This window comes from Lissotriton helveticus, chromosome 2_1, assembly GCF_964261635.1.
Source record: "Lissotriton helveticus chromosome 2_1, aLisHel1.1, whole genome shotgun sequence".
Taxonomy (NCBI): Eukaryota; Metazoa; Chordata; class Amphibia; order Caudata; family Salamandridae; genus Lissotriton; species Lissotriton helveticus.
In genome coordinates this window covers 769,442,738-769,514,826 of record NC_136059.1, presented here as the reverse complement: position 1 = coordinate 769,514,826, position 72,089 = coordinate 769,442,738, and positions in this window count along the sequence as shown.

Below are 72,089 nucleotides of genomic sequence, written 5' to 3'. Positions count from 1 at the left end.
TGCCTGTTTAGTCACTTCTGTTCCATGCAATGGGAAGTGAGAGCGGTCTAATTTGACATCAATTACCGCATTGCAGTCCCTTCCTATGATCCATGGATGCATCTCCCAACCCGCCAGTGCCAGATTAAGGTTGGACAAGAATCTATTGTGCTCAAAGTTTTGGGCATAAATATTGCCAAGGACAACGTGTTGACCATCTAACGTCCCTCGTATAATAATGTATCTATCCTGTTTGTCCACTGTTTGTTTTAATGTCATGAAGGGTACCCCATGTCTGATCCACACTGTGACTCCTCTTGCAAATCCGGAGTAATTGGTGGAGAAAATCTGACCTCTACATTTCTTGTGGAGTTTCACCGATTCCTGATCTGTGATGTGAGATTCCTGCAGATATACTAGCTGTGCCTTACGTCTAAGTAACTATGCATGCACCTTGTGTCTTTTTTGTATGGATCCTAGGCCTCGAATGTTCCATGATATTAAATTATATGTATTAGGCGTAAGCATAGCAATGTAGGGATGAGCCCCAGTTGTGTCTGTGGTGAATGGGAGCCACTGATTCTATAAAGTCCAGCGGTTACTCCAGGACCAATACCCTCCCCGTAACACCCAATAATAGGCCCGGTTGAGGAACTACTCCGGACCAAACAACCCAACATAACCTGTAAAACCGTGTTATGTGCATAATGTGCATTCGTAAATAGGGGGTCATCGCCAGTGCCACTCATGCTGACACTACTGCATGCGTTTGAGCTCTAAGGGAGCCCGGCCTTAAGAGATAATACTGAGTTACGCCATTTTAAGTTACAAAGGAAAGGATATGTGAACTACTTTGAGTTCTTGCTTCGGAGCCAGCTGTGTCTATTGTTTCTTAATCGGATTGAACCATCTGCTGTCTGCGGCGTCACAGTAGGGAACAGGGCTATGCTGCCATCAGAGTCCGATCTGTTCTTGTTGTCTGAGGAGGCTGTATCCACAGTGTGTGTACTGTTTCTAAAGGCAGAGGCTGTCTCGAGTGCCTGTTTCTTGCTCTGGTTCAATTGTTGTGGCGTCGGATTTGGCGGCTGCATCTTACTGTTCGTCTTCCGGACGCGGCGGCGGCCTGCATCCCCAGCGCGTCTTGAACTACTAAATGAGCTTTGGGAGGTGGCTCCCGTTAATTTAGACGGTTCCATCACCTCTAACCATTCCTCCACGTCCTCCGGACTCTCGGAAAAATATGTTTTTTGCTCATATATTATTTTTAATCGTGCCAGGAATAACAGTGCATATTTCAGCTGATGTCTTGCAATTTCTTCTTGACAGCCATGAAAGGAGATCTTTGATGTTGCACTAGAAGTGTATAGTCCGTGTACAAAGATATTCGACAGCTCTCGAATCTGATCTGTTAAAGATCTCTTGCCTTCTGGAGTAAAGTGTCCCGATCTCTGTAGTTCAACATCCTGACTATGAGAGGCCGAGGATGGGCACCTGGTTTTGGCCGGCCGGTAGGTATCCTGTGCACCCTTTCCATGCAGAATTGTTCTGAGATTCCCGCTGAGGTGATGTTGTCTCAAAATCATTGCTTCATGTATCGAGCCGCATCAGGTCCTTTGCTTCTTTGTGGTAGGCCTATGACGCTAATATTGTTCCGTCTCGCTCTCCCTTCCGCGTCTTCAACATGGTCTAGAAGGCTGGTAACTTTTTTTGTATATGTTGCAGCTGTGTTGTGTGCTGTTTATGCTGTGGGGTCATCTCCTCCAGCTCAAGGGTATTAGTTTTCACCTTATCTGCCAGCTTGGCGTGACCTGCCTTGAACAATGTGAGACCGGTCGTGAGGGCGCTGACTTGTTGCTCAATGACCTTCCTGGATTCCCTGACTTCTTGTGGGATTAAGTCCAGTTTATTCATTGGGCCTTCCTCATTAGTAGGCGGCACGCAACTGAGCGACAGCAAAGTAGTGGTATGTTCCAGATCTTCCAGGGTTTGGGCGGTGTTTGAAGCAACTTCCTGTAGCTTCCCTCTTTGGCGCTCCATATTATTGTTTGAAGAGGTATTCGCTAAAACTATTGCTGCATTGATTTTTAGTAGTAGGGTGTGCACGCTGTAGTCAGTTCGGTGCAAGTCAATGGCCCAGAGCGTTGTAAGTGTATGACTCCCTTCAGGGTAGTAGGGACGCCACACATCCGCACAAAGTTCCACTGCTTAGCTCCCTCCCAGCGTTGTCTCGATGTGGGGACTTACATCAGAATACCAAACACGTCTCTCCGTCAGTTTGTCGCTCACCCAGAGCGCAGCCATGTTATGCACCAAGTTACTGGCCCTACCGGCTGCCATCTGTGCCAACACTGTGAGGCGTCCATACGCTGGAGGCAGTGTGTACTCTGCTTTGGTGTGCCAATTACAGGAGTCTGATTGCTCTTGAGAGTGGGGGTGGGAATGGTCTTTGCAGGCAACACCTTTGTTGTCAGTAGTTGGGGTAGTGCCTTACCCCTGGGTGTAGTGATCGCAAGTTCCTATGCCAGTGCGAAGCAGCCGGGTGTCTGCTTGTGTGTGCCCGGTTATGTACGTGCACCACAACATTTTGTGTCAATATTATGCATATTGGAAAATGCATATTAACCTTATCGTTTGAGTGTTATTCAACAATTACATATATGAAACATATGTTAAAGAGGTTTTATGCAGGCACTTTTAAGCATACTCGTGTAACACCTACTTTTCTTTTGTCATTTTCGGTGCACGTTATAAAATGAAATAATGATATCATACTTTTCAAATGAAAGTCGATCTACTATACATATATTTTCTTTAGTCTTATTATTATCACATTCAAAATCATCAGTATTATACCCAATAGCACTTGTTTAATAACCACATCTATTGAAATTAAGTAAATAAATGGTATCAACATTATTTTCTTCTGCATGCTTGTACGATGCAGATATTTTGAATTATTTATTTGTCATTTCCAAAAACATGGAACTCAACACACATTGGTCATTGTTTGTGTAAAAGTTGTCATAATCATTTCTTTTTGTCATCAAAATCATTAGATGAAATCTCTGCTCTATCAGGTGCACAACTTAAGGGACCACACAGGCTTCAAGATACCTGAGATATAAGGTAGGGTGTTGGGACAGGAATGCCCCCTGCAAGGTGTACAGTTGTGTTCCCCTGCCCCGAATGCCTATATATGATATCCTGGTTTCGCATTTTTGGCCCAACACTCACAGTAGTTTGCACAGGGACTGAGGCTTCACTCACTAGTGTTTGCACAGGGGCTGAGGCTTGTTCGTTCACATGAATGAGGTCCTGTATGTGTCCTGAAACATGAGAGGGGAAGGACCGCACACCAAGCTTGTCCTCAGTGTACAGACAGTGGGTTTAGTACATAGAGTGGTGATGGCAGCATCCCACGTTTTGTAAATCTACAGCTGCAACCAGACCTATACATATTTGTCACTGGAGTGGAGTCCATTGGCCGATTCATGTAAAGTTTGCTTGTATGCGCTTATCCAAACCCTAGTGCAAACATCTCAATTGCATGTTGTGTGGGTTTGTGTGACCTGCATTTTGTATATACTGCATGTATTAGTGACCCGGAATAATTGAGGCTTTTGAGATCCATTTTGAATGCCCTGGCCTGGCTTTGTGTAATAGACAGAAATGAGGGTGTTTTCCCAGATAGTGGAAGTTTATTTCTGGCATTCCCACAGCTGGGGAAAAAAGACGTAGCCACTAAGGTGATGAGAGAGGAGACAAGCTCATTTATATATTCTATTAGATCTTTGCATAGATAAGCTGGTAATTAGTCTTCCTTTAGCACTGCCATTCGGTAGATGGTTGTTTGGAAAGGTGGAACTGCAGTCTCTGTTATTCAAGGTGAAGGGGACCTCTTACTTGAGGCCAGACGTTTATTTTTCCTCTGATCACTCTTCAGTGTCATTGATGGCAGCCAGATGCACAATGTTCACGCCTCCCTGTTGTGGGAGCTCCAGGCTGGAGACCACCCTGATGTGAGGAACATCACTCCACACAAATGATGTGCCTGGAAAGGACCCTTGAAAAGATAAACAACCCAAACTAGTTCTGAAAGTGCAGACAGTGGGCCCGCATCTCATGTCACAGCCACATCTCATATCTGCTCTTTACTGAATAAATTGTGTGACTCACTGATCCACTTGTACCTCCAGTTCCATATTCTTTATCACCAAGGAAGGAAGTGCTCTGTTGAGTACTTACACAACTTTGTAGCACCAGAGCTGGTGTTGGCCTGGCAGCAGCTTCCCGGAGGTGAGGAGAAATCACCTGAGTCTACCCCTTTCTGTGAAAAGCTGTTCATTTGACCTGGTGCACCTAGAAGCAAGGCTAACTCCTGAAAGAGGGAAGAAGGGTGCCGATCCCAAAGGAGGAGTGACTTCCAAGAATATCCAGGGATGTAGTCAGTTCGGTGCAAGTCAATGGCCCAGAGCGTTGTAAGTGTATGACTCCCTTCAGGGTAGTAGGGACGCCACACATCCGCACAAAGTTCCACTGCTTAGCTTCCTCCCAGCGTTGTCTCGATGTGGGGACTTACATCAGAATACCAAACACGTCTCTCCGTCAGTTTGTCGCTCACCCAGAGCGCAGCCATGTTATGCACCAAGTTACTGGCCCTACCGGCTGCCATCTGTGCCAACACTGTGAGGCGTCCATACGCTGGAGGCAGTGTGTACTCTGCTTTGGTGTGCCAATTACAGGAGTCTGATTGCTTTTGAGAGTGGGGGTGGGAATGGTCTTTGCAGGCAACACCTTTGTTGTCAGTAGTTGGGGTAGTGCCTTACCCCTGGGTGTAGTGATCGCAAGTTCCTATGCCAGTGCGAAGCAGCCGGGTGTCTGCTTGTGTGTGCCCGGTTATGTACGTGCACCACAACATTTTGTGTCAATATTATGCATATTGGAAAATGCATATTAACCTTATCGTTTGAGTGTTATTCAACAATTACATATATGAAACATATGTTAAAGAGGTTTTATGCAGGCACTTTTAAGCATACTCGTGTAACACCTACTTTTCTTTTGTCATTTTCGGTGCACGTTATAACATGAAATAATGATATCATACTTTTCAAATGAAAGTCGATCTACTATACATATATTTTCTTTAGTCTTATTATTATCACATTCAAAATCATCAGTATTATACCCAATAGCACTTGTTTAATAACCACATCTATTGAAATTAAGTAAATAAATGGTATCAACATTATTTTCTTCTGCATGCTTGTACGATGCAGATATTCTGAATTATTTATTTGTCATTTCCAAAAACATGGAACTCAACACACATTGGTCATTGTTTGTGTAAAAGTTGTCATAATCATTTCTTTTTGTCATCAAAATCATTAGATGAAATCTCTGCTCTATCAGGTGCACAACTTAAGGGACCACACAGGCTTCAAGATACCTGAGATATAAGGTAGGGTGTTGGGACAGGAATGCCCCCTGCAAGGTGTACAGTTGTGTTCCCCTGCCCCGAATGCCTATATATGATATCCTGGTTTCGCATTTTTGGCCCAACACTCACAGTAGTTTGCACAGGGACTGAGGCTTCACTCACTAGTGTTTGCACAGGGGCTGAGGCTTGTTCGTTCACATGAATGAGGTCCTGTATGTGTCCTGAAACATGAGAGGGGAAGGACTGCACACCAAGCTTGTCCTCAGTGTACAGACAGTGGGTTTAGTACATAGAGTGGTGATGGCAGCATCCCACGTTTTGTAAATCTACAGCTGCAACCAGACCTATACATATTTGTCACTGGAGTGGAGTCCATTGGCCGATTCATGTAAAGTTTGCTTGTATGTGCTTATCCAAACCCTAGTGCAAACATCTCAATTGCATGTTGTGTGGGTTTGTGTGACCTGCATTTTGTATATACTGCATGTATTAGTGACCCGGAATAATTGAGGCTTTTGAGATCCATTTTGAATGCCCTGGCCTGGCTTTGTGTAATAGACAGAAATGAGGGTGTTTTCCCAGATAGTGGAAGTTTATTTCTGGCATTCCCACAGCTGGGGAAAAAAGACGTAGCCACTAAGGTGATGAGAGAGGAGACAAGCTCATTTATATATTCTATTGGATCTTTGCATAGATAAGCTGGTAATTAGTCTTCCTTTAGCACTGCCATTCGGTAGATGGTTGTTTGGAAAGGTGGAACTGCAGTCTCTGTTATTCAAGGTGAAGGGGACCTCTTACTTGAGGCCAGACGTTTATTTTTCCTCTGATCACTCTTCAGTGTCATTGATGGCAGCCAGATGCACAATGTTCACGCCTCCCTGTTGTGGGAGCTCCAGGCTGGAGACCACCCTGATGTGAGGAACATCACTCCACACAAATGATGTGCCTGGAAAGGACCCTTGAAAAGATAAACAACCCAAACTAGTTCTGAAAGTGCAGACAGTGGGCCCGCATCTCATGTCACAGCCACATCTCATATCTGCTCTTTACTGAATAAATTGTGTGACTCACTGATCCACTTGTACCTCCAGTTCCATATTCTTTATCACCAAGGAAGGAAGTGCTCTGTTGAGTACTTACACAACTTTGTAGCACCAGAGCTGGTGTTGGCCTGGCAGCAGCTTCCCGGAGGTGAGGAGAAATCACCTGAGTCTACCCCTTTCTGTGAAAAGCTGTTCATTTGACCTGGTGCACCTAGAAGCAAGGCTAACTCCTGAAAGAGGGAAGAAGGGTGCCGATCCCAAAGGAGGAGTGACTTCCAAGAATATCCAGGGATGTAGTCAGTTCGGTGCAAGTCAATGGCCCAGAGCGTTGTAAGTGTATGACTCCCTTCAGGGTAGTAGGGACGCCACACATCCGCACAAAGTTCCACTGCTTAGCTCCCTCCCAGCGTTGTCTCGATGTGGGGACTTACATCAGAATACCAAACACGTCTCTCCGTCAGTTTGTCGCTCACCCAGAGCGCAGCCATGTTATGCACCAAGTTACTGGCCCTACCGGCTGCCATCTGTGCCAACACTGTGAGGCGTCCATACGCTGGAGGCAGTGTGTACTCTGCTTTGGTGTGCCAATTACAGGAGTCTGATTGCTTTTGAGAGTGGGGGTGGGAATGGTCTTTGCAGGCAACACCTTTGTTGTCAGTAGTTGGGGTAGTGCCTTACCCCTGGGTGTAGTGATCGCAAGTTCCTATGCCAGTGCGAAGCAGCCGGGTGTCTGCTTGTGTGTGCCCGGTTATGTACGTGCACCACAACATTTTGTGTCAATATTATGCATATTGGAAAATGCATATTAACCTTATCGTTTGAGTGTTATTCAACAATTACATATATGAAACATATGTTAAAGAGGTTTTATGCAGGCACTTTTAAGCATACTCGTGTAACACCTACTTTTCTTTTGTCATTTTCGGTGCACGTTACAACATGAAATAATGATATCATACCTTTCAAATGAAAGTCGATCTACTATACATATATTTTCTTTAGTCTTATTATTATCACATTCAAAATCATCAGTATTACACCCAATAGCACTTGTTTAATAACCACATCTATTGAAATTAAGTAAATAAATGGTATCAACATTATTTTCTTCTGCATGCTTGTACGATGCAGATATTCTGAATTATTTATTTGTCATTTCCAAAAACATGGAACTCAACACACATTGGTCATTGTTTGTGTAAAAGTTGTCATAATCATTTCTTTTTGTCATCAAAATCATTAGATGAAATCTCTGCTCTATCAGGTGCACAACTTAAGGGACCACACAGGCTTCAAGATACCTGAGATATAAGGTAGGGTGTTGGGACAGGAATGCCCCCTGCAAGGTGTACAGTTGTGTTCCCCTGCCCTGAATGCCTATATATGATATCCTGGTTTTGCATTTTTGGCCCAACACTCACAGTAGTTTGCACAGGGACTGAGGCTTCACTCACTAGTGTTTGCACAGGGGCTGAGGCTTGTTCGTTCACATGAATGAGGTCCTGTATGTGTCCTGAAACATGAGAGGGGAAGGACCGCACACCAAGCTTGTCCTCAGTGTACAGACAGTGGGTTTAGTACATAGAGTGGTGATGGCAGCATCCCACGTTTTGTAAATCTACAGCTGCAACCAGACCTATACATATTTGTCACTGGAGTGGAGTCCATTGGCCGATTCATGTAAAGTTTGCTTGTATGTGCTTATCCAAACCCTAGTGCAAACATCTCAATTGCATGTTGTGTGGGTTTGTGTGACCTGCATTTTGTATATACTGCATGTATTAGTGACCCGGAATAATTGAGGCTTTTGAGATCCATTTTGAATGCCCTGGCCTGGCTTTGTGTAATAGACAGAAATGAGGGTGTTTTCCCAGATAGTGGAAGTTTATTTCTGGCATTCCCACAGCTGGGGAAAAAAGACGTAGCCACTAAGGTGATGAGAGAGGAGACAAGCTCATTTATATATTCTATTAGATCTTTGCATAGATAAGCTGGTAATTAGTCTTCCTTTAGCACTGCCATTCGGTAGATGGTTGTTTGGAAAGGTGGAACTGCAGTCTCTGTTATTCAAGGTGAAGGGGACCTCTTACTTGAGGCCAGACGTTTATTTTTCCTCTGATCACTCTTCAGTGTCATTGATGGCAGCCAGATGCACAATGTTCACGCCTCCCTGTTGTGGGAGCTCCAGGCTGGAGACCACCCTGATGTGAGGAACATCACTCCACACAAATGATGTGCCTGGAAAGGACCCTTGAAAAGATAAACAACCCAAGCTAGTTCTGAAAGTGCAGACAGTGGGCCCGCATCTCATGTCACAGCCACATCTCATATCTGCTCTTTACTGAATAAATTGTGTGACTCACTGATCCACTTGTACCTCCAGTTCCATATTCTTTATCACCAAGGAAGGAAGTGCTCTGTTGAGTACTTACACAACTTTGTAGCACCAGAGCTGGTGTTGGCCTGGAAGCAGCTTCCCGGAGGTGAGGAGAAATCACCTGAGTCTACCCCTTTCTGTGAAAAGCTGTTCATTTGACCTGGTGCACCTAGAAGCAAGGCTAACTCCTGAAAGAGGGAAGAAGGGTGCCGATCCCAAAGGAGGAGTGACTTCCAAGAATATCCAGGGATGTAGTCAGTTCGGTGCAAGTCAATGGCCCAGAGCGTTGTAAGTGTATGACTCCCTTCAGGGTAGTAGGGACGCCACACATCCGCACAAAGTTCCACTGCTTAGCTCCCTCCCAGCGTTGTCTCGATGTGGGGACTTACATCAGAATACCAAACACGTCTCTCCGTCAGTTTGTCGCTCACCCAGAGCGCAGCCATGTTATGCACCAAGTTACTGGCCCTACCGGCTGCCATCTGTGCCAACACTGTGAGGCGTCCATACGCTGGAGGCAGTGTGTACTCTGCTTTGGTGTGCCAATTACAGGAGTCTGATTGCTTTTGAGAGTGGGGGTGGGAATGGTCTTTGCAGGCAACACCTTTGTTGTCAGTAGTTGGGGTAGTGCCTTACCCCTGGGTGTAGTGATCGCAAGTTCCTATGCCAGTGCGAAGCAGCCGGGTGTCTGCTTGTGTGTGCCCGGTTATGTACGTGCACCACAACATTTTGTGTCAATATTATGCATATTGGAAAATGCATATTAACCTTATCGTTTGAGTGTTATTCAACAATTACATATATGAAACATATGTTAAAGAGGTTTTATGCAGGCACTTTTAAGCATACTCGTGTAACACCTACTTTTCTTTTGTCATTTTCGGTGCACGTTACAACATGAAATAATGATATCATACTTTTCAAATGAAAGTCGATCTACTATACATATATTTTCTTTAGTCTTATTATTATCACATTCAAAATCATCAGTATTATACCCAATAGCACTTGTTTAATAACCACATCTATTGAAATTAAGTAAATAAATGGTATCAACATTATTTTCTTCTGCATGCTTGTACGATGCAGATATTCTGAATTATTTATTTGTCATTTCCAAAAACATGGAACTCAACACACATTGGTCATTGTTTGTGTAAAAGTTGTCATAATCATTTCTTTTTGTCATCAAAATCATTAGATGAAATCTCTGCTCTATCAGGTGCACAACTTAAGGGACCACACAGGCTTCAAGATACCTGAGATATAAGGTAGGGTGTTGGGACAGGAATGCCCCCTGCAAGGTGTACAGTTGTGTTCCCCTGCCCCGAATGCCTATATATGATATCCTGGTTTCGCATTTTTGGCCCAACACTCACAGTATTTTGCACAGGGACTGAGGCTTCACTCACTAGTGTTTGCACAGGGGCTGAGGCTTGTTCGTTCACATGAATGAGGTCCTGTATGTGTCCTGAAACATGAGAGGGGAAGGACCGCACACCAAGCTTGTCCTCAGTGTACAGACAGTGGGTTTAGTAAATAGAGTGGTGATGGCAGCATCCCACGTTTTGTAAATCTACAGCTGCAACCAGACCTATACATATTTGTCACTGGAGTGGAGTCCATTGGCCGATTCATGTAAAGTTTGCTTGTATGTGCTTATCCAAACCCTAGTGCAAACATCTCAATTGCATGTTGTGTGGGTTTGTGTGACCTGCATTTTGTATATACTGCATGTATTAGTGACCCGGAATAATTGAGGCTTTTGAGATCCATTTTGAATGCCCTGGCCTGGCTTTGTGTAATAGACAGAAATGAGGGTGTTTTCCCAGATAGTGGAAGTTTATTTCTGGCATTCCCACAGCTGGGGAAAAAAGACGTAGCCACTAAGGTGATGAGAGAGGAGACAAGCTCATTTATATATTCTATTAGATCTTTGCATAGATAAGCTGGTAATTAGTCTTCCTTTAGCACTGCCATTCGGTAGATGGTTGTTTGGAAAGGTGGAACTGCAGTCTCTGTTATTCAAGGTGAAGGGGACCTCTTACTTGAGGCCAGACGTTTATTTTTCCTCTGATCACTCTTCAGTGTCATTGATGGCAGCCAGATGCACAATGTTCACGCCTCCCTGTTGTGGGAGCTCCAGGCTGGAGACCACCCTGATGTGAGGAACATCACTCCACACAAATGATGTGCCTGGAAAGGACCCTTGAAAAGATAAACAACCCAAGCTAGTTCTGAAAGTGCAGACAGTGGGCCCGCATCTCATGTCACAGCCACATCTCATATCTGCTCTTTACTGAATAAATTGTGTGACTCACTGATCCACTTGTACCTCCAGTTCCATATTCTTTATCACCAAGGAAGGAAGTGCTCTGTTGAGTACTTACACAACTTTGTAGCACCAGAGCTGGTGTTGGCCTGGCAGCAGCTTCCCGGAGGTGAGGAGAAATCACCTGAGTCTACCCCTTTCTGTGAAAAGCTGTTCATTTGACCTGGTGCACCTAGAAGCAAGGCTAACTCCTGAAAGAGGGAAGAAGGGTGCCGATCCCAAAGGAGGAGTGACTTCCAAGAATATCCAGGGACGGCAGCACCCCAGGGCTGGTGGAGTCAGCCAGAAGTGGATGTGGAAAAGTGATCTGCAAGCCCCCGGTGTCGATGGGTAGTGGAGTGGTCTCTTTACAGGAAATGTGGTTTGACCTTTGCCTCTGTGACCAGAATGTAATCGCAGCTGTCTTGCACTGCTGTGAAACTTACAGTTGGAACTAAGCCACTGTGATTAAGAAGATTGCCCCTTGACCAGTGAAACTGTGACCCAAAAAGAAGATTGTAGACTCTGCTGCTCAAGAGACTGTCGCCTGCCAGCAGAGGCCTCACAGAAGACAAAATTGAAGCATGGATGCCCAGGAGGTGGCTTGCTGGAGTCACAGTTTGCACATCTTCCCAGAAGTAGGGGATTGGCAGCGTATTTACAAAGTCATGCATCCACCTGACAGCCATGTCTCATTCAGTGAGATCAGACTGTTTGAACTGAGAGAGACTGAACACACAGGGGCATATTCACAAGCCACTTGCTCCACCATAGCATCACTTTTTTATGATTTGGTGGCGCAGTGTGCTGGCCCATATTTACAACATCACACAAACCCACCCTGCATGGCTTTTCATGGCCTTTTAAATATGGCTCCCTTTCATGCATAACTCTGCATGACAGTTGTAATCCATGCGTGTTGCTGTGGGTGTTCCCAAGCAACCCTCATGGATTCTGATGCATTCCCAGATATACAAGGGGCATATTTACAAGATCCTTGCAGCACTGGATCATTACTTTTTTGATGCCCTGGTGGCGTGCAATGCTGAGCCGTATTTACAAGGCCATGCAAAGCCACCCTGTGTGGCTTTTCATGGCCTTGTAAATATGGCCCCTTTTCATGCAATTCTCTGCATGAAATGGACGTTCCATGGCTGTTGCTCTGGATGTTCCCATGCAACACCCATAGATTCTGATGCATTCTCAGATTTACAAGGTTTTCTAAACCTGGGAATGAGTCAGATTCTGATGCCTTCCCAGGGGATGCGTTTAAGTGGTGCAACGAGGAGAAATACTTTTAATTTCTCTTTTTTTTATGCTCTATCTATGTTTGCTGCATTCTGCAGCACACATAGGAGGAAAACGCCATCAATGATTGTTTTTTGTGCAGGAAGGTGCCCCTTCCTACACAAAAACAATCATCCCTACAGCGCAGGCACCCTAGCACCATGGTGCTAAGGGGCCTACTTTGACACTAGGCATTCAATTGTGCGCCAGAGCCAGGAAAGCAAAGGGATGCATTGTATAGCTGTACATACGACATATCCCTGCTCTTTCTTAATGACGCAGCTCGGTGCAGCAAGATGGATTGCAGTGCTGCGTCATTTTCTAGTAAATATTCCCCAAAATTTCGTAAACCTGGAAATGCATCAGATTCTGATGTCTCCCCAGTGGAGGTGTAAAAGTGGCGCAACAAGCAGAAATACCTTTATTTTTAATAGTTTTTTCCACTTTCTCTGTGTGCTGCAGTCTGCAGCACACAGAAAGGGGAAACGCCATCAATGATAGTTTTTGTGCAGCGGCATCTCACTAGATGGTTCGCAGCCTCGTTACAGCAGCATGCAGCAGCGCTGTTTGCCTCCTTGAGGCAGCACTGGGAGGCAGATCTGTCCCGCCCTGGTCCAGACAAGAAATGGGCTACAATCTTAGAAAGCCCCAATATGATACCCTGAAATGCGCAGTTTCACTTCATCTAATAGAAGCGGCCTGCCCCAGGTGTCACACTGTGAGTGCAGACCTGCTGCCTATGCTGTGGTCCATCACGACTTCTTTGGCCTCTTGCACTGAGCGACCCATGGCACACACTTGGGAGGAGTGCGTATTACACCTGTTCTCTAGGAGTAAGCGGCAGAGAGTGACCACATGCTTTCTGGACCGGGGTCTATTGGTGGCTAAGAGCCTAATCACGAGGTGGTGGAAATCTCCTGAGCCTCCTCCTCAGCTGGCCTGGTGATGTTCATTGCTGGTATGGGTGAGGGTTGAGGGCATTGTGCTGCGCAAGAGGAGATCCTCGGTTTCCGAAAATACCCCATTGCAACTCCCTGGGATGCGATACTGAATGAATTTCAGGCGGGATCCCTAACAATATGTAGTACCTTGAGGAGTGTGGATCCCAGGGCGCAGCGGGGTTGGAGACCCGATGGGGAGTCGCCCTCTTCCAAGCGTCCTGCACCAGCTAGACACCAGTCAGGGGGGGGTACTTCACGCACATTACCCGACAGGCGTGGAGTGGGCACCTTACAGTAGACAATGATTAATCAACCAGTGTAGGGAAGGACCGATGTGGTAATAGAGGGGATAAGTTTGTCCTGTCATTCATGATTTCCTACATCTCCTTTCCCCTCTGTCTCTGGATCGTTGTGAAGTTATTGGGGGGATGTTGTGTCAGCCTCATGCATAGGATATTCCTGGTGCTCTGCCTCTGTCAGACCACCTCTCCTGCCTCACCAATTGCACACTCTTGTGTGCTCCCAAACCCACAAGTTACCCTGGCTCCTCCTCAAGATACTCCATGTTAGATGGGTGCATGGGTACCAACATGATTGCCTGTAAACTAATGATGGGAACGGTGAGTGGTGGCATGAATCCTCCTCTCTACTGTTGCTGTGATTTATTGTAACTTGTGATTGCAAGTGTGAAGCTATATAGGAGGCACACAATTCTTTGATGATTGAGTTTCCTGTTGCCTGGTTAACATAACATATGAATCTGCTCCCACTGTCATTTGTGATTTTCCCTGATTTCTTACCACTCTGCTAATTTATCATGTGTCATCAGGAAGATGTCAAGACCATTTTGCAGATAGGCGCACAATGGACAGTAGTGTTTTCTTGGCACAAAGCCCTAGTACTTGTCCTATAGTATGGGTCATCGAGGTCTATTTACTACTGTAATCGTTTTGTAATTTAGGCTTAGCATGTCATTCGTAACGCTCTGCCTGTGTTATATGTCCTTGCCATCCCAATTGTCAATTGTAATACTTGATTTGTCTTACTAATGTGATGTATGAATGAAAGTCACAAACTTCAATAAACAGATTCAAACAAAAAAATTCAATGAATGCTTTTATGCAGGAAGGTTTCCCTTACTGCACAAAAACAAGTGCAGACCATGGAGCAAGGGTGTCTGCGTTGGCACTAGGCAGCCTATTGTGCGCCAGTGCAGAGGAAAGCACCAGGGATGCGTTGTATTATAAATACAACGCATCGCTGCACTTTCCTAATGACGCAGCTCAGCTGGTAAATATGCCCCTTAGTCATATAAAATGGGGGTAATCTGCAGCGAAACCTAAATCACTCTGCCACGTGTATTCCTGAGGAGGAACCACCTGGACGGGAAGGGTGCTCTGAGGGAATAGTTAACGTGTATAAATGCAGCAAACTCTAAGGACACTAAATTGCATCTTCCCAGTATTGTATGTGTGGTATTCAGTTCTAGTGAGCAGTAAAACACCTTTCTATTTAAAAGTAAAGCACTGGTTTGGACAACTAGTTATTGAGCCGCTGTGTGATTGTTGAGTCTTGAGGTTGAGGTTCTCAGACTACCTCCCTCAGGAGCCCGTGACTGCTCACCATCGGCACTAGTGAGTCAAATGTGAAGAGGTTTCCAGAACTATACTGGGACGGACTCTGGCACATCAAGGGCACACGATCATCAAAGTTAATGCCCAGTGGTCCTTGCTTGTACTGTAGATCCACGAACGGGTCTAACACAGGAATAAGCAAAAAGTATAAAAAAGAGATTGAGAAAAAAAAAGAGAAGTTTAAGAGTAAGAAGTTTTCAAATTAATAAACACAGGGCTTTAAGTGGGCCGGGTCTCACCGGTGCTGAGCACCTGCAATTTTTTAAAGGGGGCCTCGAAACGGGTCTCTATTGGACTCTGTTTTGTGCCCTGGCACAGGCGGTCGTTTTTTTTTCGGCCTGCAGTGGCAGCAGGCATATTGATGTGCGTGTGTTCACACTGCTCCCTTCTCACTAGTAGAGAAGTTACGGCATGATGTCATGCCAGGTGAGAGTTGTAGTGGAAGGGAAATCCTTCAGAGTCATTTTGTTTTTGGATTTCCCTTTTTCAAACTCAGAAGCAGCAACATTGTCATGGTGTCACCAAGGCTTTAAGTGGAAGCTTTTTCAATATTATATACAAGCCATAGTTGCTGATTATTTATCTTAGGGAACTAACAACCATTGACAAAGCGAATAGCCCTGACTTCTCGTTGTTGTAATGTTACTTGTTGTATAATATATCTGGATGCAATGACAGAAACAGCAAAAGACAAGTAGAGCGTCACACTATGCTAAGAATACATTCTTAGCTTACTTGTTTTCAAGCCACGCCTTATTTACATTGGCCACGCCCCTTTGAGAGACCCCTCATATTTTCATCCCACTCAAAGCCCTGAATAAACGTTTAACAAATAATGAGAAACAAATACATTTTGAGATTAAAAAAAAATGTATGAGGTACATTCAAGAATGACTCGCGGGTCTCTCAGTGTACTATGCAATTATTCTCACAGAGCTAAGGCGAGGAAAAAGGTTAGAGCAGTGATGTTTTTGTGTCAGAGACACTATTTCGTTGTGATGATAGTTTGCAAATAATGAATTTATATTAGTGCCTCATTTATGGGTTTTTTGCCGTGGGGCAGTGCAGCAGAGCTTGTTGCTGCGCTGTCCTACAGCAAGAGAGAAGGGCAGGAATGTGCTGTATCTATTTGATACAGCGCATTCCTCTCCTTTTCCCCTGAGCCGGCGTACAATGGGATGCCATGGGCCAAGGCAGGCAATTTTGCACCATGGTGTAAGGGTGCTTGCAAAATCAATCACAAGAGTCTTTTTCCTCTTTCTATGCGTGCTGCAGAATGCAGCACACAAATAAAGAGGAAGCACTAGGAGAAATAAAGATATTTCTCCTCTTTGTGCCTTCCTTAAGCCTCCTCTGGGGAGGCGTAGGTTTTTGGTGCAACCTCAGACTTACGATTTCTCTTAAATCTGGGGCAGTGTCAAAAAAGCCATGGATGTTGCTGGGAATGCCCCTGGAACACCCCTTTCACGCAGTTTTCTGTGTGAAAGGTGCACATATGTATAATAAGGCCATGAAGAGCCATGTAACGTGGCTTTACGTTGCCCTTTACATATGCCAGTGACATATTGCGCCACCTGAACGTCAAAAAAGTGACGTTCCTGCAGTGCAAAAGTATTAGTTGTAATATTTTGTTGTTCTTTGACATCATCACAAAGCTACAGTCTACAAACCACATGGGTGGAGTGCTACAACTTTTAAATACACATTGGCTCAATTATGTTTTTTCTTTGACAAGATGCCACTCGCTTTCTGCTTCGGAAGCTCTAGGTGCCAACACTGGGCTCATCTCGCCTTTCTAATTGCTTCACGCCGCACTCATCCACGCGCACCATTCCCCTCGCCTCCCTGTGGTGTTCACACTCCAGCAGGCTTTGCATGGCTTCTCTGGCTTCCTTGCAAGGGACATTGGGAAAAACAGCCTGTTTCACAGCTGCTGTGAGATGCCACGCTGCGCGCGGGCTGACAAGGGTGCTGTTAGCAGCAGCGGTGGTCGGGTTGGCATGCTCTAGTCCATGACAACCAACCATATGTGTCAACTACTGTGCAAATAGGCCTGATCCCTGCCCAACCACGTTAACGTTGTATGAACTCTGCTATTTCAGACATCTTTAGTTTCTATAAATATATGTACGGCCAGCCTTCTTGTTTTGGAGAGTTGGGGTGATTCGTTAGATATTAACGAGGATATCAGCATCCAACAAGGGCTTCCGTAGATTAGGGTAATTTGAGTCACAGCTGTTCCATATTAGCTACAAATCTGAAACGAGAGAACATGTAAAGCACTAACTAACATTACTTCTAGTTGTTGTGCATTAATGACTGGTGTTTTCCGATACGTTATGTTACAAAGCAAAAAATGTAACAGATGATGGTATGATACGCCATGAATATTTATATAGTGCTTACTACCCACACAAAGTGCTGAAGTGTTTTCTGGACAGGTAGCACCCTCACCGCAGACACCTGTGTTAGTGTTTTAGACATGCATAAGGGTTACACTGTCATGATGTTTTCACACATGTCATGCATTTTGCCATATGCATCTCATGCTATTTATTGTGCAAATCTTTATATATAGAGAGGTTACAATTGGAATGTGTTTTGAGTTATATGTCATAATTCACACCATTGTGGACTTTGACATGCGTGTGGATGCTGCCGTTGTCATGTTGTTTGTGTTCTAGTTGCCTTGCCACTGGTGGACACATCTTCATGCCATTAGTATGGGAATGCATGATATAAGGGTATCATAACGTTGCCAACTAGCCAGGTAAATATGGCTGTTTCAAGTTCTACTAACAAATCATGTTTAATCGGATTGCTGAATTTATGGAAGTCTGGAGAACACTCAATCATCTCCGCATAGTTTGTTGTTCATGTTTATTGTCAATGGCTAGAAGGATTTTCCTTAGATTTGAAATGCAGAAGTCCTGCAGAGTGTAAAGTTATGAAATAATGATCAAATTAGTCAGTTGATTGCCAAATATTTTATTGGAGGTTGATAGTTCTATGCTCTAGCTCATTACAATTATGTGTTGTCATTTAATTGTTCCTATTTCCTGTTAGCCGGCACTATTATAATTTTCTAATGTGTCTGCTCTTGCCAATAAGAAATGTTCATTTAGACTTTTCTGTCTTGTGCACAGGATTATCTGGGGAAAGCATGTGGGCTAAGCGATATTTCTCTTTGCACTCACTACGATCCAGTGGTTCTCATCACTCTGTACGCTATCAATGGATTATTTTGACATGGCATCTTTTGGTATGATTTCCCCTGTCTTTTTTGCCATCTGACCTCCTGTTTTGACTGTATGTTGAAGTTCGTTTTTGCTGGTTTTAGGACTTTTTCACTGCTGACCAACCGCGGCCGGTAAGGGGTGTACCTGCAGGGCGGTGACCTGGGGTCAGGGGAGGGGCAGGGTGGGGGGTAGTAATCTATGGATTACGGAACTTTACAGGTAAGTAAGCATGTAAATAAATAAAATGAATTTTGTTGCGTGCACTGCATCCCCAAATGCGATGCAGTGCACGCAACAAAATTCGTTTTATTTATTAATATGTTTACTTACCTGTAAAGCTCCTTAATCCATAGATTACTACCCCCCACCCTGCCCCTCCCCCTCCCCACGTCACCGCCCTGCAGGTACACCCATTACCGACTGCGGCTGCTGCTGACCAGTGCCAAAGTGCATGTGCTCTGTGTCTAAAATGTAATGGCATTTGGTTTCTCCATGATTGGCATATCTGATTTACTAATAAATCCCTAGTACAGTGCACCACTTGTGTCCAGGGCTTGTAAATCAAATGTTACTAGTGGGCCTGCAACACTGATCGTGCCACCCACATGAGTAGCCCTTCAAACCTGTCTCAGCCTGCCACTGCAGAGCCTGTGTGTGCAGTTTAAAACTGCCATCTCGACCTGGCAAGTTCACCTAGTTGCCAGGCCCAAACCTTCCCTTTTATTACATATAGGTCACCCCTAAGGTAGGGCCTAGGTTGGCTCATGGACAAGGTGTAGTCTATTTAAAAGGTGGAACATATACTTTGGAGTTTTACATGCCCTGGTAGTTAAAAACTGCTGAATTCATTTGTAACTACAGCAAGGCCTATCTCTTCCATAGGTTAACATTGGAGCTGCCTTGTAACCTTTTACATGCGTAACTTCCAATTGGGAAAAGATAGAAAGAGTATATTTCGGTGTCTCTGGACTTACAATTTAAAACACATCTTTTAGTGATGTTGGTTTTGGAACTGCAGGTCTGAAAATGCCACTTTTAGGAAGTTGTAATTTTCTTACTTTAACCATTCTGTGCTTCTTCCTGTTCCTAGAATACATGTCTGGGTTGGATGACAGCTGGGATTTGTGCATTCCTTCTAGACATTCACACACAAAGAGAGCTGAGGTGTGCTCTGCATATTCTGATGCCCCATCTCCATGCTGACTGGTCTTCCTGATCTAGAGTGAGAGGGGGGAGCTGACACTTGCACCTGAATAGGGCTGTAACTGTTCCCACACAAAGAGCTGCATACCCACCTTTAGTGTGTTTGGAGCCAGGGCAGGATCTTGTGCAGTACAAAAGCCTTTCTCTGAAATCTCCCTACTTCAAAAGCTAAAATGGGTAGAAGTACTGTATCTCTGTACCACATACTCAGAACACTTCTGGGCTGAGGACACTCTGCTAGGAAGAAGAGCTGTTGTGCTGCCAGGAGGGACTGTCACTTTGCTCTATGCTTTGATGTGTCGGCTTGCTGACTGCTGCTGCTTGCCTGGGAGTGAGCGGGATGGACTATACTCTCTACATGCAGCATCTCTAAAGGTTGTCCAAGGGCTTGTTTGGGCTTTCATCCTGACATTGAAGTCTCAGCGACATCAAAGACTTCACCTGCATCTTGTTACCAGCACCTGGACTCCTCTGCTGTGAGTCCTGTTCTGTCAATAAGTGCCAAATTCAGTCCTGGGCCCCTTGAAGTGAGTGTTTGGTTCTGCAACTCAAGAAATCAACTCATCAGCACCGAAGTGTCAGAGATGAATCACCTCCATATTCAATGCATCGTCCCTGATCATCAACGTATCCGAGGTGCTGTCAGCGGGTCTGCGTGACTCCTGTATCTGGCCCGCACTCCATTGCAGTCGGAATGAACATTTGGCTCATTTTTATCAACATCTCGGAGTAGATACTGTCGAAAAAAGAAATTTTGATTACAGTTACGAGATTGTATGCTTCTATGTGATATCAGGATCGAGTAAAAATACCACAAACACCTTATATTTGAAGCACTGATGGCAATTATTTTAAGTCTTTTTGATTACATTTCTCATTGAAATATGCCTTATGTATTTGAATCATACAAGCAATTGCAACAATTGACCTAGACTTGCACAATCAATTTAGGCTTTATGTGAGGAGTGCACCACTATGCTTTGTTTTGTCTGTGACTGGACTGGAAACCTTTTTCTCTGGTCCAGATATATACATCATGGCAACAGGTGTAGCGTTCAGATCCCCGATATTGTGTTTATGTATTTTATACTGCTCCTACAATAGAGATGTAAGACTATTGTACCACTGTTGCTTTTTTGTTCTAGAGTAGAATGTTCACAAAGAATATTGTTTTGAGTTTAACAATTTTTATTAAGAGATAAACAGATATTAAATAACATAAGTCAATAACTGTACAACAAAGAGTATACATTATCAGATAAATAAATTACATAGTAGTGTAAAAGAAAACTAATATATGAAATTAATTGGCATAAAGAAGAACCAAAAAGTATGTTTAAGATATAGTAAAAATAAATCATGCTTAATGTATAGTGATATTAAATCAGTAAATTGAATAAAGAAAAAGGAAATAAGTAATCAAGAAAAAAGTGGGACATAGAAATGGGAGAGGTAAGAAAAAAAAGGTAGAACATGAAAAAGAAGAACAGGTTACAAGTATAATCCAAGAAGAAAAAAGATAATAGTTGAAAATTCCTAATTAATTAACAAAATAAAATAATTCACCAAATACAAGGCGGTGAGGGCTTTGCACATGTGCGCACTAATCACTGTTCTTGGATCTTTGCTTCAATTTTAATGTCAACGCTCAACTCCCTGTGGTCCACTGCTCCCAGGCCACAGTCCTCAATGAAACAACACTAATTGGGAAGGAGCATTTCTCTGTATTTCAATGTCATCAATCAATTATTGAATTTCTCAGAAAAGTCCAGTCCACAGGCCAATTTTCAATTCCAGAAAACGATTCCAAATTTAATAATGAACGCACATATTAAAATGTCATTGATTCAATTTCATCAAAACTTTTCAGCCTTTTTTTTCAATTTCAGAAAAGTATTCCAAATTTATTAATGAACGCACATAGTAAAATATCATGGTTTAAATCCATCAAATCTTTTCAGCCTATGCGTTTCGTCCTTACCCGGACTTCATCAGGGATGAAAAAAGGAAATATATACACCATTCAATTCAATGTGATTCAATTTGTTACTATGTTATTCACTGTGTTGATGCATAAAATAAAGTCTGCACCAATCAGCTTTCATTCACATTTATCCTCTCAGCCAATCAAGTTGGTTGTTTCCAAGCCTCCGTATTAATCATTTATCTGGTTTCCACTGTGGTCTGACGCGGTTCCTAACTAATCGTATCACTTGCTACCAGCGCCCACCACCATACAACAACTTCCTCTTTCTACATAATATCGACCCAATTTATTTCCTGTTTGTCATGGAGCAATGCTGTAATTTCATTGGTTAGCGTGTGTAACCTGTAGTATTCCCCCGTATTCCAATAGTATAATTAAATGCTCAAAGTATTGTTATTTGCTTTTGCATTTAGTACTTTATTGTTGAATTGTATACCGAAAAAAAGCTCAATTTAATCAAGGAAACACGCACAATATGAACTTCCCAGAATTCAAACTTGGTGCCCAACCCTCTGTCTTACCAATTTATTCAACTAGTCACCAATGTGGTCCGACACAGGCTTTAAACCAATTAAATTGCCTGATTCTGGCGCCCACTCCATATAACAACTTCCTCTTTCTACTTTACTGTTGGCCTATATGTCAGGCCATGATCACATTGTTAACGCAAAAGATTCCTTTAAATAAAGTGACCGTAGTACTTTAGCCTACTACTCTCCTCCTTACAATGCGTCCTTAAACTGTACTCAAAGCGAACCTTAGGTTATTGTCATTTCATTCTCACACCATCATCATCAATTTATTCTTAGAATGGTGACTATTTCTCAACTGACTCTGATTCTCACATAGTGGCTCCAGAAGTAATTAATTAAAAAAAAAAAAATTCATTATCACTGTTAAGGCCCCGAGCCACTGACCTACATCTGCTGATCTATCTAGCTTCTTGCTGCCTTAATTGTAATTCCCAATCACCTCCCCTTACTTTCGGCACAATTCTTTGAAAACTAAAAAACGTAATCCTTGTTCTATCTTCACGATTTTCCCTAATATGTTGGTATATAGGAGATCTCACATCTTTATTGAGTATTGCTCTCCTATGTTCTTGAATCCTGAGTTTCAAGGTGCGCTTAGTCTTCCCTATATCAATCTTCAGACATTCACACTGGATTACTCACACTACTCCGCAGCTGTTACAGTTAATATATTCATTTATACAGTATTTTTTCCTCGTGTTAAAGCTAAATTCCTTAATATGATTAATACCTAAGTCGCACATATTACATGCTCCACATGTGTAAAACCCTTTCAGTGGAGCTGGGAGCCAGTTTCCTCCCTATGAGCTTGGAGGTTCCAGATAATTCCTTGTGGAGGACATTTCCTGAGGGTAACTTTGGACTTATCCAAAATTAATAATAGTCCTGGTACACCTTTTAACAAATTCCAATTTTTGTTCAAAATCTTGTATATCTGATGCACACTATATGTTGAAATAAAGGCTGGCTACTCTTTCCCTTGCTTGTATTCTTTCCTTCTGCACCAAGGTTGACTCTCTCTTCACCAACTGCACCCTTATTTTCGCTTTCTCCAAACAATCTCACTAATATCCTCTTCCTGTTAGTCTATACTGTCATTTTTCTAATCCTATTTCAAAATCTTTCTCCAAACTGCAATTACACCTAATGCGTATCATCTCTCCGTAAGTGATGCCTTTTATAACTGCAGGTGGGTGTGTACTATCTGCTCTTAAAATAGAATTAGTAGCTGTTTTTATGGAATATCTTGCTTTGCACTCTATTATCAACTATAAACAATTGCACATCCAAAAATTCAGTCTTTTCTTTATGGTGGCACATAGTGAAAGCAACATTAAAATCATTGCTATTCAGAAATTCAAAATACTCAGTTACCTCAAAATCTGTCCCTCTCCACATAACCAAAACATCATCAATAAAGCTGCCCCAAAACAAAGTTGAGCCCATCCACTTTGCGGCCCTCCTGCCCCAGGCATGCTCCCTCTCAAACCAACCCATAAACAGGTTGGCATATGAAGGAGCGAACCTGGAACCCATTGCTGTGCCTCTTATTTGGTGATACCATTCCCCTTCAAATAAGAAGTTATTCTTAAGCACCAAAGTACTCATTTCTGCAATCATTTTTGAATGATCCAGAAGGCTTGCACTCCTGTTTCCCAAAAAATGATTCAAAGCTTGCTCGCTTTTCTTATTTTCTATGCAGATGTATAACCCTACAACGTCAAGAGTCAAAAACTCATATCATCCTCCCAGACAACATCCTGTAACTTATTAAGCACATCCATGGTGTCCCTTATATAAGAGGGTAAATTAATAACCAGGGGCTTTAAAAACAAATCCACAAATTCTGAGAGATGCTCCGTTAAACTCCCTATACTGGAGAAAGTCGGTCTCCCTGGTGGATTCTGCATAGACTTGTGTATTTTGGGCAAAATATATATAAATGGAAAGGTGCGATTAGTCACATCTAGATATTTATATTCCTGCTCATCCAATGAGCCTTGCTCCTTCCATGTAAATAGCCATTCAGTTATATGTCTACAGGCTTCCTTGGTTGGATTGGAACTCAATCTCCTGTAATAACTAGTGTCACCAAGTTGTCTCCTCACCTCGTTACTGTAATCCTCCCTGCTCATAAGCACAATATTTCCGCATTTGTCGGTTTTGCGTATTACCATACTCTCGGCATTCTTGAGACTAGTAATTGCTAATCATTCCTCTTTGGACAAGTTCTCATTGCATCCATGATTTCTCATCCTCAATCTGCCCTGGTCTCCTAGTCTATGTAGATATTCCATAGTTCTTTTAACAAATAAATCAATTGCAGCATACTGAGGACCCTGATGTGTAAACTTCAATGCTGGTCTAAGGCCTCTAGTGCAGTCATAATCCACTGGAATATCTAACAGCGATGCCATGTCTTCCACCCCATAGCTCTCGCCCTCTGTCAGTGAAACAAGCATTTGTACATCTCTTAAATGTTCTATGGACAATTCAAAACCTCTACTTCTAGTATTAAAATCCACAGATTTGTCAAAAGTTGAAAAGAAACTTTTTAATTTAAAGTTTCTTCAAAACTTATATAAATCCATTTCCATATCTGTGAAATTGCAATAGTTATTTGGGCAAAATGATAAGCCTCTTTGTAACACTGATAGTTCATGCATATTCAAAACTCGATCAGATAAATTGATAACTTTTTAAATCATGATCGTGCACAATTAATTCCCTCTGTCCTACCCACTCTCTTACTTCCTTAATTTGTCCTGGCTGCGGTTTCCTATCCTTGTACTGTCTGTGATTCCACTTGCCCCGCCTTGTTCTAGTGCAACTTTTTTCTTTCCTCTTCTTATTCTCTGGATTTCCTTAGAAAAAGAGGAGCTTTTAGCTGGTCTGAGTTCTTTTGCGCCCAATTCCTCACTGGATGAAATGTTCGAGCTGCTATAGTTTACTAAACTCAAATCCCCTTGTGCCTCAGCCGACCCAGTAACCTTAGGTTTCTGTACATCATCAAAGCCTCTACCAAAGGTAAACACTCTTCCTTGGTTGTAGTCCTGCTCATCCCTTGTAGTCTTGCTCATCCCTCCTAATCTTACATCGTTTTTTCTCCTTTATTTGCAACTGGTGTTTGTTGATGACTTCCTTCAATATAACATAATTTTTATCTGTTAATTCTGTTAAATTCATATCCCTAATCTCCTTCTCAAGCTATGCTATCTTATTATTCAGTTTCTATACCATACTTTCAGCATTTGTTGTTAATATTCAGCCCTGATGAAGTCCGGGAGAACACAAACCGCGTAGGCTGAAAAGATTTGATGAAATTGAATCAATGACATTTCACTATGCGCGTTCATTAATAAATTTGGAATACATTTCTGGAATTTAAAAAAAAAAGGCTGCAAAGATTTGATGAAATTGAATCAATGACATGTTACTATGTGCGTTCATTAATAAATTTGGAATTTATTTCTGGAATTGAAAATTGGCCTGTGGACTGGACTTTTTTGAGAAATTCAATAATTGATTGATGACATTGAAATACGGAGAAACGCTCCTTTCCAATTAGTATTGTAACAAAATAAAATCTAAACGTAGCAAGAACAAATATTAAACCTGAATGGTGAAATAAATATGCTACAACATCAGATTCATCACTTGTGTGATGGAGAATTATATTGAGCAGCTGTTTTAGACAAACAATTAGTCACTGGCAGCCAAAAGTTATCAAGCCTAATGGATAGTTGAAGTGAACTTGAATTATATCTATCCAATTTGTGTTTATGACAGAACAAGTTGCACCAGAATTGAATAGATACGAATTGAATAAAGACGAACGTATCCCTCGACCCCTCACAGTCCGGTTTTCGAGCCAACCACAGCACCAAGACCGCCCTCATCGCAGCCACCGACGACATCAGATCCCTGCTCGACAACGGGGAAACAGCAGCCCTCATCCTCCTGGACCTCTCTGCAGCATTCAACACTGTCTGTTACCGCACCCTAGTACAGCGCCTCAGCAACATCGGAATCCGAGAGAAGGCACTGGAGTGGATCATCTCGTTCCTCGCCAGAAGAACCCAGAGAGTCCGCCTCCCCCTGTTCAGATCCGAGGCCACCGAAATCATCTGCTGCATACCACAAAGATCCCCACTCAGCCCCACCCTCTTCAATGCCTACATGAGCCCCCTCACATCTATCGCACGCCAACACAACCTTAACATCATCTCCTACACCGACGACACCCAGCTGATCTTCTCCCTCACCAACGACCCCACCACCGCCAGAACCAGCCTACACGCAGGGATGAAAGACGTCGCCGAGTGGATGAAGAACAGCCGCCTGAAACTGAACTCAGACAAGACGGAAGTCCTCAACCTGGGATCATCGCCCTCGGCCTGGGACGACTCCTGGTGGTCCCCTGCCCTGGGCACCAGCCCTAAGCCAACAGACCACGCACGAAACCTGGGCTTCATCCTAGACTCTTCCCTCTCGATGACCAGACAAGTCAACGCCGTATCGTCATCGTGCTTCAACACCCTGCGCATGCTCCGTAAGATCTTCCGATGGATCCCCACCGAAACCAGGAAGACAGTCACCCAGGCACTCTTCACCAGCCGACTGGACTACGGGAACACCCTCTACGCGGGAACCACTGCCAAACTACAGAAAAGACTCCAGCACAAACAGACTGCCTCCGCACGACTCATCCTGGACATCCCCCGCCACGACCACATCTCCAGCCACCTGAGAGACCTGCACTGGCTCCCCGTCAGCAAGAGGATCACGTTCAGACTCCTCACCCACGCACACAAGGCTCTCCACGACCTGGGCCCCAAGTACCTCAACAACCTCCTCACTTTCTACACGCCCACCCGCCAGCTACGATCGACCAGCCTTGCCCTTCGCACCGTACCACACATTCGCAGAGCCACCGCCGGAGGAAGATCCTTCTCCTACCTGGCGGCCAAGACATGGGACTCCCTCCCCATCCGCCTACGGCTGACCCAGGACCACCTCTCCTTCAGGAAACAACTCAAGACCTGGCTTTTCGAGCAGTAACGGACCCCTCCCCCCCAGCGCCTTGAGACCCTACCGGGTGAGTAGTGCGCTATACAAATTGTTGATTGATTGATTGATTGATTGATATGTTATTCCTTGTATTTAAATAAGAGGTGATAACTTCTACAGCAATTGCACAGAACAAATCCACCAATTTTCCAAGTAATCCATATTGTGACTAAATATTAAGTATTCCACCAAAAATTATTTTTGAATGGATAACGGTGAAGAAGCGTTAGTAATAAAATGAATCTTTAATCAGTTTTCATTCAAGAAACCCACATCTTTGGGACAAATAAAGCATATGCATACAAGAACAATCAGTATCATCAAATCTACAACATGCTTGCTTACCAGCTCCCATAAAATTGGATAACCGATCCTGAGTATACTATATCCTGTTATAAAAGTAAAATAAAGTTTGCATTAAACTAGCTCAACGAGCAGTAGAGTGTTTTTTGCCCATATTTTTTGCCAAATATCTACTGGCCATGTTCAGCTTAACACCATTTCCCATGTACGCTCTATATAGAAGGCAATCCTTTTAGTACACGAAGAACAAAACATCCTATACAGAACAGAGGCCTTTGCATGTACAGTATTATAAATAGAATTAACAATTTCCCTCTGATTGTCAACAGTGGAAAAGAGCGAAACAGTCAGGGCGGGTCTGCAAATGTCAATGAGCATATGATGCCCGTTGATATAGTTAGCAGGAATATCATAGGTAAAAGATAACTCAGAAAAATGGATGGAAATTGTATCAATCAATAACTGAGTGACAGTAAATATTTGTTGGATCTCTCAGGAAAGAAACATCTAGCAAAAGACATCTGTCTGTGGTTAGATCGAGAAGCCTAGGTCTTGACAGTCTGCCAGTAGCCATGATGCGCTGACACTTGAAAGCTCCTAGGCAAATGATGCCTTCCAGAAGGAGCCCCAATGAAGGAAAAAGCCCGGAAGCAAAAAACCTGCTAGATGGCAGCAGGGCTCCACGAGGATGGAGGCGGTCTAGGAGTAGGCCACAATGCTCTGCAGGAGGTCAAGTAGAAACTGGGGGAAACGACGAGCTGGGAAAAACTGGACTGAAAATTGCAGGAAACCTAGAAGCTACAGGAGTGGGGAAACATGCCAACAGGAGATAAAGAAGTGTTGCAACGCAAGGAGGAATAGGAAACCACCCTTTTATACCCGAAAACAAGAAATTACCTCACCACAGTAAAGGGGCGTTAAGAATTAGGAATCATGCATAAGGAATGTCAGCATGACCGCTGTGTTGAATCGGGTTATTCTTAATCACAGGAAATCTTTCCAGAGGATTCTGGTAACCGGAAGATGCAGCACAATGAAGCTGGCAAAGGCGTACTGCAGTCAAGGCGCCCCAAGTAGAAGAAAGCAAGACACTGCACCAGTGGGCCAACCACAGCAAGGTAAGGTTAAGAGAGTGTGGTGGCCTGTTGACGTCTTCATGTATCTGGATGCTGTTTTGCCACACGTCCCACCCACCTGAGGAGGACTCAGGAGTCTTCATTAGGAGACATGGGCCATACAGCAGCCCTCTGCGCCACAATATTCCTTTATCTGCACAATCTTTCCAAAACAAAAGTCCTTTTATTCTTTTTGATAAAATGATTGTATCAAATTGGACTAATAAAAAATTGCTTTACTGTAGGTAAATTACAGACCTTACATGGTGTCCATAAATTACAAGCATGTGAAATTATTGATGGTAGCCAAATCATGAGCAGGCAAGACATAAGTAGTATGTCATAATGTGAAAATTAAGAAATCAGTGAAAGTTCTAAGTTAAACCACAATTTATTTGTACTTGAAAGTGATTCAGTCAAACGACCTTGAATCTGTTTAATACTAAACATTTTATGGCACTCAATAAAATCTGGGAAGTTAACACCACCGTTCATCCTGGCTAGTTTTAATCTATCCTGTGGTATTGGAGCTTTTTTTCCCCATCCCACAAAAATCTGAAAAGTATGCTATTAATTTTAGTGAAAAAATGCTTAGGGATTTGACTGACCAACATACGGGAGACGTTTATAATGGGTAAAATCATAATTTTAATTGTGTCCAGTTGACCCCACGAAGATAGCTAAAAAATGAACCATGGTTGTGTACAACTATCAATTTTAGCTATTATTTCTTCAGTTCTCACCGTAATAGTAATTCTGATACAACTACAGAACCAAGGCCCAGATGTAGGTAATAGCACATTACCGAATGGTAAATACCAAATTTTACCGATTCGGTGTTTACAATTCGGTAATTGCTATGTAGCTAAATAATTCGGTAAAAATACTGAATCAGTAATATTCGGTAATTACCGATTCGGTAATTACCTAATCGGTATTTGCCATTGATTCCTATGGGCCTTGAAGCCCATAGGATTCAATAGCAAATACCGATTCGGTAATTACCGAATCGGTAAAATTACCGAATTTACAAGGGGGACAGGGTGTCCCTTTGACACCCTGTTGCACCCCTGTTTCTGGCTTGTGTGCCATGTGACACACATACATGCCCTTAAGGCATGTCTGTGTGCCACATGGCACAGGTGTACATGCACAGATGTGCATGTACACTGGAATTCGTTATTTACCATGGAATAGTATTCCATGGTAAATAACGATTCGGTAAGGGCCTGTGGCACTGATTACTGTGCCACCTACATCTTGATTTACAGAATCGGTATATTTACCGATTCGGTATTTTACCGATTCTGTACATTTACCGATTCTGTAAATATACCAATTCTGTAAATAAAATGCCCCCTACATGCCAATTCCCAAATACCGGTCGGTAACGGCAGAAATCGGCCGTTACTGACCGGTAATTGGCGACCTACATCTGGGCCCAAGTCTCTATAACTTTAATCTTAGATGAAGTCCAATATAAACCAACCTTGGCATAAGAGTATTTAAAACAATATTAATTGAGAGGTAAAACCTCTGATTATGCTATATTAAGTTTATAGTCTGAGATATTGGAAAAAATATGGAGCTCAATAATAAAAGCTGAGAGAGAGACCTCTTGTTTTGACATGCACAACAAAATATCATCTGCATAAGCTTCAAAGTTAATATGATGATCCTTGAGCAAGAACCTAGAACATTTCTGAGAGGACCTAAACTGAACTAAAAACTGTTATAATGGAAGAGTAAAAAGTAAGGGGGATAAAGGGCATCACTGTCTGGTACCTCGATGCAAATGAAAATATGGAGATTGAACACCATGAACTATAACAGAGGATTTAAGAGGGGAGTATAAAAAGAAAATGTAATCTAAAAGCTTTGGGATAAAACTATGCCATTTCAAAGCTTTCATGAAAAAAGCTAATTAGCTCTATCGAAAGATTTTTCTGCATCAAGAGTAAGTGCTGCCATTGAATGATTTTATTTAGAGGCTTTATTAATTATACTGAGAAATGTTTAGGAGTTATCTGTTATGTTACGACATTTAACAAAGCCCGTTTGTTCCGAACCAATGAGATCTGGCATTAGTGTCCCTAATCTCAATGCCAAGGCTTTGGCAAATATTTTACAATCACTGTTCTAAGTGATACGGGTCAATAATTTAGACACACACTAAGAGCTTTACCTTGTTTAGTGGCAATACATAACGTGGCTTCTTTAAAAGAGCAATTGGTAGCATTCACAGGAGAGAAAATGTTAAAATTCAGAAAAATTGCAAACAAAATTCAACTGCTAATCCATCAGGCCAGGTGCTTTTCCGGCTGGAATAATTTTTAATGCATCCTACTGTTCCTCCAGTGTCAAAGGATCGTCTATAGAAGAGAAATACATTTTCTGTCATGTTTCGGTCGGGCGACCCTCCTTCCCCGATCACCTGGTGTGTGTGGTGCATGCTGAACGTCACTCATGCGGAAGTGTTTCCTCACTTGCGCGTTGCTGGCTGTTAGGGGTTCAGCTTTCTGCTGAACCGCTGCAATGTCACTCAGCGCTTCCGGGGGAGTTCGCATAACAGCTGCAGTTCCCACCAGCTTGGCACTTCGGATATATGCCAGTGCTTGGACAGACGCCTTCTTCGCCACAGGACGCCTTGAAGGTATTTCGGGGTTGCGCAGGAGTGCTGCCCATTCTTCCTGGTACTTTGTTTCTCGGGGCTGCGCATGAGCGCTGTCCATTCTTCATGGTGCTTTTGTTTTACTTGCCTCTTATCCTGACTTCCTACAGGATACCACTCTCTGCCTGTGCGTGCGCACTAGAGGTGCCTAAAACTGCCTCATACTACGTTGCAGAGACCTGCTACATTTCCCGGGGTTTCAGTTAGTAGGCGCCTGGTTACACAGGAAGCCTACCCTTTGCCACATCACGCTGGAGCGCTAGTTTTTGTGTTTTCTTTTGTTTATGCCACACCGCGCTGGAGCGCTTGTTTGTATTACCTTTGGTTTATGCCACACTGCGCAGGAGCGCTTGTTTGGGGTTTCTCTACACCACGCTGGAGCGCTTTTTTTTGGGGTTCTTCTTTGGTGTCCATTGCGCAGGAGCGCTTATTACTTTGGTGTGCATTGCGCAGGAGCGCCTTTCTGTTCTTGCTATCGATGGCTTCAGAACACATGGTGTCTAGTTGTGAAGTAACCACTACCTTCCGCATGAGTGTATGTTAGTGACTGGAAGAGGGTTTGTCTGTGCTGAATGTAATAGGTGTTCCCTTGTCTCCCTGTCTAGCTGTTGTCCACGGTTATTCTGAACAGAGAGACATCCTCTACTGGTCTTCTGGACATCGCCCTACCATCTTTAGCTTCCTTCCCCACTCCCATCTTTATCCTAGTCAGTTTCCAAGTCTCGATAGGGGTAAGGTGGGTACGGGGCGATAGCTCATGTCATCTCTGCGAGATCTCTCTGCAAGAAACAGGTACAACTAGTGGGGAACCAGACAGAATCCGAAGCCCAAGTTTATCAGCTCGCCGGGACGAGATGAGCGATCCCGAGATCTTGCTACAGGACATAGCAGCTATGCTTGCTAACATACCGGAAGAAACCCTCAGCTTGCACCAAGACATGACAGCCTTACAGGGTTATGTGGCGGCTGGGATTACAGGTCCCTGGGGTCCTTCTCCCTCTAGTAGGGTTAGGCAGGAGGTGTTACTACGGCCTCCCTTGTTCACTTTTAGGGGTACCTCCTCTACTGCACAACAAGAAAATGCCATACATGTGAGAGCACCCCACCCTGTACAACTAGCTCCTCCCGAATGGTTTTATGGCTATAGCACCAAGTACAGTGTCTTTCTACACCAGTGCCACCTGCACTTCATGGCCAGAGCATTCGCCTTTCCGGACGATGCATCCAAGATCACCTTCATCCTCTCCTACATGTGTGGTGACACTGCCCAATGGTTCATCTCCCTGGTGGACAATGACGACCCCATGTTATACAACCTGCCAGTTTTCAAGGAAGCACTGCGGCGGATGTTCGCCCGTCATACCTTTTTTCAAGCCGCAAACAACGAACTGCTCAATCTGAAACAAGGCAACACCGACCTGCTCCATTATATCACTACGTTCAGTAGACTCGTCATTGAAGCCCGTTGGCCCGAGACCAAGAATGTAGCTGTGTTTTACAGGGATTTATGCGACAAGTTGAAGGACCTGATTTCACAGATGCCTGATCCCCCAGATGAGATAGGTCCTTTCATCAATTTTGTGGTCAAGGTGAACTATAGGATACAGGAGCGAAGGAATGAGAGAACCAAAGGAGACGATAATCGATTCCTATCCTTCAAGGACAAAACGAAGGACGAGCCGCCTCCATCCAGTGATGTGCCTGAACCGATGCAAATAGGCGGCATACGGTGACCTCTCACAAACGGGGAAAGAGAAAAAAGGAGAAAACAGAACCAGTGCCTGTACTGTGGTAAGAACGGACACTTCATCAGGGAATGCCCAGTAAAGCCTACCCGAGCCAAAGGAAGAAGATCGTTCGCACTGTCTGTATCCAAGTTTGACAAGGCGGGAAACGGAGCAAACCAGTAGGTAGCGGAGTCCAGCTACTGGGTTCTTCGTCCAGCAAGATCACAACCCCTGCCTTTTCAGTGGCAGCCACTACCTGTGTGTTGAGGTAGAACTACGAGAAAGGACAGGTTAGGTATGGCAGGTAACCGCCCTTCTCGATTCAGGAGCCACCGGCAACTTCATAGATACCCAGTACATGAAGGATCTGGGTACGGCCACGTTACCTAAGATGAAACCTGAGACAGAAAAGGCAGTGGACGGTGCTGATCTCACCTCCTGTCTTATCCGTTACCAAACAGAGGACATGGTTATGTCATTCATAAACAAACACACGGAAACCATTGCCTTCGACATCATAGATGCCACCCAATTTCAAGTGATTCTGGGACTTCCATGGCTGGTGTACCACAACCCACGGATACACTGGGCATCTGGGATCCTAGCCTTGGATTCAGCCTATTGCAGCACCTCCTGTTATAAACAGACCAGCTCCTCCTGTGTGCATGCCATGCAGGCCCACACTCTACCGCTGACGGGAATGGGCATGACAACACAGGAAAACGTACCAGAAGCATACCTTGACCTGGCTGCAGTGTTCGACAAGAAGGGAGCCAACACCCTTCCTCCTCACTGTTTGTTCGACTGCAGGATTGATCTGATCCCTGGCTCCACGCTTCTTTGTATTCGGATATACTCACTCACTGAAAAGGAAAATGAGCACCTCCACTCCTACCTGGATGAATACCTACGTAATGGGTTCATACGCCATTCTAGATCCCCAGTATCCTCTCCTCTTTTCTTCGTGGCCAAGAAGGAGAGGGATCTCAGGCCATGTATAGACTTTAGGGCGATGAACGCCATCACTATCAAAAATAGGTACCCATTTCCTCTGATTTCTAACCTGTTGGACCAGGTGAAAAATGCCTCCATTTTCACCAAACTAGACTTGCGGGGGCTTACCATTTAGTCAGAGTCCGGAAGGGTGACGAATGGAAAACAGCATTCCGGACAAAATTCAGCCTCTTCAAATACCGGGTCATGCCTTTTGGACTCTGCAACGCCCCACTGTTCCAGTTCTTCATCGACGAGGCGTTGAGGGATTTCATTGATATATTCTGTATAGTGTATGTCGATGATATACTGATATATTCACAGGCCATGGCAGACCACGTCCAACACGTACGCGCCGTCCTCCAGCAACTAGGACAAAATGGTTTGTACGTCAAACTGGAGAAAAGCATCTTTCATACTACGTCTGTCGAGTTCCTGGGACATGTCATCTCTCATGCTGGAATCCAAATGGACAAAAAGAAGGTGGAAGCTATCTTGCAATGGACGTCTCCAACCACTGTGAAGCACATCCAGAGATTTTTGGGATTCGCCAATTACTACCGCAGCTTCATCACAGGCTTCTCCAGGATTCCCACTCCCATCACTCATTTGCTGCGCAAGGGAGTCCAATATTGCTGGGATTCGGAAGCTGAACACGCCTTTCAGGAATTAAAAAGAAGATTCACCACAGCTCCCATTCTGAGGCATCCTGATTCCGAACAAACGTTGACTGTGGACGCTGATGCCTCACAGGACGCTCTGGGAGGTGTGTTGTTGCAAAGGGACACTGAAACGGGTCTTCTACACCCTGTAGCGTTCTATTTCAGGAAACTTCAACCAGCCGAACGCAACTACACCATATCAGAGCGAGAGCACCTGGCCATCAAGGCAGCATTCGAAGAGTGGCGTCACTACCTGAAAGACGCCAAACATCCCATATCTATCTATCCGGATCACAGGAACCTGCAATTCCTTCGCTCGGCCCGTGCCCTCACATCCAGACAATTACGATGGGCTCTGTTTTTTAATGAATACGACTTTCGCATCATGTACCGACCGGGTAAGGAGAACGTAAAGGCTGACGCTCCATCCCGTCTGGAGGACACCGACGGCACCGTGTCACCGCTGAGCTGTTGCCGATCATTCCTGAACAGTGTTTCCAGGGTGTTGTTCTGTCATCTGATTTCCTTTCCCAGCTTCATGATGGCATAAAACAGACTGATCCCACAAACTTGGTAGAAAACCACAAGGGTATAACCACACAAAACGGATTCTTGTACAAAGAAGACAAGTACTACCTTCCTCGCGTGGCCCGCCAACAGCAGGCCCTGTATATGTGTCACAACCATGTTCTGTTCAATCACCCGGGCTATCACAAAAGTGTGGAACTATTGCACAGACGTTCTTGGTGGCCCATGTTGGAAGCCGACACCAGGACCCATATAGTTCGTTGTACCGTGTGTGCCCAGGAAAAGAACATGTCAGGACCATCCGTTGGCCTGTTGGATCCCATTCATGTTCCTACTCACCCCTGGCACACCATCTCCATGGATTTCATTGTGGTATGCCAGCCACCGCATCAGGTTACACTACTGTCCTTACCATAGTAGACCATCTCATGAAGATGGCTCACTTTGTACCACTGAAGAAACTGCTTTCATCAGCCGAGCTGGCAGTGGTTTTCCTGCAGAACGTGGTTTGGCTACATGGCATACCGTCTGTGGTGATTACAGACCGGGGTTCACAGTTCGTGTTTCGTTTCTGGAATGAGGTGTGCCCTGCCATGGATTTGGATGTTCGCTTGTCATCGGCGAACCACCTTCAGACGGTCAAGCCGAAAGGGTCAACCACAGCCTTGGAGCAGTATCTCCGTTGCTTGCTTCTGGCGGTTGAAAAGGAATGGGCAGAAGGGCTATGGATGATGGAATTCACATATAACAATAGCAAGCATTCCCCTATCGGGATGTCTCCCTTCTACTGCCTCCAGGGCAAGCATCCAAGGACTAGACAATTGGGAGAAACCACAGAACAGTCCCTTGCCCACTGTTCAGGCATACCATGCCAGATTCTGCACTCTCTGGCAACTGGCCCGATTTGAGTTGGCCAAGGCCAAAGAGACCTATCAACTGTACACGGACGATTGCCGAAGGATGGAACCCACTTACAAGAAAGGAGACAGGGTGTGGCACTCCATCCGCAACCTCAATGTGCACGGCCCCAAGAAACTGTTGCCCTGTTTTGTGGGACCTTATGTCATTGAAAAAGTGATCAACCGTGTGTCCATGAAACTCCTGTTACCTCTCCAGATACAAATACACCCTGTCTTCCTTGTCTCTCTTCTGCGGGCCGTTCACCCTGAGTGCACAGTGTCTGCCCCTCATTCGCCAGTTCTTAGGGATGATCACATCGAGTACGAGGTCAGGGCTATACTTGGTTCCCGTCCCACCCAGGGTAGGCTCTTTTACCTGGCAGACTGGAAAGGGTACGGGCCCCGAGGAGCGGTCCTGGGAGTCCCTGTCTCATGTTCGCCATGTTTCACGGTTGGTTTGTGCCTTCCATGTCGGTCACCCAGTCAGCCCTCGCCCTGCCACCCCTGTATGAGGCTGCTGTTGCTGCTGGGGGTTCTGTTTTGGGCAGGGGTGCTGTCATGTTTCGGTCGGGTGCACTCCTTCCCCGATCACCTGGTGTGTGTAGTGCGTGCTGAACTTCACTCATGCAGAAGTGATTTCCTCACTTCCACATTGCTAGTGGTTAGCGGTTCAGCTTTCTGCTGAACCGCGGCAAAGTCACTCAGCGCTTCCGGGCGAGTCCGCATAACAGCTGCGGTTCAGACCGGCTGGGCACTTCAGATATACGCCTGGACAGATGCCTTCTTCGCTACTTTGCGGAGACCTGCTACATTCCCTGGGGGTTCCGTTAGTAGGCGACTGGTTGCACAGGAAGCCTACCCTTTACCACATCGCGCTGGAGCGCTAGTTTTTGTATTTTCTTTTCTTTATGCCACACCGCGCTGGAGCGCTTGTTTGTATTACCTTTGGTTTATGCCACACCGCGCAGTAGTGATTGTTTTGGGTTTCTCTATACCGCGCTGAAGCGCTTGTTTTTTGGGTTCTTCTTATTTGCGCAGTAGCACTTGTTACTTTGGTGTGCATTGCGCAGGAGCGCTCATTACTTTGGTGTGCATTGTGCAGGAGTGCTTATTACTTTGGTGTGCGGGGGTACGGGGTCGATAGCTCATGTCATCTCTGCAAGATCTCTCCACAAGAAAAAGGTACAACTTGTGGGGGACCGGAAATTATCTACTTGACATCTTTCTTTAATGAGGCCAAAAAACATCTTCAGACGGTATTATTTCAAAATGATGATAATATTGTACAAAGCAATCAACAATGTTTGAGTCCACCCAAACATGTTTTTCTGTTCAGTAATTATAGACTTAACAGTAGACTATTCTTTTTTAAACTAAAGATAATTTGCTAGAAGGGAACCTGTGTGTACCCCCACAGAATCTAGCATTAAGTTGAAGTAAATAACCACAAGCCTTTTCTGTAGATTTACTGAATTGTATTTTAGTGGTAATAAGCTCTTCCAAATGCACTCTGTTCTTTTTGTTGAGCAATTTTTTGGTTCCTGTATTATGATCTTATTTAGAGTAGCTAATAAATCACTTTCAGCTGTCTTCTTCCTAAAAGAAACATAACTTATTATAAATCCCCTATAGGCATTCTTAGAATAATCCCAACAAAATGAACTCTGGTTTCTTGCATAATAATGGATTACAAAAAAGTAATTAACAATTCTTTCATACCTTGATAAGAAGGGAGAATCACTTAATAAAGAATGATTAAATATCCATCTTGGGTGTTTTGAGGTAGCATGAAGAATATCGAAATCAGACCAATCTGGAACATGATCTGATACCAAAATAGAACCAATTTCAGAATTATTTAAGGCTTAAGTCATATTACGAATAAACAAAGTAGAATCCACTCAGAGGGTAGCAGTGGTCCCTAAAGTGATGGGGAACACACAGTGTTGTTTAAATGCCCCTCACACACCAACAGGCCCCTTGGTGTCATGCTTCATCATCGGGGCCTTCGCATCCCTCTACGGGATGCGGCGTGCTACGACTAACGGCTACGCAGGAGCACTGAGTAGTGAACTATGTGAGGGTGTGTGTGTATTAAAGGGAAGAATGTGAGTGAGGTGAGGTGAAAAAAGTGAGTAACAAATACCTGGCACGTAGGAAAGCAATTATTTATTATGTCCTCGGCTGGTATTATTAAAAGGTGCAGAGTCAGGTTGATAATATACGTACTAGGGTATATCAACCATTAAAGTGTCAACATGTTTCAGAGCGTAAAGCTCCTTCTTCAGGACAAGGATATGCACTTGATCCTCACCTTACTCACATGAAATGTGAAAGTGTTTAAAACAAAAATAAATGTGTAATGTACCTAACAATGTTTACGAATAGGTATGTTCGTTGCGCCCAATTGGCGTTTGAAAAAACCTGTGGAAAAAAGACATAATAAATATACTAGTTGGATGTCCAGGAACATAGCAAACATAATAGTCGGATGCCCAGTAAACAACCTAAAAGATAGTAATAGGTGGGTTATAGGTGGTGGATAGGAGAGATCAGCAAAACAGTATAAGGCTACAGATGCATAGAGCGCATCCTCGTTCGTGTGACCCCACTCACGGTTACACGAACGAGGATGCGCTCTATGCATCTGTAGCCTTATACTGTTTTGCTGATCTCTCCTATCCACCACTTTGTTTACTGGGCAGCGAGGGAGGATACCCCCAATACCACGCATAGGCTCATGAGGCTATCTGACTTTTGAAAATAAGTAAGCCTTCATTTTACCATTCTCTCTCTCCCTTTATCCACACTTGGGAGACTACATTTAAGATGTATGTCTGTGTGTTTATGTCTTGTATGTCCTTCTCTAATGTCTTTTTTCACAGGGTCCCAGAACCCCATTTGTGTTCTGTTACTTACCCTTATCTGATTAGGAAAGGAATTTCTTCCTCAGTAAACATAATAGTCGGATGTCCAGGAACTATGTTCCTGGACATCCGACTAGTATATTTATTATGTCTTTTTTCCACAGGTTTTTTCAAACGCCAATTGGGCGCAACGAACATACCTATTCATAAACATTGTTAGGTACATTACACATTTATTTTTGTTTTAAACACTTTCACATTTCATGTGAGTAAGGTGAGGATCAAGTGCATATCCTCGTCCTGAAGAAGGAGCTTTACGCTCCGAAACATGTTGACACTTTAATGGTTGATATACCCTAGTACGTATATTATCAACCTGACTCTGCACCTTTTAATAATACCAGCCGAGGACATAATAAATAATTGCTTTCCTACGTGCCAGGTATTTTTTACTCACTTTTTTCACCTCACCTCACTCACATTCTTCCCTTTAATACACACACACCCTCACATAGTTCACTACTCAGTGCTCCTGCGTAGCCGTTAGTCGTAGCACGCCGCATCCCGTAGAGGGATGCGAAGGCCCCGATGATGAAGCATGACACCAAGGGGCCTGTTGGTGTGTGAGGGGCATTTAACCAACACTGTGTGTTCCCCATCACTTTAGGGACCACTGCTACCCTCTGAGTGGATTCTACTTTGTTTATTCATAATGCCAAGGGAGACTGAATCCACTTCTCTCTCTCTCCCCCCTTTTGTTATATTTAAGTCATATTACACCTTGAAAACAAATAATCACTTCTAGTTTCAGTGATGTGTTGGTGGATAAAACGAGTGTTACCTAAGAGCAAGATTGGAAATGCTCCATGAATCTCTAAGAGCTCTTTGAGAAACAACCTTTGGAAAAGATTATGGGCCAGATGTAGGTAGGCTTTTACCGGTCGGTAACGGCCGAATTCGGCCGTTACCGACCGGTAAAAGGAATTTGAGATGTAGGGGACAAATTATTACAGAATCGGTAAATTTACCGATTGGTAAATTTACCGATTCTGTAAATTACCTAATCGGTATTTTTACCGATTCGGTAATTTTGAGATGTAGGTGGGACTCTTCTGAGTCCCACAGGCCTTTAGGAGTCGGTATTTTACCACCCAATCCAATTGGGTGGTGAAATACCAAATCCAGGTGTGCATGCACATCTGTGCATGCACACCTGTGCCATGTGACACACAGACATGCCCTTAGGGCATGTCTGTGTGCCACATGGCACACATGCCTGTAATTGGGGTGCCAGAGGGTGTCAAAGTGACACCCCCTGCACCCTTGCAAAATTCGGTATTTACCGATTTGGTAAATACTGAATCGGTAATGCCCATTGATTCCTATGGGCTTCAATGCCCATAGGAATCAATGGGCATTACCGATTCGGTATTTACCGAATCGGTAAATACCGATTCCTTCCGATTCGGTAATTGTCAAAACACAATTACCTACATCTGCTCTCCTCTTTTTTACCACTTCTTAAATATCGATTCGGTATGAATCGGTATTTATGAAGTGGTAAAAAAGATTTACCTACATCGGGCCCTATATGTGTTATTGGAAACAAACTTGACCAACGGCTTCTTATCTACAATCCTACCCCCAGAATAAAATTATTGTCAGAATATTCTAAAATGCTAAAAAACAATAAGTTCCAAAACTTTGGCTTAGGATGATTTGGGCCATGTACATTCCTAATGCATAAATTATTGTAATCGACTTTAAGTTTTCCAAAAATTCATCTACCTTTATAGTCATTTTCTTTGGAAATAAGAGATATGCATACATGTTTATTACATAGAATGGCAATGTCATTCTTGTCCCCGAAAGATGGCGCATAAAATATTTCTCCAACCTATGGCTTCTTTAATTTAACAATTTCACTGTCTGAGAGAGGAGTCTTTTGTAATAGGACAACTCATCCTTGAGTCGAGCCAGATCATATAATAATACTTGTTGTTAGAAATGGGGGCTCTAGTTGGCAGTGGTTTGCACCCTGTGGTAGTAGGGACCCTTAGTCTAGTCAGCGTAAAGGGATTACACAGCTAACATAACCCCTGCTCACCTCCCTGGCAGCTTGGAATGAGCAGTCAGACTTATCTGAGAGGCAAAATGTAAAGCATTTTTACATAAACGCATACAGTAACTCAGTGAAAAAACTATAAATGGGCACAATACCATTTCAGAAAAATATCCATCTTTATCTGAATAAAAAAAGACTGTTATGTTTCAGAGAGAAGGGGGGAGAGAGGGGAACCCTGTCTCGTACCCCTTTAAATTTTAAATGGTCTGATGGTTTTACCATTTAGAACCAGTCTGGCAGATGGTTCGTTATAAATAAGGCGGATAGTGCGGCAACATTTTGGCCCAAATTTTAACTTTTCCAAAACTGCCCCCAAAAACTTCCAATCCACCTATCAAAAGCTTTGGTTGCATCCAAAGTTATTGCTGCTAGGGGTAGAGAAAAAGTGGATGCAAAATCAATCGCTCCGATGAAATCATGTGTAAGATCAAAGAGATTTCGCCCCTTGATGAATCCCTTCTGGTCAGGGTGGAGCACCTACCCAGCTATACTCCCTTGTCTATCCGCCAAGATTTTTGAAAAGATTTTATAATCGTAATTTAATAAGGATATCGGCCTATATGAGCTGCAGTTTATAGAAGGTTTACCTATTTAAGGATTAGGATGATAAAACAATTAATAGTTCTTGAATATTATTCAAGGCTTGCTCCCATGTGGGACAGTCCGGGAACCCCCAGCTGCTTAAATGATCAGTTGGCAGCCCCTTTAAAGACATCCGAAGCAGTAGTATGGGGGGACCTTGCGGTTGGTGGATCATTACTGCCATGGGCAACCTTAAATGATAAGCTGGTGGGTGGTTTGTCTAGGTTTAAATACCTGTAGTTATTGAGTTGGCCTCAAAATCCGAAGATTCCATTAGGGCAAGGGAACCCCTTGGAATACCATCTAGTTAACAAACCAGTAGGGAAGAAAGAAATATCCTTTTACTATTGGGCAATTGAAGAGGCTATTGACGGTGAATTCAAGCTGGCCGAGCAATTATGGGGGGAGGCCATTCCGGATACTGATTGGGTGTCCCTCTGGCTGTCTTCATATAACATCCTTTTCTCTATCCTAAAGCCAGCGTGGTTGAGGAGAAATCACTATTTTACAACACATAGGGATTACTTCTCCCCGGCAAGGCTCTCTAAAATTTCCAAATGCCCCCCAGCAAAGTGTAAAAAATGCAATCTGGAAAGCGCTCCGGATATACACATGTTTTGGGATTGTCCTTCACTGGTAGAATTTTGGAGCAAAATCGGAGACTCTTTAACATCAATTCTGGGGTATATGATATATATCTCCCTTGAATCTATTGTATTTGGTATCTGGAGGGATATCACTGGCCCGGATAGAGACTTCTTATTTTTTGCAATTCTTTTAGCAACACCTGAAATCTGCAAGAGATGATTGATTGATTGATTCGGTTGAAAAACTCAAAGAAAAAGATCATTTGGAACATACTACTAAACTGGTCAGCAGTCTGAATTTGTTTTTTGTGTGTTTTCTTTTGTGTCCTATGATTAAGCCTCAATGAAGCTCTCAGGCAGTGTCTAAGCTTGTGACGACCGGTGACACTAGCCCTGGTTTATTCCTGATGAGAGTGCAACCACCCCCCTTTGTAACAATGGGAGGGCAGCAATCAGGATGAAGTGGGTATGTTGCTGGTAGCGCTGAGGGGAAAGATCAAATTGTTGGGCCTACCTCTCCTTTTGGAGTAACAGCGGCAGCCTATGGATTTCATGTTAGCTATGGTTGGAGGCGAATGAGGAAAAAAAAAGACTGTTATGTTTCATATAGGTACTTGGGACTGACCTTTTACCTAGTTACAGTACTGCTTACAGGACATGGGGTTTTCCCTGAAAACTGGGCTCATTCATTAGGCATGAGGATTCCTGGAAACTCAGTAGGACTACGATCTCCTGCATAATAACTATGCATAAGGGTCATTCCTCTGTCATCCTAAGTCTGACATGACACAGCAAGGTAGATCCCCTGAGGGTACCACTTTGAGGTTATAAACAGCATAGCTTTGCTGAGGCATGGAGATGAGAAAAAGAACATGCTGACACACTGACGCAAGATGCTGAGGTTTCTGCATGCAGACACTCCAGCTCGAAGTGGTCTGACATCCCTTGCAGCGTGTCCATCTTAAGAACAAGACGGGGTCCCACAGTCTCTCACTTCAGGTAATGGGGTTGACTTTATCCTAAAGGGATTCTTGGCTCCACACCTACATACATGCTGGGTACACCTAGGTACGTCTATTTAGAGTTGCATCGTCGTAGTACGCATTGTTACTGTCATGTATTTTTATACCTGCCTGTATTCATTGTTTTAGCACTATGGTAGAAATCTACCATCCTTTTACTCTGTTGGTGCTTATAATCATTTTCATCTGTTTCTGTCTTACAGTTGTTTCAGCACACCTATTTTACACTAGAATGGCGCTGGTTCAATTGTCTATTCTGTGTATTTCTCCGAGACAAAGGGAGCACGAGTGACTGAGTGAAAAGTACTGTACTGTTTCCACGATCCCTCATGGGACAGAGTTGTCATGTTCAGTAATTGCCAAGAACTATTCTCTTCTTGGTAAGAGGAGTTTCTAGTGGCACTGTGAGCTAGCTGGTATACATGCAAACATACTCAGTTGGGGTGTCTAGAATCAGTCTGAACACCGATCCTACTGTCTATGTTGTCTAAACGTGCAGGTGTTATATAAGTTTATAGGAACTACACAACATGGCGCCACCAACGTTGGTTTGGTACTTATTTATCAGTCAAATCTGAGTAGTTCAGCTGTGCTGTTATCAGAGACCCCTACTCACATTTTCCCACAGATGTCTTGAGTCAGAAGGGAACAATCTGCCGCAGCTGAGCAGGCATATCCTACGTATTGGCTGTAGGTTTATCAAGCTTGAAGGACAAACACTTCCCTGTTATGCATAAAACCTTATCTCAGGTTCCTTGAAACGTGCTCTTTTTTTCGATAATGGTTGATGAAGACGGCGCTGCACCAGCACAACGTGTTACTGCAGCAAGGGAGGAAGAAATAGAAAATGAAATAAACATTTCAGAAAATGTCAGAACTGCAGTTACTTTAAAACTAGCAGACTATGGAGTCACAGCCAGGAGTGTGACAGTAACATTTGTGATTGAGGCACACAAATCATACAGAACAGGGTATTCTATTCATGGGTTAAATTCCCACAAGCAGATGCACAAACACATACATTTCATTCTTATACTAAAGATGAAACACCAGATAAATACTGTCCGTATGAGATCATTGAAATTCAGCTCACATACCAGGAGCACATGAACTGGTTTAAAGGCGCCCTCCCACACACAAAAGAAAAAGTGAGACTCGGTCCGCTTGGGAGAGATGGAGCAACTTGGCCAGTACTAGTGGCTTACATACCGCATCCAGACATTGACACAATGCCAGTAGCAGACTTATGTTCACTTCATAAGGAAATAATAATACTTAACAGAAACCTAACACAGTGCGTGATGAGAACACTCACACTTCAGCCAGCAAGGGCAACACCAGCAAGACAAATTCAAGAATCTACAATAAACATAACACCACAAACGCTACCTGCAGTTATGGATAAAAAATCCACTAAACGTGAGCAAATACCATTTTGGATAGCTCACATTTAACGCAGCTAGAGGCAGTATTTCCACACACAAGCCACACACAGAATGCTAACAATCTGATTGCCAATGGGGATGACTCCCCAGATAGAGGATTGTACCTCTTGGGGTACAGTTGTCGCTACCATATCTACCAGAACTCATGGTATTCCTTCAATAGCAGTAATACCAGATGTATTAAGACAAATACAGGATGAGTATGGAGCAGCACCTGCTCTGAACTTTGAGATGAAATCATTAGGATATTTTGTCCAGGTATCAGCTATTATATTAGCAAACATAAAAGGGGAGGCAACAGCAGTGGCACTATGCCAACGTCTGAGGGACTTCACTCCTTTACAATAGAAACCTAAATTACCTAAAATGATCAAAGACACTCATGCTGAATTAGGTAGAGATAGTTTGGGAACAAGAGCAACACAACCTCAACTCCTGGGTGGTCCTGAAAAAGATAGCACCAATCAAGCACCTGATTCTTCCAAGAAGAAACGGGATAATAAAAAACAAAAGAATAGAGACAATAGATCACAATCCAGGGCTGGGTCTCCTCAACAGGAGCACTCCGAAAGTAGGTACAACCTTAGGAATTGGAATAGCATTAAAAAACCAGACAGGTATCAGGATACTGATACACGCTCCTCTCATTCCTTTCAGGGTTCATCAAAAAACTCAGAGAGGGAAGGACGGTCAGAATACAGCAAGAAAAGCATAACAATTCCAATGACTATACTTGCAAAAAACACGAGAAACGATAATCAAAACCTCAATTTACAAAGAAGAAAGTAGCAGGTCTTAAAGTTAGACATGTCCAGAATTCTGAGGACTGAACTTCTGGGGAATGGGCTCTGAAAATGCTAGACAGTGCTGCAGAAGTAACAATAGCTCGCAAGAACCTGATGGAATTTCTGGTGAAATTGGAGTTGAATGAAAATATCACGGTGGAGATACTTGATACAAGGGTAAATGTCCCACATAAGTTAAATGAAATAACACTCCAAATGGAGAGGGACACACCCAGAAAAAATCAAGGTCACTTTTGGGAGAACTTGACTCATGGATATGACATTCTTTTAGCTGAAAAATATTGCCCACCTAAAATTGCTATGGATTGCCCAAAGGAAGAAACGGTAATTTTTCCTTCCTTTTCCAACCTCATTCCAATATACTTAAAGCATACATACGCACAGGAGTGGGCGATAGCATTTACTCCAGAATTATATCTCAACCATGTACAGTGGGATGCTGAGTGACCTCACCATGAAATCCCAATAAAAACTACTCCAACTTCACAGAGACAGTACCCAATTAAACAAGAAGCAAAAAAATAGATCAGGGAGATCTTAGATCAAATTGAATACCAGGGTGTAGTTGAAAGTTGCACCTCTTCGATGAATAATCCTTTATTTTCTGTAGTGAAAGCAGATGATTCATACTGTCTAGTTTTAGACTACAGGCATCTGAAAACATGCAATAAAACATTGGCAGTACAGAATGCACACGGTGCTGCATTAATGAATAACAGTGTGCAGAAGAAATACAAAACAAGATAGGATATTTCAAATGGATTTTTCTACCAAAATATAGTGCCTGAAAGCAGCAATTTAACAGCATTCTCAGGGCTTGGTTCTCAGCGTTAATTTTGCTGACTCACCCAAGTGTATAAGAATAGCCCTGGGTTGTTCTCCACTAGGGTAGCAGAGTTACTTCAAAATTTAGATGAAGAGGCATTGTCCTATGTAGATGATATTTATCTGACGGATGATTATTTGAAGGATCACTTAACCAGGGTGAGCAACATCATTTTGGGGTTCTCCTCTGAGGCCTACAACTTCAACTATAAAAAATCAAAAATAGCCCACCAGAATGTCCTTTTTTTGGGGATATGAGCTTTCAACTGAAGGGAAAAACCTGGCAGCTAACTTTTTAGAAAAGTGTGTGCTGCTCCAACCACCTAAATCGTTGAAAAACTTACCATCCATATTGGCATTCTTGAATTTTGGCAGACCTTAGTTTTTAGATTACGCAGAAAAAGTGAAACCTTTCTACGACCTAATAAGACCTGATTTTTCAGTTAGGCATTGGACACAGGAACACACAGATAACCTATGTTCCGTACAAGATGACATGATAGCTCCAAAACACCTCTGCACACGAGTAAACACCACAAATTTGATGATGTGTGTTATAGCAGGTCAATCAGGGTATACTTACCTAACCTTCAATGAAGGCGAAACAAGTACCCATAGCATACAAACCTCACTTGTACACTAACGCTGAAATGTGTTTTGCTTCTACTGAAAAAACAGTCTGTAGTGAGAGAAAGAGCACTGGCTCAGGGGAAACAAATAATTGTCGTAACTCCAGTACCGGCCTTAGAGGCTGTTATAAAAGCAAGCGTTCCGAATGCTAACGCTTTACCCCCAAGATGGATACAATGGGCTAATTCTCTCACTGCGAAAGATGTAGATCACAAATTTGACTCTACACTTAAGACACAGTAATTTCTGCAATATAAACAAGGATATCGTCTCCCGAATGAAATATTGCTTCTAGATCAGTATGAATATATTATTTACACTGACGGTTTTACTCAGCCAGCCATAGGAAGTAAACAACAACACAGCGCCGCATGTGCGATTGTGAAGGGTCGTATCCAGGAAGGCAAGTTCTAGGAGACTGCACAGCTGGCAGAATTAACAGCCCTGATACTGACACTAATAAATACGGATTGACAATTCCCAACACTGATTGTGTGCGATTCTTTTTACTGTGTCCAGTTATACAGTGAATATCTTCACTACTGGGGTCAAAATGGGTTTATAAGACTCAAAGGGTGGCACAATTAAGCATAAATTACTTTAAGGAACTGGTAGCCGAGTTGAAAAATGAACTAACAAGAGCTCACAACCACTCGGCTATGTCTATTTGGACCAATGCGGCCCCCTGCAGTCAGATAGGCCTTACAAGTATATCTTGGTGGCAATGGAATCATGCTCCAGATTCCTGTGGCTTTGGCCTCAGTGCTCGACTGATGCTCGAACTGTTATAAAAGATTACGAGTCTTCATAGGGACATACGCAGTTGGCACATGACATTCTGTCTGCGGCCCCATGTTTAGCTCTAGGGCTTACAAGGAAGTCATGGGACGTTTGGGTGTTGCATTGCAGTACTCCTTACTGTACCATTCCAAGGGAAATTCGGTCATGGGAAGGGAAAACTGAGACTCAAACCAATCTTTAACAGCAATGGTAATAGGTTTGAATAGTAGTTGGGTCACTTATATTGGGTTCAGTGGGCACTCAATAATATGTCACGAAGTTCCCTAGGCGGTGTCACTCCTTGCAAAGTCCTATTTGGAACTAGAATGTGGGTTCCTGATCTCAATTATGAAAGCACAGTGGCGTATGAAAAACCATTGGACATCAATAAACGTTTGGCTGTTTTACAGGATCTTAATTTATTCTGGGCACTACAAAGCAACGTGCAAGTAAAATGCACCGCCACTGGGGAAGTCAAATCAGTCATAGCAAGACCTGCCTGGGTCCCAAAAGTTGGGGATCTGGTCAGAGAAAAGATTGTGGACAAGAAAGAATTTGGGCCATCATACAGAAAGCCTGTACCTGTCCTGGCTGTCGAAGGAACAAGAACAGTTATTTTTCTGCCTCTTGCCAGCAAAAAAGAAAAGAGATTTGTCTCCATTGTGATGATCAAACCACACTATGTGGCTGTTACTGAATAGTAGGCCTTGTGTGCTACTGGGTAGCCAACACTCTCCTCTCGCTACCATACATAAAGTTCAGACAGAAAAACTCATTGCTTTTGAAGAGTCAACAGTACAAAAAAATGGACTTCCCACACATGAAATGGAAGTTGTTCCTATTGATACAGAACATCAAAACACATATGAAAGACAAATATCAACTCGGCCTACCACTGATATCTACATCAATATGCGTCTACAAGAGACGTTTGCCAGTTCAACAAGACCTGCTGAGCTACCAAAAATAGATCAAACTGCATCTCGCTACTTCATCGCTTTTGATCCTAGTGAACCTGAAACAACGCCAGCTCAATTTTCCCATAAACAGCACCTTCACGACTTCAACATTTCTCTGAAAAAGACTACCTAGTTTCACATCACTACAGCTCTGGATAATAACTGTAATACTGTTTTTTTCTATTTTGGATTGGCCTAGTGTCTTTCGCTTACTCATGAATGAAAACTATCTCCCAGAATGCTCCGCAGTCTCAAATGTGAACTTGGTCCTGAAACCTCATATGTCATCTCATCATGAACAAAGAGTCCTGTCCTTTATGAACCTTACAGCTGTTCCAATTCCTGATGGTATGGTTTGGGATAGAGTTTCATATGATGTATTTAGTCCTACAGAACTTTTGAAAATACCATATGTATATGAAAACTATCTCCCAGAATGCTCCGCAGTCTCAAATGTGAACTTGGTCCTGAAACCTCATATGTCATCTCATCATGAACAAAGAGTCCTGTCCTTCATGAACCTTACAGCTGTTCCAATTCCTGATGGTATGGTTTGGGATAGAGTTTCATATGATGTATTTAGTCCTACAGAACTTTTGAAAATACCATATGTATTCGAAATTTCTTTAAATGATATCATTACCTCCAGTACATTTTCTGATGATTTGGATTTTAAAACTGTAAATAATATGTTGCCTGATTTAGAACGTACTGCTGCATATTCAAGCATGGAAATGTTAGAGCACACCACTGATTAAGACACAATGTATTTTTACAAACATTATGGTCTACATCTTTTACATAAATCCAGTCTCCCACGAAATGTTTTTACATACCACCAATCGGAATATTGACCAACACCATCGAAAAGTAGTTTGAGTACGTTTGCACAGAAATGTTCTCAATTTATTTTTCAGGGTTTAAAACTTCTGTCCCGATCTCATATTACTATAAGGTTGAACCTACAACTGCACAGAAAAATATGTCAACTAACACCAAACAGATTTATCTTGGTACCACCGAAGGGTTTAGTATCCATAGGCCGGACCAACGATATGTACTACGAGAACATCCGGGGGTGGTGACATCATACAATGTTGGGAAGTTATGCCTTGATTGGCTAAGAACCTCACCACTGTCCCAGGTGAAACAACACTTATCCTTACAATCAGAAGACATTGATCTAAGGGACTTTTTATTGGTCCCCCGAAAGCCACGTCAGAAACGTTTCTTATACGCTGTTTATAATGAAATCTGGAAAATATCTCAACAAGAAGCTGCGGAAAGCTTTTGTGAAATTGAAAGAATTAACAGAGAAAAAGCATTAGCTATAATTGGTAATAGTATGACTACACTAACATCCAGGATTTACTCACTGGGCAACATTGTATCTTCTGCTATTGATATATTAGAACTGGTTTGTCCACACTACAGCATGGACAGTCTCAGCTACGTTCTATTATGTTGGACGCTATAATCATTGCATTCTGGTTATGTCCCCAGGCGATTTATTAGCAGTACGTCCTTGTTCTCTGCATACAATCTAACTAAATAACAGATAACCATGGCACAAAGGGAAGCACAATATACAATGCTGGGTATTGAAAAACTAGACCAATTACCTTTCACCGTGGCAGAGTCACCATCTACAGAATTGTAAATACATGGCCATATACCATTACCGGTCACAACTTTCCAGTTTCAGTATTGCCTAGAAAAACAACAGGCAGGTAGCTATGGGTATAGAGTTCATCAAGGAATCTTGGGAATTGCCATACAGATTTCGATGCAGGAGTGGGGACATGGAAGTGTTTCTAAGTGGTACAAACTGCGAGAAATCTTTAAGTGGATCGCTCATATGCCAGGATATCATGCTTCAGAGGGCCTGTAACTGTTCAGTTGCAAACTTATCTTCTCATTTGAAAGGGTCCCCAGCTCCCGTGATTAATCCGGTGTTCAAATTGCTCTCAAATGGGAGTTACTTGATGTTGAATGATCAAGTTTGTTGTGGGATGCTTCTGGGCATCGCATAACTTGTCACTGTAGACTCCAGGGTTACCGGTTGTATGCAAGTATTGTTTCCACCGAACTTCACAGTGAGAGAGGCGCATTTATGGCCTTTGTTGAATGTTTCCTTTATATGGTTTGATACTCTGAGCCGAATGAAAGCCATGATTTTATGGAAAACCGTGCCCTTAACCTCAGCCCGAGAGACTTTTGTTCTTCAGGTTCCAGGGCCCTCAGCTGAGATACATGCACTTGTACAGACAAACTTCCCTTTCCATTTCAAAGAAATGGTATAACGTATCTTTAACATGTCTGCTACAAAGGGTATAGTGCACCTATTTAAGACCATAGCCTCTGGACTGTTAAGCACCTTTTAGACAGTCTTCAGAGTGATTCCAGCTGTCATACACTCCGTATTCGGAAGCATTTTTGGAGACTTTTGCTAACAACAAATGGTTTGGTTCGCCATCAACAAGGTAACTGTTTCCCTTACCACCCATACCATTCCTTATCAATTGTAGTTACAGTGTGGTATATTTGTAGTGCGAGCACATGGGGACCTCAGTATTAATGGAGTGACTGGGCTTTCAATATTATTGTCAGTGCATTAAGAAGAGCTGTCAGGGTCAGGACTCTAAGATCCAGATCTATTGTAGTATTGTATTGCCCTTGTCATGCATGGTGGTGCAAGGGCAATGAAATACTAAAGTCAGGTTTACCAAGCAATGCAAGGCCACCTTATTTGCGTTATTTGATATATCTGGAATAATGTAAGGCAGTGCAAGTCACTACCTTGTGTTACTCTGCGTTCCATAGATGGAGAGTAGATGTTCCCATACATCCACCCATGGATTTTGGTGCATTCCCAGATTTACCAAGACTGTAAACCTAGGATTATATCGAAATGCTGTGCCTTCCCAGGTGAATTGCAATGAAGAGAAATATCTTTATTTCACCTCATTGTTTCCTCTTTCTAAGTGTGCTGCTTTCTACAACACAGTTGGAAAAAGGAAAACGCCTCAGAGGATTGCTTTTGGGCAGGAAGATGTCCCTTACTAGAAATGTCCTCTACAACAAAGGCTTAAAAATGACAAACCTTTACAACAAAATCTGAATCACAATGGAGGCATTACAATACCGTTTTTTACAATGATTAAAGCTTAACAGAGAAAATCTTTAAACCGAAAAAGAATTGCCCACAGAGACAGGCAGCATATCGACAATTACAAAGTATTATGACACTCAACTTTTTATTGTGTCCAGGCTAAAACTCTACCAGAGTGGCATTCTGGTCATACCATTGTTTCATATTCTCCTGGCTTGCTTCTGTTTTTGCCTGAGCAAGTTTCCTGATGAGGGCAGTTTGGTTCCTGAAGGCCAGCATGTAGCTAAATACATCCAGGGGAGTTTTTCTGTGAGCTGCCTCCCAGCCTTGCTTGACCACACTAAGAGGTCCTCTCACAGGGTGCCCATACAGAAGATCAAAGGGACTGAACCCTAGAGACTTTTGTGGTATCTCTCTGTATGCAAAAGAAGGCATGGCAAGAGGACGTCCCACTTATACCTCATGGGTCTTGTTAGACCCTTGATCATGCCCTTCAATGTTTGGTTGAATCTCTTCACCAAACTGTTACCTTGTTGGTGGTAAGGAGTGGTGAACGTGTAGGTTACACCAAACTCCTTCCACATGGATGTCATATACTTAGATATGAATTGGGTCCCGGGATCAAAAACTACTTCTCTAGGGAAACCTATGCGGGAAAAGATCCCCATTAACGCCGGCCCACCACTGGCGCCATTGTTGTCCTGAGAGGGATTACCTCCTGGTACCAGGTGGCATGGTCCATCAAGACCAGGATGTACCTGTTGCCCATGGCTGTCTTGGGATTCAGTGGCCCCATGATGTGCATTCCAGCCCTTTCAACAGAGGTTCCAACCACTGGAAAAGGTTGGAGAAGAACCCTACACTTTTTCCCACTCTTACCACTTGCCTGGCAATTTTGGCAAGACCTGCAATGTCCATCTGACTGCCTTCGCATTTGGGGACTAAAGAAGTGGGTGACAAACCTGCCAAGGGTATTGTCCTGCCCCAAACCTCCTGCCAAAGGCATGTCGTGAGCCACACCCAGTAGGGAGGTCCTGAAGCGCTGCGGTACCACCAGCACACGGGCTGACCCAGGCTCAGTGACCTTAGGCTTACTGTACAGGAGCGATACAAAAGGGAATGATGGACGGAGCATTTGAGCAAATCAAACACTCACCCCCAGTCAACTGATCTGGGTTTAATCCATCACCATTCTTTAGCCCACTCAGCCACCCCATTTCAGACATGGCTATATGCAAATCAGTCTGGGGACGCTTCTAAACCCTGCGCTGCTTACCTGACTAAGCCTGTAGCTGTTGGGGGCATTTCTCTGGGACAGTTATCTCTGCCTGTTGCTCCCGGTGCCTGCAGCATTCCAGCCGGTCTCCCCCTGCCGCCGCAGCTCCTCTAGACCAGAGCGCGGCCGCAGTCAGGGGGGGGACCACAAGCTCTGGGAGTCTTTGCGGGCGGAAGCGGTCACCAGGGTTCAGCGCCAGGAGGCGCATAAATTACCGGACATCCTTGGTGGAGCGGGGGACGCTTCTAAACCCTGCGCTGCTTACCTGACTAAGCCCGTAGCTGTTGGGGGCATTTCTCTGGGACAGTTATCTCTGCGTGTTGCTCCCGGTGCCTGCAGCATTCCAGCCGGTCTCCCCCTGCCGCCGCAGCTCCTCTAGACCAGAGCGCGGCCGCAGTCAGGGGGGGGACCACAAGCTCCGGGAGTCTTTGCGGGCGGAAGCGGTCACCAGGGTTCAGCACCAGGAGGCGCATAAATTACCAGACATCCTTGGTGGAGCGGGGGACGCTTCTAAACCCTGCGCTGCTTACCTGACTAAGCCCGTAGCTGTTGGGGGCATTTCTCTGGGCCAGTTATCTCTGCCTGTTGCTCCCGGTGCCTGCAGCATTCCAGCCGGTCTCCCCCTGCCACCGCAGCTCCTCTAGACCAGAGCGCGGCCGCAGTCAGGGGGGGACCACAAGCTCCGGGAGTCTTTGCGGGCGGAAGCGGTCACCAGGGTTCAGCGCCAGGAGGCGCATAAATTACCGGACATCCTCCGCGTCGCGGGACCAGCCGGGCTAAGCCCGGGCAAAGGGCGGGCCCTCTGTGGCCCTCAGAGGCCAGAGGAGCCTGGACTGGGCCGGTCCCCCTGGCCGAGCGACAAAGCTTCATTACCGCTTTTGAGTAAGCTGTTTAATATATACTCCTGTAAGGTAATCTTCCTCCCATTGTATTCTAGTGTTTACCATTGCGTATAGCATGGCAGGGGCTCTATCGGATAAACTTGGGGTCTTGATGAATGGAACCCTGGACAAATATTTCATCAAAACCTTTGACGAAGGTTCTAAGGAACTCTTTTTAGCAGAACGGCGGGCTGAGCGGCGCCGCTCAATTGACTGTATTAAGAGCAGGACTATGTCTGAGCCAACCCCTGTTGTTAACTATGACAACGAGTCCTGTCTTGATCTTATTAATGACAACTTAACCATAGATAGTGTGCCTCCCCTGCTCAGAGAATGCCTAGCACCTCTTACTGGCCTTAATCAGACCGGTGCTGCCACTTCACCCCATAATACCAGTGCAATATACAGCGCATCTAAGATGTTGATTTCTCCAACACCTAGGCCTGGTAAGATAGTTCGAGGTAAAAACAAAAGGACCACGCAACACAAAACTATTGGTACACCACCCACTAAAAAGAGACGTAAAAAGGTGGAATCAATAAAACATAAGCTGAGCCACTCTGATTTTGGGAAGAAGTCTAGGCCTCTAAGTACTAATGTTACAGGTACCTCAGTTGTTGCAGTGGTTGCGGATGATGCAGGAACTGTTTTAGCATCCCCACCACTGCCTCGGGTAATATGCCCAGATAACGAGGTTATTATTGATCTTGACCAAACAGTCGATGGCACACAACTAGTTCATAACAACAAACTATTGGATAGTATTGAACTTATTGCCAGAAGTTATACACTGGCTATAGTAGAAAGATTACAAAGTATGGAGGCCAGACTAGGGAAAATTGAGGTAGACTTGGGAAGACAGGGGCAATCTTACTGGGTCATTAGAAAATAAAGAAGTAGCCCCTCCTCAAGCCAATGCATCTGCCTATAACCTTCAGAAAGCACTATCTATAGCAGCACCAACCATCAGCAATATACATATTAACACGAAACCATCCGTAGCAATAGCCACTAACCATCCATCTATTAAGTTAACATCAGTATCCAATCAGTCCCAAATCTCAATTCAAAATCAGTCAATTAAATCTATAACAAAGCCAACCGTAAAACCTAATAGCACTCCTGCTGTCTCTGTCAGTAAGCCTGTAAGGGACACGGGTATTATACCAACAGGGACACTAAGAACAGAGGAAGATGGCCCTAGGTACTCCAGGAGGACTCAAGGTAGAAGACCACCTACAGAACTTCCGCCGGAAGCTGCACCATATGTGGTAGTCCTTACTGGGGTTCCAGAACTATCTGACAATAAACGGGAAGGCTTTTTTCAGTTGAAGAATAAGATAATGCATTGGCTGACCTTGTATAGGCCAATATCCAGTAATATTAACGGCGACATAGTTCATGTCCGTCGCCTCCAATGGTTAGGTGGAAGATCAAAGGATATCGGGGGTGACGTGGTCGTAGTTAATTTCAAGGATCCAAATGCAGTCCAATATATATTAAACTGGCCACAGGGCAATGCTAATCACTGTATCATGCCCCGCCCCTTAACATACTTCTACCCAAGATCTGTAGTATTTCCACCATTAACTACATATAGCCATGCTTTCTCCACTAACTATCCCCCAAATTTGGAAAACGCTAGGAATTCTGCTTATATGTATCATTCAGTAGCAGCCCTAGATACATCTGGGTGGAATACTATACCCCCCAGATCTAACATAAGTGAACTAGGGAGAATGGATCATCTCGTGCCATTCACCCCACTGGAGACATCTAATAGGTATGATGTGTTCAGTGGCCTGAATGACTGCGATTGAAGACTAATGAACAAAGGGGAAATTAGCGGAGGTGCATTCTCCCCTCCAATAGCAGGAGTCGAGGTGGATGAAGGGAATGGAGACACAAGGGAAGCTAACTTAGTAACTGCATCTAGCTTAGCAGGGGATTCATTAAACCTACTCCATCATCCACGGTATGCAAATGAAACTCGAGCGGTGCCCGGGATAACACAAGGGATGCTGGGTGGCCAAGCTGGGGTTGCGGTAGAAGCGTTACCCATAGAAGATTCCTGCAAGGTGGTCTTTTGGAACGTGGCAGGTTTAAAACAAAAAATCCTCAACCCAGCTTGGGATGATGCAATTAACGGTGTAGATATACTAGCTTTACAAGAAACTTGGGCCATCGCACCGATACACCTAAATGGCTACAAAACACATTTTACTCCTGCGGTGGGGGGTTTATATGGTAGACCCAAGGGTGGATTGACTATGTATATATCTAACCTGCTCGTATACGATAAGATTTCCTTTTGTCCTGGATCCAGTTACTATCAGAAAATAGTGATAGATACAAGGAAGGGTCCAAGGATTGTTCTTTTTAACTTCTATAATAATTTTTCAAGTAGCATGATTAAGGAAGTACTCGCCTCAATGACTGTAGACATGCAGTGTGAAATTGACAAAAAAAAGGGGTGAAGTAATGATATTATGGGGGGGTGATTTTAATTGTACACTGTGTAAAAAGGGTCAGAAGGGTATATGCGGCCTGATGCTGGAACAGGATGTTAATCTAACGCACTTTGAACATACCCTACTTGGAGATTTACTAAATGAGATGATTTTTAATTTCGATTTTGGGTTTACGAATGAGATAGCCAACCACACAATGTCATTTGTCCCAACCTTTGTGGGTCGGGGGGCTTCAACTACTATTGATTTTAGTTTATGCACAAATAGCTCAGCTGGAAGATTGATTAGCTCTAGTATAATGGACTTAGCTATAAGTGATCACTTTCCGCAGGTAGTAAAAATGGAGAACCTATTTGCTCCACCCGAAAACGTAGCAAGCATTAAGTACATGGTGCAGGATGTGAAGTTAGGTTCCCAAAATGGCTATACTCTTAAATGGAGTAAAGTGGTCCCGGATGACTTTTTGTCCAAAGTGATGAACAAATGTATGAACAGCTTCTCGATTTGTCTGGATGAACACGCTGAGAGTAACGACATTTTAGCTCATTTTAACATTATCGCTACCACAATTAAGGAGGCTTTGTGGGTTACACGAAAAAAATCCTTAAAGTCTACTAGGAAATAGTTCGATAAGAGGTGCACCAAAGCCTTATCAAATCTTAGACATGTGATTCATAAAAGACCCCGGGATGTAACCCTAATTAGAGAATTAAGGAGGAACTATAATACAGCGCTGAAGGATAGAAAAGACCTGATAAAAAGGGAGGCATGGGACGAATTATGTTCGGCATCACAATCAAAGGATCCGGCTGCTTTTTGGAGGGTTATAAATACTCCGCTCCTGTATGATAAAAAAGCATGCATGGAAATTGCTGTTACAGAAGATGAGTGGGTGGCTCATTTTTCCTCCCTTTATAGGGCTGTCGAATCAGTGCCCGATACAGGTTATGATCCTACGATGGTTAATTTAGATCTACCTAAAGCACTGGTTGTAACTCTTCCTGAAGTCCTTGCGAGCCTGAAGGCAACTAAGGGGGGTAAGGCGGCCGGACCGGACGGCATACCAGCCGATCTTTATAAGGCCAATATTGATTTATGGGGGCCAATGCTAGTCCAGCTTTTTAATGTTGCTTTGGCAAAAGGCCAAATCCCTACCTGGTTTACATCAATTATAGTCCCGATTTTCAAGAAAGGGGATAGGCAGAATTGCACATGCTATAGGCCAATTTCGCTACTGGACTCCTCCATAAAAAATCTTGGGAGAGTGGTTTTAGGTAAATTGCAAAGCTGGGCCGAAGAAAATGGGGTGTTAAGTGATTTTCAATACGGGTTTCAAAGGGGTTTAGGAACTATAGAGCAAGGACTAAATTTGTTTACCTTGCAACAGAAGTATATAAGGGTTAAAAAACAATGTCTATACCTCACCTTTGTTGACTTATCGTCGGCTTTTGATTGCGTGTCTCATAATAAATTTTGGGCAATTATGGCCGAATTGGGGATAGATAATGCTATTATATGCTTTCTGAGAGACTTATATTCTGGGGCCACTGCAACTGTCCGGTATGGGAAAGAGGGAGAATGTAGCAGATATTTTGGGATTGGTCGTGGCGTACGCCAAGGGTGCGTTTTAGCGCCCTTTTTATTTTTGTTGTTTACAAATGGTTTGGAGCATCGCCTTGTGCAGGAGGGCAGGGACATGCCTATGGTGGGTGGGAGGCCTGTCCCTGCCCTACTGTACGCGGACGATGCAGTTTTGATGGCACGCACCCCAATGGCGCTTCAAACTCTGGTTACATCTTTTAATAGTTTCATGCTTAGCTTGGACTTAAAAACGAATTGCTCCAAAACATTGTCTATGTATTGTGGGACAAGAAGAAGCAGGCATTTGAAACCTATTTTTATAAATTCAAATCCCTTAGAGAAGACTTCTACTTTCCCTTACCTGGGCATTCTATGTCATGAAACTGGCTCATGGACTACTGCAATCAACGCTAGAACCCTGTTATTTTCCAAAACTATTATGGCTTTACAGTGTTTTATAAAAAAGCTAGGGAAAAAACCCATAAAGGAAATTGTAACTATTTATAATGCCACTTGTATAGCAGTAGCTACCTATGGCTCAGGATTGTGGCGTTACTCAAATGTCAGTACAATTCAAACCATGAAAAATAAGTTTTTGCGCCACATTTTGTCCGTCCCTGAAAGTACTGCGACTTTCATATGCCATGCTGAATTGGGATTGGTGTTTGTCACTGACATAATTAAGATCCAGCCGATCCTTCTTTGGCACAGGATTTGGACAAACGATGAGTGTGTGGTTAACCGGGCGATTTTAAAGGACGTTCTAGCATTGGACAATATCAATAATTTTAAATGGATATGTTATGTCAGACATTTCCTTGAAGAATTAAGTTGTGCTCAATATTTTGAGGATCCATTATCAATGGCACATATCTCAAGAAGAGGACTGAAAAATCTGTGTATTGCTCACCTCAAGGAAAAAAGACAAATGGAGGAGGTGAAAAAAAAGACTGTTTCTGCCCATCAGGCAACTATAAGTGGAGAGAAACTACAGCCATATCTATCCTTATACATGTCCAACCATGAACGTTTCCTTTTAACCCGGTTTAGATTTAACATCGTTTTTAGGTTATTATCTTTTCCTGTGATGAATTGTTGGTCGAAAGACTTATGTCCCTGCCCATGTGATGATGTGTCCCCACAATCTGATATTCATATTTTATTCTTTTGTAAATTTTATACTTTTTACCGTAGAAAACTTATAATCCCTATTCTTAAAGATTTAAATGTATTTAGATGTCGTCTAGCGTTTTTAGAGTTTCAAAAAATGGAAACTGTTTTTATGGTAGCAACACTTGCTGAATTTTTTTAATCAGTTTTTACCTGTCGTAAAACCCTTCGAATTAAATAATTTTTATGTGGTATCTTTGTCCATTTCTTTTTATATGTTCTTTTGTTGAGATTTTAAATAATGATCACCTGACCCATTGTAAATTGTACTTTCTCATGCTACTTTTATGGTTATTCTCTGCTTTTAACCGAATAAAGTATTTTGAACTGAACTGAACTGAACAGTCTGACCCTGTGCCTCATGGGAACAGTCCAGCCCGAACTGCCAAGCCATGTCTTCCATGGACCGGAAACAAGCATCCTGGGACCGGTTTCGGATTCATAATCCTCATCAGCCAGGCTATCTTGAATCCAGTGGCCAAGTGAGCAAGGGACTCACGTCTGAGCATACCCTGCCACACTTAGGGCGAACAAAGCGATACAAAAGGGAATGATGGACGGAGCGTTTGAGCAAATCAAACACTCACCCCCAGTCAACTGATCTGGGTTTAATCCATCACCATTCTTTAGCCCACTCAGCCACCCCATTTCAGACATGGCTATATGCAAATCAGTCTGACCCTGTGCCTCATGGGAACAGTCCAGCCCGAACTGCCAAGCCATGTCTTCCATGGACCGGAAACAAGCATCCTGGGACCGGTTTCGGATTCATAATCCTCATCAGCCAGGCTATCTTGAATCCAGTGGCCAAGTGAGCAAGGGACTCACGTCTGAGCATACCCTGCCACACTTAGTGCGAACAAAGCGATACAAAAGGGAATGATGAACGGAGCGTTTGAGCAAATCAGCACAGGATGCTTGTTTCCGGTCCATGGAAGACATGGCTTGGCAGTTCGAGCTGGACTGTTCCCATGAGGCACAGGGTCAGACTGATTTGCATATAGCCATGTCTGAAATGGGGTGGCTGAGTGGGCTAAAGAATGGTGATGGATTAAACCCAGATCAGTTGACTGGGGGTGAGTGTTTGATCTGCTCAAACGCTCTGTCCATCATCCCCTTTTGTATCGCTTTGTTCGGCCTAAGTGTGGCAGGGTATGCTCAGACGTGAGTCCCTTGCTCACTTGGCCACTGGATTCAAGATAGCCTGGTTGATGAGGATTATGAATCCGAAACAGGTCCCAGGATGCTTGTTTCCGGTCCATGGAAGACATGGCTTGGCAGTTCGGGCTGGACTGTTCCCATGAGGCACAGGGTCAGACTGATTTGCATATAGCCATGTCTGAAATGGGGTGGCTGAGTGGGCTAAAGAATGGTGATGGATTAAACCCAGATCAGTTGACTGGGGGTGAGTGTTTGATTTGCTCAAACGCTCCGTCCATCATCCCCTTTTGTATCGCTTTGTTCGCCCTAAGTGTGGCAGGGTATGCTCAGACGTGAGTCCCTTGCTCACTTGGCCACTGGATTCAAGATAGCCTGGTTGATGAGGATTATGAATCCGAAACAGGTCCCAGGATGCTTGTTTCCGGTCCATGGAAGACATGGCTTGGCAGTTCGGGCTGGACTGTTCCCATGAGGCACAGGGTCAGACTGATTTGCATATAGCCATGTCTGAAATGGGGTGGCTGAGTGGGCTAAAGAATGGTGATGGATTAAACCCAGATCAGTTGACTGGGGGTGAGTGTTTGATTTGCTCAAACGCTCCGCCCATCATCCCCTTTTGTATCGCTTACTGTACAGGAGACCATTCTCCTAGTAGACCCAGTGTGATCCAGACTGATCGCCAGCTGCCTGGTTTGCAGCCTGCTGTCGCAAACTCTCCAGAGAAGGGCTTTCTTTCTGCTCCCTGCAGAACTCCTCCCTGGTGGGACCACCTTCTTGCTGCCAATGGCTCAGCTCACCACCATTGACCGAGTGGTCACACATGCCCACTCTGGCAACTCAAGCATCTCCAGCTCAATATCCTTCCAAAAGGACTGCTCCAGGTTGTAACCTAGCAGACAATCTACAGGCATGGTAGAGCTCAAAACCACCCTCAAGCGACCTGAGACCCCCCTCCCATTCAAAGGGAACCTGGGCCACCATACACTGGTGCTCTGAGTTGTCCACAGCAACTACTTGGTGGAATGCCCAGGTGACTGCTTGTTCCTCAGAGATCAGGTGACACCGTAATGAGGTCACACTGGCTCCAGTATCTCTGAGAGCCTCTACCCTTTTCCCATTGATGGTCACCCATGCGCTGTATTTTTTAGTGTTAGCAGGCACCTAGTTTCCTGAGACATGGTTCATTTCTGAGGGATCTCCACCCTCCTCTGGGCACCCCTCCTCCCCAAACGCTAGACTAGCCAACACCTTGATCTGCCCAACCGGTGGGTGGCTCTGCCCTCTTGGGGCACTTGGGGTACCCCTTCAAGTGACTCACCTGCTCGCAGGCATAGCACTTGTGTAAGCCGGTCTCTGCAGGCATACCCGAAGAGACCACTGCTTTCTTGTCTCCTGGGGGATGAGAACCTTTACCCTGGGTATTAGTTTGGGGTCCTTTGGAGAACACCTGTGATTTACCCTTGTCCCTTCACTCTTCTGCAGGGGCCCTGCCCACTTTTGGCTGAGTCTCCCCCTAACACTTTCTTGTGGACCCTGGTACTCACCTAACAGTCCGCCTCCATAGCAAGCTTCCTGGAGTCAGTCAGCTTACTATCAACCAAGTGCTGGTGCAGCTCTGCAAAACATGGACTAGACAAATGCTCCCATGCAATGAAAATGTAGAGCCCCTGAAAAACTGTCACATTACTGCTCTTCACCCAGCCTTCCACCACCCAAATCCCCACCTTATCTAACAACCGACATCCCCAAACACACCTCGCTACCGATGACCTCTCCACGCCTCCCGGATCCCTCCCCCTGAATGTCCACCCCCCCGACACCCACAACACCTACGATGAACTACACTCACCACTCGCACACAGAGGAAATTAAGTCAGTCAATCAGAGTACTTGTATAGCGTGCTACTTACCCGTGAGGCTCTCAAGACGCTGAGGGGAGGGGGTGCTGCTACTGCTCAAAGAGCCAGATCTTGAGGAGTCTTCTGAAGGCGAGTAGGTCTTGGGTCTGCTGTATGTGGGTAGGGAGGGTGTTCCAGGTCTTGGCGGTGAGGTAGGAGAAGGATCTGCCGCCGGAGGTCATTCGTTGGATGCGGGGGACAGCGGCGAGGGCGAGGCTGGCGGAGTGGAGCTGGCGGATGGGGGTGTAGAAGCTGAGTCTGCTGTTAAGGTAGACTGGTCCGGCGTTGTGGAGTGCTATGTGTGCATGGGTGAGGAACTTGAAGGTGATCCTTTTGTCGACGGGGAGCCAGTGTAGGTCTCTCAGGTGGGGGGTGATGGCTGCGGCGGGGGACGTTGACGATCAGTCGGGCGGAAGTGCTTTGGATGCGTTGTAGTCATCGTAGGTGTTTGGCTGGGATTCCTGCATAGAGTGCATTGCCATATTCCAGTCTGCTGCTGACGAGGGCCTGTGTCACCGTTCTTCTTGTTTCGGTCGGGATCCACTTGTAGATCCTGCGGAGCATGTGGAGGGTGTTGTAGCAGGAGGAGGAGACGGCGCTCACTGCTTCCCACCGCTCCCCCACTACACCTATACCTCCACCACCGAATATCACTCCTCCCCCTCATCATGACCGTATGTACCCCTCTCCTCTCTCCAACATATCTCCTCCCCCGGCCTCACAACCTTCCTACATGACTGACCCCTCCACTTCAACATCCTACCTCACTAGCCCCCTTCTGACCCCACCCCGCTGCATCTCCCCCTCCCTACCCATCAGGCTCTCGTCCCCCGCCAACATCGAACCCCCATGCTCCACCCCCCTCGCCGCCCGAGCTAACATTCAACCTTATTGCTCTGACACTTTCTAACATTGAACTGAACCTCTCAACTGTTCAAACGGAACTTATGAGACTCAGAGAAGACTTCAACGTTCTGTACAACAAGGCCCTTGCCTCACCTCACCCCTCCCAACATAACCTCTGGAAAACTATTCCCCTCAACAACAGATCTTTTAGGCCGCTTTGTGCTAGGTACAGTCTCTCCCCCTCTGCCACTACGGACCTATGCAACTCTTACCTTTCCAAACCCCTGATCCCCGAACGCACCCTCCATTACTCTAGCATCCCAGTGATTTTGGGAATGAGCAGAACCCCCTCCTCTCCCATCTCGCCCAGACCCCCAACCCAACTTACCACCACACATGTGTGTACTACTGCCAAAGCCAACCCTAAGCCCCTATCCTGCATGCTTGTTAACTGCCACTCTGCTGTCCGACACGCAACTGAAATATCCGAAACCCTCCTTAGTGAAACAATCGTCATCGCCTTCTTTACAGAAACCTGGCTTAATGACCACCCAATGGCCATCCTTGACCTACTCAACCCCCCGGGTTACTCGATCATTAGGAAAGACATAACAGACAGAATTGGAGGTGTCCTAGCTAATGTTTACAAAAATGAACTGCAACATTCCTGTGTTAAAAACTCAGAACACGGAGGAGCTACGCTAGCAACCAAGATGACCGCATAAGCTCCCGGCTCCGTCGACCTCCGTCGCTGGCAGACTTATCCTGAAATTAATCCTGACCTCCCGCCCGACTCCCGGGTGTCTGAATCGTTGCTGAGCCCAGGGGGGCAATCCCGGAGTTTTTCTCGCTCTGATTGACAAAGTTACACCGTCTTTCATTTTTGGGCCTACTCCAGTGTGTAAGTCAGTTGAGCAACATCGGCCGCGGGTACCTGGCGGAGTCCGGTCTCATCGGAGTGAAACTTATTCTTCGATCCTGGTGGTGGTTTCTGGTCCCGGCGAATACTAGACAGACGGCGACGAGATGTGTTTGCTGCGGTGGGTGGGGGGCCAGGTCCCGGGGACCCTGTTGCGTCCCTCGGGGTCCGCGGGTGGGGCCCCCGCTCGCGGCAACAGTGTAAAGAGTGCCAAGTCGCCTGTCGCTTCCGTCCATCCCGCTCCTGTTTGTTTCCCCGGAGTGGTCGGCCTACGTTAAGGACCTGCTCTGTTATTGTGCAGGCAGAGATGGATCGGACCATGTGTGGACCATCACTGGGGACCGTAATGGCCGCCATCGGGGCTCTTCACTTGCAAATGGAGGCTATCTTCTACAAATTGGCCGTAAGCATCGAGACTGTGTGTTTGAGACCGGACTCCAGCCCTGTGTCGGACCTGCAACATACAGTGACCCCCGCGAAGCTTGATCTAACTCGAGAGGAGAACCCCGAACATAATCAAGACCTGGTGCCATTTGTCTATGCACGAGTGCAGCGGTACGTTGCCGGAGCCCTTGAACAACTAGCACGATCGGCAGAGTCATCGCCCGCGCAGGACTCATTTTTTCCTTCGCTTCTGGAGACTTCCTTTCATACTTTTTTGACTGACTTTCGTGTATCTGGTAGACTTCGAGACTTAACATTTTTGACCCTTTCAGGCAGTATTGGTCTTCTTTTTTTACAACGTTTTGACTCTTTTGCTACTATGTCGGTCCTACCGGATGGGGTTTGTGCGATGGATCGTAACGGCCAGAGCTGAATTTGACTGTCTGAGTTCGGTACAGTGACTATCTTTTGGCTCTGCTGGGTGGTGTCTGTGAGCGTAGGGGCCAGATGGAAGTCTGATTGACTGGGTTTGGTACAATGACTATGTTTGATAAGGGATTTGCTGCCTCTGTTGTGCCGGGGGTTGGGCGGGAAGGTCTTCTCTTTTTCTGTGACTCCCCTATCTGTTTGCTTATTAGTCTGCTTTAATTTGCTTTGTACGACGGTAGGGGCTGTCTGCTTTTGGCGGGGGGAGGGGAGCCCGGGAGCTCGTATTGTATTGTATGGCATTTCCTCCTCCATCTTTTCCCTTCCTTGGGGTTTAGTTTAGTGGGCCACAGGCACACTGCTAGTGGGGTTAGGTCGTAGCCATCTGCAGGGGTGCAGGGTGGGGGGCTGAGGTTTTTTTCTTTTTTTTCCTTTATTATGTTCTATGGCCTTTCTTTTTCCCTTTTCCCTTCTTCACAAGAGATGTGGCATATTATCCTGAGCCGCTTTGTTCCTCATATCTGGGTGTCGAGTGTTAGATTTTCATATCCTGTCTTCTGGGTGGGCGGGTTCCGATGATGTTTGCTTAAGGTTATCTGTACCGTATTGTTTTGCCCCAGCTCTAAGCTGGCATTGTTGACTTTCAGATGCTTATAACTGTTGTGTATTTCCTCAAATCATTTGCCCGTTCGCCACTACAATATGTTCCTCCAAATGACACCCGATATGTACATTTCTTCTCTTGTGTTATAATTAATAAAAATATATATAAAAAAAACCTCAGAACACTTAACCTTTGAATACTTTGGCGCTAAACTCACTATTCAGGATTCCCCCCCAATTCGCCTACATACCATCTACCACCCTCCAGTTGATCCACTTCCCTTCGCTGAGGAACTATCCAACCTCCTTTCTCAATCCTCTTTCTCCAACTCAAAAAACATCTTCCTTGGAGAGTTTAACATCCACTGGAACAATACTGCTGAGCCCACAGTCACCCATCTCTTCAATCTTCTAGAAATCAATGGCCTTGTTCAACGTTGTCACTCGCCCACCCACACCAAAGGTGCCACTCTCGATGCCATCATATCCAATAATGACCTGGCCTCCATCTCCAGCATCCTTCTCATTGACTGGTCTGACCATCACCTCCTCCTGTTCAAGATCAAATCCGCTCCCCTCACCTCTATAAAACAACACCTACCATTGAAATGGACCGGAAGCCTCAACCAAATTCCTCCTGGCGAACTGGAGTCTAAACTACAAGCTCAACTTCTTCTCACCCCTCTCTCTCAGGACGCAAATGAGCTCACCGAACTCTTCAACAAGACCACCAGTGAGGTCATAGACCTCCTAGCCCCTCCCAACTAAAAAAAGCAAAGAACCATTCCATCTAAAACCTGGGTTAACTCTGATCTCAATGATGAAAGGCGATCACTTAGACTGACTGAAAGATGTTGGACATTCAAACTGCAATGACCTGGTCCAATTGAGGCACTATTCTTAATTCCTTTAATTGATGTACAATATTTCGAAAAAAGTTTTCTTCTTTTCAAATAACTCCCCTATCTCAAAGGTTCCCGGGGTAGAAAGTACATCATAATCATGCCAAATTTAAAATGAGCCACAGTTCCTTGTCAGACAGTCATAACCTCTAAACCCCATACTACAAAGTGTATTAGTGAAAAAAATGTGTGCAAGCAAGATGACCCCTCACGGGCGAACCACCAACGGGGAACTTGGTAGGTACTCACCAGAATTGCCCTGTTCTCATCATCGGCAGTCATCAAGCTTTAAATGAAATGTGTCCAAACAAACATAAATGTGTATATACAAATAAAGTGCAGTGGAAAAAACGTGTGTAAAACATACAATACATACAGTGTAACACAAACAAAAGATAATATTGTACATCAATTAAAGGAATTAAGAATAGTGCCTCAATTGGATCAGGTCATTGCAGTTTGAATGACTTTGTGAGTGGAGGGCGACCTGGGTCCTTTCTTCCCTCTGTGCTCCTTTTTGTGTTGATGAAAGATGTTGGAGACAACACCCCTTCGCTGCCCACCTTGCCTGTCTCAGGGCCGCTAGATCATCCTATAAAAAACACATCTTCAAGGAAAAGGCCTGCATCCACAAACATCACACACACTCAGGGATGCCTGAACCAATCCAGACACAAAAATAGTAGTCAAACACAAACCTCACAAACAACATACACAGAAGTCTAACAAGCCCACATATGGCCACCCATACATTGGAAAGGCAATGGGACCCCAGACAGAACAGGAGTACACAACATTGTCACTCAGGACCAATTCACAGACACCATACCACAACACAAAAAAGAATTGCATCATCTCAAAACAATCATGAACACAAACTGGGATCATTGGAACAATAAGCTAACACAGACAGAGACATCACACCACCCATCAAGTCAACATGGTGTCGTAGTGTACCACAAGCATGCACATGCACAAGAATACACCTTGCTGCATGTGAGAAACATGTGAGAAACACACAAGTAATGCACACTACACTTGCCACACACATCAGAATGTATCACAATGCACAAACTACTCACACACAATGTCATGCAACTAGACATCTCACACACAGAGCATCTGTCAGCAGAAAGAGCCAACACAGGCTAAACACTGCATACATTCACAACAAAAACACAACAGATGCATATGCCAGTCCATCACATTGCAAACTCAGCTGGACATTAGGGAGGGGGATGCACACCAGGCAAGTACAAGGCAACATACACTGACAGCACTGCATGCAGGACGAGCAGTGTGTGTACACCAACCAAATCAGTAGCACACACATCTCAGTGCCACAACATGTACTCCCACAACACAAATCAGCACAGCACACAGACAACATCACACTCAGGAAGGGTAGCAGTAACTCAGCAAACACACATACAGCTTACCCAACATCCACAGATGCACAGCTCAGGGACACCCAGGTGCAAACAACATGACCAGAGGACTGTGCAGCACAAACATTTGCATTGTACATAAGCAACCATGACTGCAAACCAATACAAGCAAATCACACATAACTAATTGGGAAACTGTCCTGAGTGGCACATTGGTCCTGTGCACAGATCAGCACCACAAAGCATAGTGTAACAAATGAAGTGGTGGGGAGGCTTACACACTGGTAACCCAAGAAGTAGGTGACATGAGATTGAAGTGGTGTGCACGTCAGTAGTGGGCAGTTCAGGAGTGTACTCACAATAGGTAGGCATCAGAAGTACAGATGGGGGATGGTATGACTCCACATCCCACATATCATACTGGAGCCAAAAATGTGTCAAGTGACAGCAATGCATGAGAAAACTCACCAATAATGTCAGTGTGGCTGAGCAGGTCTGCACAGACAGTGAGCACAAACAGTAACACGACACATGGCTGATCAACAAACCACAACACAGACTTGACAGTCACACACTCTACATACTTACAACTGGCAGCAACAACAAGTAGGTGTCCCCCAGGATTGCAAGGACACACCAACACTACACAGTGCACAACCTACAACTCCTACATGGCCCAACAATCTCAAGCACATGGCTGACAATTCAAACAAACAGGCACTCAGCTTCTGGGTCATACATGTGTGCAGTTGGCATTGCAGGGGCACAGACACATCAATACTACTGACAAAGTCACCCCTGCACACTTCATGATCACTCAAGTGCACACATTCAAATGTACCCATGTGACTAGGAAGACAGGCCATCACAAGATGACCATACATCAACACTGCTGTTCACACATCAAGAAAGATCCCACAGACATGATGGACACTGGCCAGCCCGCATGTAATCCTGTGGATAGAATTCCCCCTGTGCTGGTAGTGCATCCTAACATGACATGTGTACAATTTAGCAAACCTGACCATAGAGTGATTAGGATAACAGTAGATCATCACAAACAACCATTACTGCACACTCAAAGCTCAGAGTCCAGAAGAACTAAAGTGCTTGTCACCTCTGGCAAACTCTGAAAAAGTAAAACAAGCAATTGGCAATGTTAAAGTGGCATACAGAGCATGCATCACATGAAACCATACCCATACAGAAAACGTTTTATTTAGCAAGGACACTTACAAATCAGACAGTTCCTGTAAGGAAATTTTCAGGATAGTTAAGGACTTTATTTCGCCTCCGTGGTGTACCCCTAAATCTAAGCACTTTGAATCCTGGATTTCCGAACTTGCCGACTTTTCTCCAGCAAAATTCGGACTATCCAGGCTTCTTTTGGATCTAATGATACGCCTCCCATTCCTGACCCGTGCTTTCCACATCTGTGCCCGACCACTGTGGGCCCTGCTCTGCGGAATTTTCCTCCTTTGACTGCACAAGCCTCCTTAGATCTCCTCTCCAAATTGAAATCTGGCTCTCCGTCAGACCCGTGTCCTGCTAGTCTCTTTGCACAACTAGCCCCTACGTTAAACCATCTTATCAACCCGATACTTAATCTCTCCCTTAGTTCGGGTGAGGTCCCCCTGCCATGGAAACAGGCATTCATCCTGCCACTGCTTAAGAAAACCAACCTGAATCCAGAATCCCACGCCAATTACAGACCCATCTCCCTCTTGCCAGCGCTTGCGAAAGTGGTGGAGAAACATGTTCACACCACCTTATCTCTCGTTCTCGAGACCAACGACATACTTCACAAGTCGCAGTCTGGTTTTCGCTCCAACCTGAGCACCGAGACAGCCCTGCTCGAGGTCACCGAGGTGATTAAGGAAACCTTAGACAATGGAGGCAAAGCCATGTTGGTGATGTTGGACCTGTCGGCGGCTTTTGACACTGTCCCCCATGACCGCCTCCTTTTTAGACTCTGGGAGATTGGTCTGAGGGGGACGGTGTTTCAATGGTTTAGGTCATTTCTTTTGAATCGCCAGCAAACGGTCTGGGCCCCCCCTTTCTCGGCCGCCATGCCGTCCTTGGAGGTCGGAGTTCCGCAGGGCTCAATTTTGAGCCCTTCGCTCTTTAACATCTACATGACCCCATTGGCGGCATTGGCGGAAGATTTCGGGGCCCAGATCGTCTCGTATGCAGATGATACACAACTGCTGTTCACGTGTGGCAGGGGCTGCGACTTTGACGGGCCATCCATTCGGGGCTGCCTTGGGGCTGTGTTTGACTGGTTTAGTCGCAACAACCTCAAGTGCAACCCCGATAAGTCAAAGGTGCTCTTCTTTGGCGGTCCTGCAGACCCTCGTTGGAAGGAGTGGGGGCCTACGGCCATGTTCGCTCCTGCCAGCGATTCAGGGGGCGCAAAGAATCTGGGCGTTCAGATTGATAATATCCTCTCTTTTAGGGCCCAGGTGTCTGCGTTGGCCGGCAAGTGTTTTGCGATCCTGAAGATGTTGAGGAAGTTCCTGCCGCTTCTTTCCTTAGAGCATAGAAAGATTACGGTACAGGCCCTGGTAGGCTCTCGCCTAGATTATACCAACGTTCTATACCTTGGCCTTCCGGACTTCCTCCTTGCGCGTCTCCAGGTTCCTCCTTGCGCGTCTCCAGGTTGTGCTGAACTCGCGGCCCGAGCCATCTTTGGCCTTACCCGAAGAGCCAGGGCCAGTGAACTTCTCAAAACCCTTCATTGGCTGCCTATTAAGAAGCGGATTACTTTTAAAGTCCTGACAATTGCCTTTAAGGCCCTCCATGGTACCGGTGCCGGCTATCCTCGAAAACGGATCAGTTTCTTTCTTCCCTCCAGATCCTTGCGTTCCGCCACCCAGGCCAGGGCAGTCACCCGGGTGATCCGTCGTGCCCGCTGCGGGGGGCGGTCCTTCAAACACCTCGCTCCCCGGCTTTGGAACGCTCTTCCTTTGTCACTCAGATCTAACACCAGTCTGCTGGCATTTAGGAAGGATCTGAAGACCCTGCTTTTTTTGCAATAAAATCGTTTTTTTTTTCCTCACTCCGTTTCCGCTTCCCCTGTTTTATCTTCCACGTTGGTTTGTGAGGGTCGTCAGCGCCGGGACACTCTTCGGAGTAGCTGTGCGCTATAAAAGTACCCTCTTAACATAACATAACAGGAGTCTTTATTACATATTACCAAAATAGGCATCAAAAGTAGACAACAGCGGGGGCGTGGCCAAGACGGCAAGCATGGCGGACGTGGCTTAAGCGAGCTCCGTCCCGCCGATAGTTATCCTGTAACCTATCCTGCGCAGTCCCGACCCGAATCCACCCAAGAGTGTGTGGCTGCCCGTGGGTTCACGAGGGGACGCCCCGACGGCGATTTGGGAGCCCTGGAGCCTCGCTTTCTGCCTCCTTAAGCTGGGTGAGCCGGTACGGCAGTGAGGCCTGCGTTGGGCGCCAGAGCCGGGGCCTAAATTTGAAGGCGGCCCGCCCGGAAGTGCGGAGAGGCCGGGGGCACTGAGACGGAGAAGCCGTCCCCACCGCGAGACCTGTAAAACCGCCGCCGGCGAGGGAGCTGATCCGACGGACTGCTGGAGGCGAGATCGGAGCCCGGACAGTGGTCGTGGAGGTAGGGGGTGGCCGTGGAGTGTGCGGCCTAGTGGGGGAGGGGACTCTCCGGTAAGTACCCAGCCCCAATCGGCGGCATTTTCGGGCCGCGGGGCGTGGGTGCCTTGAAGTAGGGGACGTCAGTCCCTTCGCCTCTCCCTCCCCTCCTCCCCCCCCGTTCGCTGCTACATCCAGCTGCACTAAACCCAGCTCTCTGGGGCCTGATTACCGGAGAGCCAGTGGGGTGAGACTTAACGCTCGGCGGTCGAGCCGAACTGTGGCTGGGAGAGATACTCCTCACGAGTGTCTGCGCGATGTCCTGCTGGTGCCTCAGCCTCTGAGCGGGGAGGTGCGGTGAAAGGCCTGGGCCGCCTCCAGTGGCCCCTGGGGCAGAGGGAATTGACGTCTACTGAAACCCCGATACGTTGGCAGGACCATGGGGTGTGTGGCGGCGAGGAGCAACTTCATTGGCACAGTACGCTGGATTAACACATAGCGGTGCCGCGGACCTCACTGGGCAGGCTGGGGGTGCTGATCCTTTGAAAGTGCGTGGATAGTGGGGGCTGTCTTTGGGTCCCGGCTTCCCCTGGCGGACTGTTGCAGGTCCCAGTGGGCGCAATGACGAGAGGAGGCAACAGCGGGAACTCTTCAAAGCAGGGCCCGATGGATAAGTTTGCGGGGCCGAGTGGGGGCGCCGGGGCCCCTGGGGGACACCAGGGCTCCTGGGGGACACCAGGGCTCGGGCCCGGACAATGCGGCTCTAATGGCGGCAATAACGCAATCGAGGGACATGCTGGACGCAAAGATAGGGGCGGTCGGAGCGGATGTCACCCTGCTGCGACAAGATCTGCGCAACGCGGTCGCCCGGATCACGGAAACTGAATCCAGGATC